The 72089-nt window shown below is 33.6% G+C and overlaps 5 protein-coding genes across 6 annotated transcripts in view; 4 read left to right on the top strand and 1 right to left on the bottom strand.

Annotated features, from left to right (window-relative positions):
• Nucleotides 1-4925: 4925 nt before the first annotated feature.
• LOC140006139 (late embryogenesis abundant protein D-34-like) lies at nt 4926-6241 on the top strand. The gene is made up of 3 exons (XM_072047982.1): nt 4926-5376; nt 5459-5782; nt 5889-6241. Exons 1-3 carry the CDS (start codon nt 5047-5049, stop codon nt 6054-6056), a joined length of 822 nt encoding a protein of 273 aa, XP_071904083.1. The 5' UTR covers nt 4926-5046; the 3' UTR covers nt 6057-6241.
• An 8127-nt stretch (nt 6242-14368) lies between these two features.
• LOC140006138 (uncharacterized) lies at nt 14369-18664 on the bottom strand. Its single transcript, XM_072047981.1, has 2 exons — nt 18366-18664; nt 14369-15951 (listed from the first exon to the last, which is right to left on the bottom strand). The coding sequence occupies exon 2, from the start codon at nt 15944-15946 to the stop codon at nt 14903-14905; it is 1044 nt and encodes a 347-aa protein (XP_071904082.1). The 5' UTR covers nt 15947-15951; nt 18366-18664; the 3' UTR covers nt 14369-14902.
• Nucleotides 18665-43078: 24414 nt separating this feature from the next.
• Nucleotides 43079-46887, top strand: LOC113740310 (uncharacterized). 2 transcript variants are annotated; one of them, XM_072047980.1, is made up of 3 exons: nt 43079-43649; nt 44642-44804; nt 46061-46887. In XM_072047980.1, exons 1-3 carry the CDS (start codon nt 43148-43150, stop codon nt 46518-46520), a joined length of 1125 nt encoding a protein of 374 aa, XP_071904081.1. In that variant the 5' UTR covers nt 43079-43147; the 3' UTR covers nt 46521-46887. The 2 variants fall into 2 exon arrangements, with proteins under 2 accessions (XP_071904081.1, XP_027123694.2); XM_027267893.2 differs by having other exon boundaries at nt 43080-43649; nt 44645-44804.
• Nucleotides 46888-48127: 1240 nt separating this feature from the next.
• LOC113738716 (pentatricopeptide repeat-containing protein At1g74630-like) lies at nt 48128-52591 on the top strand. Its single transcript, XM_027265958.2, has 3 exons — nt 48128-50192; nt 50274-50491; nt 51098-52591. The coding sequence occupies exon 1, from the start codon at nt 48315-48317 to the stop codon at nt 49869-49871; it is 1557 nt and encodes a 518-aa protein (XP_027121759.2). The 5' UTR covers nt 48128-48314; the 3' UTR covers nt 49872-50192; nt 50274-50491; nt 51098-52591.
• Nucleotides 52592-71667: 19076 nt separating this feature from the next.
• Nucleotides 71668-72089, top strand: part of LOC113742740 (myb-related protein 306-like) — a 2245-nt gene continuing 1823 nt past the window's right edge. The window contains exon 1 of the mRNA XM_027270681.2: nt 71668-72020. Within this exon, the coding sequence (XP_027126482.2) occupies nt 71888-72020 (133 nt within the window). The 5' untranslated portion in view covers nt 71668-71887. The remainder of the gene's footprint in view (nt 72021-72089) is intronic.

Here is a 72089-nt window from a genome sequence, read left to right as displayed (position 1 = left end):
CAAATTCCACAGATAAAGTCCCTTCATGTACATCTATTTTAGTCCTTGCTGTACTCATGAAGGGTCTACCCAAAAGAATCACTGCTGAATCAGTAGAGTATGCATCATTCATATCAACAATGTAAAAATCCACAGGAAAAATGAATTCATTGACCTTTACTAGAACATCTTCAACTAGGCCCTCAGGGTAGACATTCGACCTGTCAGCTAGTTGAATGATTACCCTAGTTTCTTTGAGGGGTCCTAAATTCAAAACTTTAAAAATTGAGAGAGGCATGACATTTATTGAAGCACCTAAGTCAAGCATGCTTTTTTCAATTCTTTGATTGCCAATTATGCATGGTATAGTAAACATACCTGGATCCTTGCATTTCTGGGGCAACTTCCTTTGAAACATCGCTGAGACATTCTCCCCCACCTTCACCTTGTCATCCAGACTCAACTTATTGCGGTTAGTGCATAAGCCCTTCAAAAATTTAGCATATTTGGGCAATTGCCTAATAGCATCCAATAAAGGAATATTGATCTCCACTTTCCTGAAGGTGTCCAAAATCTCTTGCTCAGATTCTTCCTTTTTGGCTCTTGTAAACCTGCCAGGAAAAGGAGGAATGTCAACTTTCTTTGAGACTTCAGAGGATTGTTTCTCATCTTCCTCTTCCCCCTTCCTGGGCACTTCTTCTTCTTTGGCGTGGGCACGCCTAGGAGACTGTACCTCCTTGCCACTCCGTAATTGCATTGCACTGGCATTCTCCTTGGGATTAGGAATTACTTGAGATGGTAACTTTCCTCTATTGCTATTTTCCAGGTTGCTCATGGAAGTTGCCAATTGAGACATCTGTACTTCCAAATTCCTAATGCTAGCACGAGTCTCTTGTTGAAATCTGTGAGACTCCTGTTGAGATCTTTGAGCCTCTTGCTGTAATTGACTCGTGCTTTGGGCCAGTGACTTCACTATATCTTCAAGAGACATGTTTGAATTGGAAGTGGATGGTTGTTGCACTGGTGGCCGTGGCTGGAAATGTTGTTGAAAGCCAGGGGGTTTTGAAGCATAGCTAAAGTTAGGATGATTTCGCCACCCTGGATTGTAAGTGGGTGCAAAAGGATCATTCCTTCGTGGAGGTGGTCCAGAAAAATCTCCCACTATGTTGGCTTGTTCAGGTGAATCCTCCTGGAGAGTTGGACACATGTCAGTCATGTGTCCCGGAGTAGCACAGATACCACAAGTCTTCACAGATTGTAATTGCCCCCTTGCCATTTGACGTACCAGAGAGGTAAGCTCAGATAGTTTACCCTCTAAGTCAGAGTGATTCACTTCATTGACCCTTCTTATTGCTCCCTCAGCTCTCACTCCAAATTGTTGGGAATTTTCAGCCATGGTGGAGATCAATAACGTGGCTTCGTCTGTGGTCTTGTTAACCAGAGCACCGCCACTGGCTGCATCTAACATGCTCCTATCCATGGGTGATAATCCCTCGTAGAAATATTGTATTAAGAGCTGATCAGGGATTTGATGATGCGGGCAGCTGGCACACAGTTGTTTAAAGCGCTCCCAGTACTCATATAGAACTTCCCCATTTGCCTGCCTAACTCCACATATTTCTTTCCTTATATTGGCGGCTCTAGAGGCAGGGAAAAATTTCTCGAGGAATCTTCTCTTCAATTCTTCCCACGTAGTGATGGATCCAGATGGCAGGTAAAATAACCAATCTTTAGCCTTATCCGCCAAAGAGAAAGGGAAGGCTCTCAACTTGATGTGGTCCTCAGTGACTCCTTGAGGTTTCATTGTGGAGCACACCACATGAAATTCCTTCAAGTGTTTATGTGGGTCTTCACCTGCAATACCACGAAAAGTAGGAAGTAAGTGAATAAGACCAGATTTAAGCTCAAATGCCTCTTCCGTGTTAGGAAATGTAATGCATAATGGCTGCTGGTTCACGTTAGGAGTTGCCAACTCCCTCAAAGTTCTAGGGGCTGCCATTGCTACTCGGGGAATATGCACTTCTTCTTTTTCAGATTCACTTGATGAATCACTGGAAACAAACTCTTGCTTAGATTCTGAAGGTGACGTTGAATCTTGTTGCTTACGCAACTTTGCCTCCTTGGTCAACCTTCTTGCAGTCTTCTCAATCTCTGGATCAAATTCTAATTCTCCTGTACGAGAAGATCGAGGCATAAAATAAATAAAAATAAAAATAAAAATAAAAATAGAAATAAAAACTAAAGCCTGTGCAATAAGTCACTTAAAACACCAGTTCCCCGGCAACGGCGCCAAAATTTGGTGGGTGTCAAACCACCAAAAATAAAATTTATATTAGACCTACTACCAAAACTGAATGAGTATAGTGGTGAGTAGGGTCGTCTCCTCAGGGAACAGGTAGGTAAATCACACAGGAAAATGGGGGGGATTTTTAGCAGTAGTACCAACTAATTAAAAAGGAATAAAAACTGAAATTTAAAGTTGATTAAGATAGCAGGAACCAAACTACACAAATAACAATTAATTAAAACAACCTAATCAAGGAATTAATCTTGGCACCGAAGCACACAACTGATCACAGATACAAGGGACAATTCATATACTCACGAATAAACTGGTTATAGTGGTCAAGCGACGCACCCAACCACCAATCTTTCCTTAATTTTATGGTAGTCAAGAGACGCTCATAAACTACCCTCTTGTAATTAGACAACCCCAGGAATGCTCACAGGATTTAATGTAGCTACAGCATTAGGAATTAGAAAGACCCAATTCTAGATGACAAACACACATGCGGGTTTATTTAGGCTAGATTAATTATCCCCACGATCCAAATTAAACCGCTTGCGAGGCGGTAAAATTGTCTCGTTTGCCACTAATCAAGATACTTAAAGGCGACGCGCCAACATCCTAATTGGCTATCAATTATTTAGACAATCGAATAACAGGCCTAATTATCCAATAAATCTAAACAGTAATAACTCAGGGAAAAATAGAGAATAATCAAATACCCATGAACATATAAATCAAAAATAAAACAATTAAAACGATCTCACAGTTATGGTGCTCCAATCCTTGATTTATTCCTCAACTAGATAAAAGATTCAGCCTTGCCACATAACGACGAAGCAATTCATAGTTTTCATGAAGTTTTTTCTGACGGCTAGGGAACAAAAATAAGAAAACTAGAGCTAATCTCCCAAATCACAAAACGTGAATTCTCTTTTCTTTTGGTCTTTTTCGCCTTTTGTAGCCGCCAGTAGTCTTCAAAGGGTTAGGAGGCCCACAACTTTTGTTTCAAGGTTCCAATCCAGTGCTTCGGGTTCACGTGGATCATGGTCCGTCTTTCGGTTTCGTCCACCTTCTAAGGCGTGGCCACGCCTTAGAGGCAAGAGTCTTCTGGATTTTGTCTCCCTTTCGTCACTTTCAACACTAATTGCCTGTAATTAACACAAATACTAATTATGAGCAGAAATCCAATACCTTGTATACTAAACTGTCAAAATTAAGACCAAATAACCACAAATAAAATGCATAATTATATCCCTATCAATACATTATAAATATAATTTTTAACTTTCTTTTTATCTTACATACGTTGCATCATAAAAGAATGTTATAGTACAATTCTAAACAATTTTTTTCAAATGATTTCCGATAGAAACACACCATATATGGTTGACTTAAAAAAATTGGTGGTGAGTACCTATGTACTATAGCTTTTTTCCCCTGCACCTTGTTTTAATAAATCATCGGGAATGAACAACCGAAATGAAAAACCAAGTCGATAATTGATCAGTTTAGGAGATACGACATGTGGCAACATGATTTCATCGCGTCAGCCAAAAGTCAAACGGTGGCCTTTCTGTTCAAACTTCAAAACGCTGCTCAGACAGCACCCTCCCCCCCCCCCCCTCCCCCTCCCCCTCCCCCTCCCCCTCCCTCTTAAAAAGCCCCCAGAAAAAACAAAAAAAATCTATTCGCCCGACGGTCCGAGGAGATGTTTGGTTTCAAACCCGGTTCGAACAAGATGATAAAAAAAAAAAAAAAAAAAAAAGGAGGTAGAACCGTAGAAGATTCGCTACAATCTTTTTTAGTTGAGCACTTTGAGGAATGGGGACAGTTATAAATGTGTTTAGTGCGATTGTATACTGATGTTATATTTGTTTGGTTACATATTTTGATAGTGAGGAATTGAATTATCTTGTTAGACGCGTAAATTTTGCCTTTTTTTTTGGCCATTTGTCAAAAGTATAAACTTTGTTTATATACATCAAATAGTATCAAAAATACAATTTACTCCCTCCATTCTATCTTGATAGTTTTCGTTTCCTTTTCCATTTATCCTAAATTATAATTTACTTTCTAATTAAAAAATGTAGTCAACTTTTAATTTCTTTAAAATATTCTTATTTACTGTACTTTGTCATCAGTGATTATAACCTACTTTATTCACTAATTACTTTGATTCATGTTTTGAATGGTGCAACTTTCTATTAGTATTATTATTGTAATTAATGTAAAGATATAATGATTAGTCATATTCTTAATATTAATATAAGGATATTTTAAGAAAATAATATATTAGATTTATTCTTCTTTACTAATTTTATTGAACTGTGTAAAAAAAATAAATTAAGACTATTAAAGTGGAATGGAGAGAATATATATTTTTTACTAAAAAAACATACAATTTACTAAATTTACACAAAAAATTATACATACTTGCACCATACAAAACCGTATCTGCCTCATTATCCTACCATCATGCCAAAATTTAACAATTGCCACCTCCTGTATGGCTGTATCATAAGATTGATGTGTTCCATTCCTAAGCATGACACTTATCATACGATTGATGTGTTCCATTACTAAGCATGACACCTATTATCGGTACTGTCAACTCAACCGACCTTGATCACTTCATCTCAGTACCATAAGAGGAACAAGTCCCTGGCCTCCTTGGCTAACAAAGGTCCCCATTTTCCTGTTTTATGATCCCTTGAGATTTGGTTCCACCAATCAATACTGTCATTCAAAAGCCAAGAGAAAAAAGAGAAGAAATCAAGATGAGCCAAGACCAGCCAAGAACGCCACAAGGGGGAGACCAACATTATGGCATCAAATATGGTGATGTTTTCGACGTCAAAGAGGATCTAGCATCAAAGAACATTGCACCGAGGGATGCAGCTGCCATGCAAGCCGCTGAAAACAGGGTTCTTGGCCAGACACCTAGAGGCGGTCCTGCGTCTGTCATGCAATCTGCTGCTGATGTGAATCAGAGCCTCGGTGTTGTAGGCCATGATGATATAACTGATATCACCAGAGAACAGGGCGTCAACATTGCTGAAAGAGCCGCTGACGGCCGCCGTGTTTTTGCTGAAGCTGTTGGAGGGCAGGTATATATAAAATTATTTTGCCACCAGGCTGCTGTAAATTCTAACTACGTTCATTTCACCGTTGTTCTCGAACTACAACCAGGTTGTAGGAGGGTATGCCACACGCGGGGGTGGTGCTGCTGCTGGCGGCCGAGCTGGACAAGGACAAGATATATCGTCTTCCCCAGACATTGTTGCTGGAGGTGGAATAACAATCGGAGAGGCACTCGAAGCTACGGCTCTTACGAGCGGCAACAAGCCAGTGGACATGAGCGATGCAGCAGCAATACAGGCAGCTGAAGTAAAAGCAACCGGGCGAGGCCAAGTGATGCCTGGAGGGATAGGAGCTGAAGCTCAAGCTGCTGCCGATCTTAATCCCGGAATCTGGAGACATGAAGACAAAACCAAGCTTGGAGATGTTTTGGGGGTTAATCTTAAATCCACCAAAGATTTCCATTGATTGTTTTCAGTTTTGTTACCAACTAAAACATAGTACTTTTGTTTGATATGCTTCTTTTTTGGGGTTGTACTAGGATGCAACTGATAGGCTTCCGGATGATAAGACAGTGACAAGAGAAGATGCAAAAAGAGTTGTGGCTGCAGAGGTGAGGAATGATCCAAATGCTAGTCCTCATCCAGGAGGTGTGCCTGCTTCTATGGCTGCTGCCGCCAGACTCAATCAGAAGGCAGGAAGCACTTGAAATTAGTACCAGTTGGCGGAAGTTTAGCTAGGTATATATGACCAAGTAGGTTTTCTAGCTTTTGGTTTAGACTTGGGAAGATGGAGTTTTGGTTGTTATTAGGTTCTTATAGTTTCGAGCATCTTTTGTTCTGAATTGAGTTATTGTCCCGTTTCCTTGAGTTATAAAGTGAGTTTTTCTTTAAATTGGGTCAGTTATGCGAAGTTCAATTTGTCCAGAACTGATTTATAATTTCAATTTTTGGTCGTACAAAAGTGGTTGGTTTATCAATTCTTAAGGACATATTCTTAATAATATGACCAAACGCATGAAAATTCCATTACAAAACTAGTTCAATCTCCATTGATTTACAAGCCGCTCCCGTCCAGGCAACAGCATACTTATTATTCTCCTTATCTTTGCTGAAAACAGCCAAACGATAATGGAGATTATGGCCACTGGCCATTTGGTCCAGTGGTCATCCCTTTCTTTGGGATGCTGGAAGTCAGGGTTCAACCCCTGCCTCCCCCTTGCCACTAGGGGGAACCCTGACCTCCCACAACTTGCTACCCTTGCCACAACTTGCTACCCTTGCCACTAGGGGTGTTTCGCGAATTGCTTCGCGAATCGAGCCGCTCGAATACGAGCTCGACTCGAGCTCGTCAATATCGAGCTCGAGCTAATTAAGTCGATTTCGAGCTCGAGCTCGAGGTCAAAAACATTAAATTCGTTGGCTCGCGAGCTCCATTATATATATTTTTTTATTTTTTATTTTAATAGTAAAATTACATATATATCCTTAATATTTTATTATTTGTTAAAAAATTATGATTTTATTCATTTTTTTAAAAAAAATTATTTTTTATTTTTAAAAAATAAAATAATAATAATTATTTTTTTTATTTTTGAAGCTCGAGCTCGACTCGAATTTGACTCGAGCTCGAGCTCGAGCTTGATATTTTGAGCTCGTCGAGCTCGAACTCGAGTTCGAGCTTCACAAAATTAACTCGAACTCGATCGGTTCGATTAGCCAAAGCTCGACTCGAGCTCGGCTCGTTTGCACCCCTACTTGCCATCCTACGTGGTTGGTCTTTGCCCCCACGGGGTAGCTCGAGCGGTCCGCTCCCCCTCCTTAGGGTATGGCGACCTTCCTGACTTGTTCAGGGTTCGAGTCCCGCTGTTAACGTGTTCGGTGTGGAGTGGGGCCTCCTCTCCCGGACCACAGGGGATTAGTCGGGCCTCGTAAGGATTGACCCGGACACCCCTGTGTCGACAAAAAAAAAAAAAAGATAATGGAGATTATGTAATAGAAGTTCATGAAATGGGCTGCTTTCTCTGATCCAGCAGTTACTAGGAAAAACAAACTGCAGATGATTAACAAATGTGAGATTAATCTTTGTTTTTTTAACCTTCCACCTCTTCCTACACCCTTTTCACACTAACTACAAATATTGTTGGCTTATTAATTCGTTAAGGGCGTATTCTTAATAATGACCAAATGCATAGAGAACTAGGATTCAAGCTTTTACAAGTGGAGTTTTGTCGTGCAATTTTCATGCAACTACATCCAAATTGTACTAATTCGCATTAGAAGTAATTGATAGGGCATTAGAAGTAATTGATAGGGGAGAAACAACTCGAGAGAGTTCACCAAAAAATCCAATATGTAAGTTAGAAATTCAATTTTGACTCAAAAACTTAAATCATTACGTCTCGGGCTTTGACTCAAAAACTTAAGTCATTACGTCTCGGGCTGTTACTTACATATTAACCGTTCTTTCTTTATCTTTCGAACCAATGTGGAACATAACCCTTTATCCATGAACCTAACAAATTTCCCCTTTTATGAGTAACCTCCACATTAAATCCAAATTTACAAACCCTTCTTCGATTCCACTTTAATACTCAACGCAAGCTCATTTTATGACCTAACGTCATCTCTTCTCCCAAATATGGATCCACTCTGTTTCAACATCCAAACTACATTTTGGATCTCTACCAATATCGAACCCCCTGCCAAACCCATGGCGCACCTGATCCAACACCAACCAAACTTTTTGGCACTTCGATCTATCATCAAGAAGAGAATTTTCACCAGTCCAACTACGAGAAGGATCCACTTGCCTATGAGTAGTCCAGTCTTCCAGCCTGAAATTCTGATACCAATTTGATAGGAAGAAATATCTCGAGAGAGTCCACCAAAAAACCCAATATGTAAGTCAGAAATCCAATTTTGACCCAAAAACTTAAGCCATTAGATCTCGGGCCTTTACTTACATATTAACCGTTTTTTCTCTATCTATCGGACCAATATGGAACATAATCCTTTACTTATGAATTTAACAGTAATAAAAAAAAAGTACATTGGCCAATTTGAACTCAAAATTGTATTAGTTCACATCAAAAGCTATAAAAAAGCATTGATCGATTTGAATTCAGAGATCCAGTTTCCCATAGGATGGATCTAAGAGAAATTGTTTGGATAAATATTTGCATTACGACATATTTTCTATTTATTGTTCAATTGTTTGTAATTGAGTTTCTTGAGACACATATTCTTCTTGCATCATTTTTCTAATTGTGAAAGATTTAGAGAAACAAAATCCACATAGACCTTTTACGAGACAAAATCTTTTAGGTTTCAATTGTAATGAACAATCATGAAGAGATCATATCTAGGCTTGCTAATATTGATATTATTAGCAAGGAAGTAAATAATATATCGAATCATAACACACCAAGAATCTATACAAGCCACAAGGCTTTGATTAACCACATGAAAGCCTTAACAATTAAAGAAGTTTACCGTTGGAGAGGCAACCACCGAAGACATAAGATGGTGATGGTCATTCTTAAGTGAATCCTATTTTAGTTCTAAGGCCAAGATACAATCCAACTTTATTTCCTAATCTAAGTTTAATATTCAAATTTATAACTTCTAAAATTCGGAATCCGTTTGGTTTAATTTTGTCAACATATACTAATGTAACTATTTTCTTTCTTTTTGTCTTTAATTTAACATTATATTCACGCTTCATTTGGATTGAGAAATTTGATTAAAAAAAATTGAAGTTCAGCTAAATCACTCTAGTTGTTTGGATTATAAGAGAGATATTCGAATTTTATAATTTATAGATTATCAAAATATATTTGATATATTATAATAATTTATAATTTATGAATTCTAATACTTTCCAAATAATCTAAACAATTAGAGCAATATAAGAGAATTTCAAATCTTTCATCAAATCTCTCAATCCTAGAAGAATTTATTTTGACAGAATTATTCTGGGGAAGCCCCAAGTTGGTTCAGAAGCTCATATAAACATGAGATATAATCCTATTGATCAAGGTGAATTCAAAAAATAAATTAAAGAATTATTAGAAATTCTCCCCATTCTTCACCCGCATTTATGGTAAGAAACCATACTAAAATAGTAAAAAATAAACCTAAAATGGTTGTTAATTATAAACAATTAAACAATGATACTATATTTGATGGATACTTTTTACCACATAAAGAAACCCTCATAAATATGAGTAAAATAAAGAAAACATATTCTAAATTTGATTGTAAAAGTGCATTTTGGCAAATAAAAATGCATCCTAATAGTATTAAATATACATAATTTAGTACTCCTCAAGGACAATATGAATGGTTAGTTGTGCTGTTTGGATTAAAAAATACCCCTCAAATATATCAAAGAAAAATGGATAAAATCTTCAAAAATTATCCTTTCTTATATGTATCTGTTGATGATATCTTAATAGCCTCAAATTCAATAGAAGAACATTTAGAGCATTTAAATATATTTTCTGATCTATGTCTAAAACATGGAATTGGATTATCAGAAAAGAAAGCAAAAATGGGATTAAAAGAAATTGAATTTTTAGGATTAGACATAAATGGTGAAGGAATAAAAATGCAACCACATATAGATCAGATAATGCCATTTGCCATCTAATTAATCTTTTATTTTGAGGCAAAGGTTTAATATTATTTTTAATAAATGTTTTTACTTGAGAATTATTCATTTGCAACTTAAATTTCTTGGGTAATAAAAAGTAGTAAAATTTATGACATCCTCTATTTCATGAGTTTCTCCATTAAAATTTGTGTATTAATAAGGATCTTCTAATTGAAAAATGGGCAAGTGTTCAACCAATCTGTGAGATATATAATTTTCATTAACTCCTATATCTATTAAATATTACAGTTTGTCATATTTTTTTTTCATTCCAATATCTAGCTTCTATTTTATAATTTGTCGCTATTTTTTTATTAGTATTCCTATTTGGAACACGGTGAGAACTACTTCTAACCATATTTCCTATATAAGATATAATCTGGGTAACAACGTATTTGGCCTATCAAATAAGGGTTTTTGACTTATATCTAATAATTCACAATATCCATTACGTCATTAAATGACGTCTGCAATTGAGAAATTTTCATGTCCTGCATCTCTTAAGATCTTGTATCTATCGTGGCAGATAACTGGATTACAATTATACAAAGTGACATGTATCCACATTTCTTGATAATATGCAATTCTTTCATTTAATTGCTATAATTGATATGCTTATTCTTTAATAAGAAATAACATCGAATCACATATTTGACATTCCTCCATTTAAGGATATGGATAGTGCCAATCTGAATCGTCTAATTCTATTCCATTATTAAAGTATCTAATAGGTACTAGGTTTGCATCAAATTCTTCATCAGAAATATATAGTCATCATTATTATTTAAGGTATTATTTTTGGGAAGTGTGAGATCATTTATAGGGATTATGGGATCATTTATAGGCTCTGATACCATTTCGGTGCCCAAATCTTTATATATGTATAACATTGTTTTTTGTATTTCAAGCAGGTCTTTGTCTATTTTTAAATTTCCATGTTCTATTATTTTGTAGTAATATGCCTACCCAAATAGGATGTGACACTCTGTATTATTATCATAAGATGAAAAAGTAGTTTTTCAATAAACTCTTATAGCGGATTTAATGTACCTACATTAGAAAAAATATTCATACTAAAAGGCCTTATGTTGTCTTATGCAAAAGCAGGCCCTGTCAATTCCGAAGCAAACACAATTTCTTTCGCAAAAAATTTGCCCTGAAAATAGAGGCAATAGACCAATACCGCTTGTATGGCTAGATTTGTGTATACCTCACATCAAATTTACATGAGCTTAGCAATTTATTGTATTTTTGACTAGTTGATAATTTGCGGATAGCTTGCTATACATTTTAATATTGGTTATCTTTTGAGGTGTAAATATGATTTGTTCGGTTTGTTGATTAACGTGATTGTTGTGAAATAAAAAAGTGATTTGAAACATATTTAAAGTGCACACCATAAACATGGTAGGAGCCAATTTTTTTTTAAAATTGTTGTTCATGTTTTCTTGAATACCATGAACTTTTGCAGTCTTTCTTCTCCTTTTTTGGCAGTAACTTTTGATTAGAATTTTCTGTATGTTCTTCAGCTACCACTACGGAGGAAACAAGAATGGAAAAGCTTGGGGAAGGGAAAAAAGGGGTAAAAAATAACTTCAATAGAGGGCCTATTGACGGGAATTTTATATCAATGCAAGTTTATTTCCGAATTTTACCCGTTGGACTGCAAGTATACAAGTCACTTAGTAGTTTTGGGCAAATATCAGGTCGATTCCATAAAGAACAATTTAAACAAGTACTAGGCTCTTATTTTCTCTATTATTTAGACTTACGGTAAATCTGAGCAAGAAGATTATAATGCTATTGTCTACAAATCTGGTTTAATAAATTGAAAGATACAAATGGAGATTTCTTTACTAAAAACTTAAATTTAGGGATATAGATTTCACTTATGGTTTAAACAATACAAATGAATAGATTTACCTCTTGTTATTATTCTTGTTAAACCAGGAATTCATTTCTAAAATTACCAAATCTCATTCTCATGATGAAATGGCCTAGAGTAATTTAGTTTTCCCTATCTTCATGGTGAAATACTAGTTCTACTATGTTTTTCTTCATGAAATGCTAAGTAATTCACTTAAGTGTACCTCTATTTTCATGAACATACAACTTAAGCTCTACTCATGTGTTTCCATTGGTACTACCAATTCTCATTGAATAATAACAACTATAAACATACTATTGGTGATCAAACAATAACAAGTAATTACAGCTACACAAGTAGACAAGTTAATACAAGATACAACAAGTATAAATCACATTCAATTCATATCATTTAGCCATAGGTTTCATCTACTCCCTAGATAAAGAAGTTTAGCTACTCATGAATGATATAACAATTAAATTCACAAGTTTATTAATGCAAAACATCATAAAGTACAAGTACAAGAAAGATAAAGGCAAGCTTAGCCAAGTAATGGTGAAACCCTCCAATTTTTGCTATGTCTTGTTCAAGATGATTACAAGTGAAGTCTCCAAATGCTTCCTCAAGAACTTCTAGCTAGAGAAAAAAAATGTTACAAGAAGAAAAACTAGCTACGTCTGGTCCTCCTTGGCTTCTCCTTGTTTTTCTGCATAAAAGGTGGTAGAAAGGCACCTTTTTTTTCTTCATGATTCCAACCACTCAGATTTTGTAGAGAAAGTCAAAAGATATGTTGTTTTGACTTGTCAATAACTTATTTTGTCTTCCCTTTTGTTGCAGAAGCATGTGCCACCGAATTCTCTCACCCAAGATAGCTGGAAAGTTGTGTGAAAAGTGAGAAAAAACGGTTGTGCCACTTGTAGAAGAAAGAGGCAGATATGAGCCTCGGATCCGAGTGGTGAAGATAGATCCGAGCTCGGATCATCATGATCCGAGGCCTTTTCCATATGGATCCGAGCTCGGATCGGCTAAACTCGGATGCACTGCTCCAGAAGAACAGATGAGGGCTCGGATCTCTTTTTGTTCACACGAATCCGAACTCGGATCCGTGCTGATTAATTTCGGGTTTTTTTACTTCTTTCTTTTTTCTTCATTTTTGCTCCTAGTATCCTTGTACTTTATCCTCCAGATGATCCTTACATTTTTCATCATCTCGTGCATGAATTCCATATATCAATATCTTTCACAATTTCACAAAATTAACACGTTAATCCACTCATTTATCAAATTTTGAACACTTAAACAATATTTAAGCAATTATCACCAAAAGAGTTCAAATATGGCTTTAATCTTCTTAAAACATACCAAAAGTTCATGCCAAACTTGTACAAAATGTACGTTAAATATTCATTTATCAAATTCCTCCACAGTTGAATCATTGCTTGTCCTCGAGCAATTTATACATAACTTACTACAATGATTCAAGAGATAAAACAATATACGTACTTTTGTCAAATTTAATTCCCCAAAACCTAGAAACCAATCATTATGTCATTTCTCAAGTTACACTAAATACTCATAATATCAAATTAAAGAAAGATAATTATGCCTTAATTTCAACAAATTCAACTCAATCTCTCATTCTAACATAATTTCATCAATAAGTAATTCACATAGTCACTTTATGGCCTTTCTCATCATATATCCATCAAAATTCTCATAACTAAGAGGGATTTATTTATACTTCATTTTATTTAAATAGTGACAATGCCTTTTTTCCGCGAAAATCGACACTTTTATTAGGTGAAGATTTCCGGTTACTCAACATTTCACTTATTCAAATTGCTAAGCATACTCTTAATTCCAATACCTTTTTACGCGAATGTCGACATTTGTAAATGCCAACCCCCAGTTACTCAGTATATGAATCATTGGAGTAGAATAATAATTTGTATATATATACATATTTTTTTTAACAGATAATCTTCAAACTTCCCTCTAAGCATAATTACAAGATGAATCTGGCATTGTTTTGACTATATCAATCACCTACTTATAAAATTAAGTAAAAATGAAAAATATCATTAAACATGCAAAATTCTAAGCATAATTTTCCTGATTTAACTTAATATACTTTCTAAAATGTAAAAATCCTAATTGCATAATAACTAATTCCAAACCAAATGAGGACTAAACCTTCCCAGAATCATATAACATTTTATTCAATGGAAGAATTAGGCACTTACTATTGAACATTTTGGCCATTATTTTGAAAAAAAATTGCAATGAAATATTGAAAAATATTTTGGAAAAATTTTGACAGAGTTTTCCCATATAAATGGACAAAACTCCCTGCTAACAACCTCAATTTCAAGAAAATTAACCTCATGACAGTATTTCCAAATATGATTCCAACATTTCTAAACCATAAACAACTAAAATCATGCCCTTCAAGACACAATCACCCTATAAGATAAAGTAATCCCTCCCCCACACTTAAATTGCACAATGTCTTCATTAAAGAGGAAGGTAAAAGAAACTAGTACTCCCCTCAAAAGAAGTGGTGATACAATTTGAATCCTCTAATCCTCACGAACATCCAAATTCTGTTCAAAATGAAACAAAGGGTACGAGGAAACATAAGTAACACAAGATGAGTCAAATAAAAAGAGAACATCAAAGTTTAAACTCAACATAATAAAAGAAAAATGACAAAACAGAAGATTGCAAAAGTCCAATTAGCAATAAATCTTTATGGCTACTCAGAAGTAGGATCCACAGTCTTCTCAGCTCCTTGAGGATCATGAGATGTGCCATTATGTCCCTCGTCAGGGTTAGGAGTCGGAGTAGGTGACCGGCGGATGTTGAAATGATCTTTCATCGCCCGAATTCATCGCCCGAAGACGACGATCATGCCTGTCTAGTCGCTCCGTCATCAGTCTCTCCTGCTGATCGATGCGCTCCATGACCCTCGTCTCCATACAACAGATGGCATTGAGGATTACTTGCCATTTTGATCTCGGAGGAGGGGGTGGTCATGGAATAGGAGGAGGTAGATCCTGTTGTGCCTCCGTTTCTTGAACAATCGGCTCCTGCTGAGTGTGAGGTGGGGGCTGAACTGAGGTCAACGCTTCTCCAACATCTCGAACTAAGGAGGCTCCAAAGTCTGTAGGGATACCCAAGGACTTGAGTAACACAAGAGGCACCTTGAGCTTCTCAAATAGGATGGAAAGAAGGCGAGGGAACCCAAAATAGGTTTCGCCGGCTCTCATGCAGGCTGTGGTCCGCATGTAGATGATAATAATACTGGCAAGAGGGATACCAGTGAGCTGCTGACCCACACCATGCATCATCTTGTCCAAGAAATAAAGATCGCTATTTCGGAGCTCCCTTTTTCCACTCCTCTTTGGCACCACATTAAAGGCAAAAAGATAGAATATCAAATGGTACCTAGGATCGAAGGAGTCGGCATATACGATGAGCTTTTTCGAACTTCCTCGCTCACGGTACTGACCCTTAAGACGTGCCACAGCTTCTCCCACTTGCCATAGATCACATGCTTTGAATTCCTTGGTCAGCTTCACGTCCACTCCCTCATCTTTGAGCTTGATATGCCGTGCAATGGTCTCCCTATGGATGGATACCCTCTGGCCTCGGACCCAAGAGACAATCAAATTGGCGCTGTGGCTCTGCTTATTTTCCACATTGGCGTAAAACTCCCACACCAAGTCTGAGTAGTAATGTCGTGGCAAGTTCAGTATATTCTCCCATCCAAGTCGCTTGAATGTCGTGGACACCTTGTAATGATCGTCTACCTCGGGTGCCAGATGCTTCTCAATTATGACCTCCTTGTCCAATCCGGTTTCATACCACTGTTGGTTTTCAAGCGAAGTGAATCGTGTGGTATTATAATCCGGAGGTGGCTCGTTATGGCTAGTGGACGCTGTCTTACGCCTGGAGCGAGGCGGCAACTCAGGTGAGGAAGATTTCTCAATTGGTGACTCCTCAGGTGATGGAGTGCATTCCTCGCTCGAAGACGACGAATGAGAGCAAATACGAGATCGTCTTGTGCAAGCCATGGTACCTATATCAAAAACCAGATCAAACGCACATTAGAAGAATTCTAAATCCCTTGAAAATACATAACCAACAATGTTAAAAAGTGATTTGGAAAAATTTCGGCAAAGTTTCCCCTTGAACAAGGGCTAAACTCCCTGCCAATATATACCTAAATACAATTAAGGGTCCTACTTAAATCATTTCTAACACAAATGCACGTGTATGATATGAATTTCAATCCAAAATCGTATCACATGGCTCGAATATTCCACTTTTAACAATTGAACAGCATATTTTAATTAGAATCTCATTAAAAAGTCCAATCTCTTTGAGAATTGATGCATATTTCAACAATAGAATATAATTTCAAAGTAAAAGGGACTCTTAAAAGATCAATTTCATTGCTTCACGGATTTACGTGCCAATTATCTCATGATTTTATCCAAGCATTACACACCAAATGGCTATACACATTACAACCAAAGTATAAACTAATGAGCTCCAATTCTTCTTAATGGGTGCCAATTATCTCTAAGAACAAGGAATGTTCAAGCAAAAGATTTAACATGCTCAAAATTGAGAAAAATATACAAAAATATCACTATAATAACCATTTTCTCAATTTAAAGCATGCAAGTAGATTTGAGAAGAAAAATCTACAAAAATAATACCAAATCCACAATTTTCTCAAAACTAAGCATGGAAATAGTTGTAACAATCTATTTTAGCACAATGTATGACAATTGTATCAAGAAATTTCAACATATAAGCAATTACCAAAATATGCCCAAAAACTAGAAAAATGTAAAATTGGGAATTATAAAATCTCATAGAAAATTGCAAATTGTTACCTCAAATATGTAGAGTGATGGTGGCGGATGATAATGATGCAAAAGTGGAAGAAAAACAACTCAAATTCACCCTCAAATATGAAAATTTTCAGTGTGGCCCGAATTCCGTTTTTGAAGATCAAACACCGCTTTGATGGTGTTTTGACGCGAAATAGTTTGGGGTTAATGATCACAAGAGGGTTGAGGATGGACAGGGATACCTCAAAGATTGAAAGATAAGGAGTTTCATCTTAATGACATTTATACCTATCCAGGTGCAACAGCGGATGCAAAATGTATGCAAGGCTGGGAAGCTGAAGAACAGGTTTCTGAATGAAGTAACTAGATAAACTTCAATCGTCCAAGGAATTGAAACTGTCACTTCCTCTAATGACTCCAAGCCTAGAAAACAGCTTGGAAACAAGAAGTCTCCATTTGGATAATCTAGGGAAAATTTCACAGATTATGGGGATATAACATAGATCCACAATTACTTGCCTCTTCTGCATCTAAGACGCATCAGCCCTTCCCAGGTAGTTTCTCTTGAAAGATCTATTCTTAGTTAATGCCTCAATTTCTCTCCCTGACAAGCAGACTGGAAATTTCGATAATTATATACCTGTCCACCAGTATATTTTGATAGAGTACCTACATTTATTGTAAAAGCTCAATATTATTGTGACTCCAAGTATCCTATACATTCAACATAATGGTAGATAGACGCACCCTTCTAATAAAAGTTTAATAGGAAAAACGCCATTTATTTAAGCTTGATACCAAGCATTGCGCAGAAAATTTTAGGCTATATGTATTTGGTAAATTCCAGCATAGAAGTCGACAAACACTGTAAGGGGGATGTCAGAATAACTATTACATGGCTCTTAGACGTCAACCAGAAAGACAGCTATTATGCAATACAAAAATTTATGTGACCTCCTCATTAGTTGAAGGACTACTTTTAACCCATGATTAATTTATTAAAAGTCACAATATTTCATTTTTTCAAAAAAATAAATGGACTGCTGAGACAGTCCATGCGTAGTTCATATTCTGAATGAGTTCCTGTAAATATGCTTGGGGTTTGAAACTATAATGATCACAATCCAAAACATGACAAGGGAAAAAAGAAAAAAACCCATTGTATATAATAAAGAAACGAATTTTTCACCGAGAGCCAATGGTTAATATCATTAGCGCAAACCTAGAGAAGCTATGTTAGCATATTTGCCATTGAAAACATAAACATCAACAGCTATCTAGTTTTCTGTCAGTTCAGCAACCATCTTTCCATAGAATGGATCTTCTGGTAGTCTTAATACATGCTATTTATCTGTTCCATACACATGATGATCATCATGCCGCAACTTCATCCTACCAAACGCCCAGTGATGGCAATGTATTATAGAAAATCATCAAGTTTTCATTTATTTGACTCTACAAAACAACAAACAAGGCATCTTACAACTCATCTGCATAGAAATAATTTAGCGAGAGATAAGAAAATAAATAATTGAAAAGTGATAGATACTAGATTATTATTCAAGGATGACAAAAGTAAGAGTACAAAGAGCATTCTTGTCTACTGATATACCATGACCATAGTGGCTACCTTGACTGCTGGACAAAAAGCAGATTCCGCGTGTGAAGTATTCTCAAACATTGACGGCAAGCCATCTAAGAAAGCATCCACCATAGTTCTAGATTCAAACAAGTTGGCAAGGAGATCATACGGTAATAGAACAAACGTGTCATCTAAGTCTAAGACCACCAACATTTGACGTTACATCAAGGATGACTAAAGCAGAAAATCACAGAGGTCATTGAGAAGTATGGATATTGAACTGTCAAAGGAGAAATTCTGTTTTATTTTCAGCAATAGAAGAGAGAGAAAAAAAAAAGTCTTACCTTCATATTGTAAAAGTGTATTCTGCTGTTAAAGGTCATAAAACCAATTTGTGTCCTAGGGAAATCCGGCAAAGTATCCAAGCATGAGCATATTGCATGTGTCACTATTGAAATAATAAAGGTCAAATTACTGTACAAATAGTCAAAGTCAGGCTACTGTGCAAATAGTAAGGGTTAGGTTACTATGTACCCCTTACTTTTTTGAACAGTCGTTTTGTTTCTCTGTAAGTAGGAGTTTCCTAGACAGCCGGGGCATCTAAAAATTAGAGAAGGTATCTATAAGAAAAATTTGAAATTAAAAATCTTTTTCGTGTGTTTCTATAATGTTCTAAATAATTTTCTTATCAAATTTCTATTCAATTCACAAGACGAATTCAAAGTACTCTGAATGATTCTTTAGGATCATCTTTTTAAACTAAACTTCTGCAAAGTTCCTCCATGAGTAGAGTAAAGCCAACAAAAGTAGTCGAGAGGAGAATGGCGAAAAGAAAGGCTAAGCAAAACTCTGAAAAAATTTTGAAGATAGCTATATGCAAAAAGAAGAACCACAAAGATGGTATCAGAACCCATAGGTCCCAGGATCGAAACCTGGCTCTGATACCATCTTTATGGTTCTTCTTTTTGTGCACAGCTATCTTCAAAATTTTTTCAGAGTTTTGCTTAGCCTTTCATTTCACCCTTCTTCTCTCGGCTACTTTCTTCGACTTTACTCTACTCGTGGAAGAATTTTGCAGAAGTTTAGTTTAAAAAGAGGATCCTAAAGAATCATTCAGAGTACTTTGAATTCGTCGTGAGGATTGGATAGAAATTTGATAAGGGAATTATTTAGAACATTATAGAAACACACGAAAAGGGTTTTTTATTTCAAACTTTTCTTATAGACACCTTCTCTAATTTTCAGATGCCCCAGCTGTCTAGGGAAACTCCTACTTATAGAGAAACAAAACGACTCTTCAAAAAAGTAAGGGGTACATAGTAACCTAACCCTTACTATTTGCATAGTAGCCTGACTTTGACTATTTGCACAGTGACTTGACCTTTATTATTTCAATAGTAACTCGTCCTTTACTATTTTAATAGCAACTTGACTCCTACAGATTTACAACTGGCCATTGGCACACCTATCTGATCATTATTGAAAATAAAGCAAGCAAAGCATACTTCTTTTGCCCATTAGTCTGAGGAATCTGGTGTATCTAAAGGAGTACTGTCTGGATCTGTAATATTCATTCTTTCTATCCAGTTTTTATGGGCTCTTTTGTTTCTTCTTTTGTTGGCACACCTTTGATGTGATTCGATTCAACATTTTCCTGAAGAAATCTTTCACGAAAACAAGTTCAACAGTTCTTAGAAATTGTGAACTATGTTTGAGACTTCATTTATGAGATAAATTCTGATATATCGGATTAAACATACTCTTTAGAGATATGGTGAATTAAATAACCCATTGCACATCGTAAAGGTCAAGTTACTATTTACATAGTAAAGGTCAAGTTACTGTGTAAATAGTAAAGGCCAGGCTACTGTGCAAATAGTAAGGGTCAGGTTACTATGTACCCCTTACTTTTCTGAAGAGTTGTTTTGTCTCTCTATAAGTAGGAGTTTCTCCAGACAGTTGGAGCATCCGAAAATTAGAGAAGGTGTCTGTAAGAAAAGCTTGAAATAAAAAATCCTTTTCGTGTGTTTCTATAATATTCTAAATAATTCCCTTATCAAATTTCTACCCAATCCTCAAGATGAATTCAAAGTACTCTGAATGATTCTTTAGGATCCTCTTTTTAAACTAAATTTGCAAAGTTCTTCCACGAGTAGAGTAAAGTCGAAAAAAGTAGTGGAGAGGAGAATGGCAAAAAGAAAGGCTGAGCAAAACTCTGAAAAAATTTTGAAGATAGCTATGCGCAAAAAGAAAAACTGCAAAGATGGTATCAGAGCCATCTTAAACACTTGAGGTTGGTAAGAAATTTGATAGTTTTTCCAGTACAAATTTTTTCTAAGAGTTATATGAATTTTAGTATAAATATTCCTGCTGTTCACTATTCTGATAGTCTAGATACTATATGTCGAGGTCAAAAATGTTTCCGGTTTGAACATTTAACTCGAGAAGATACTTATGCATATATTTCTTTAGTTGAAAGTGGAATTTTTGAGCTATTAGAAAAAGGCTATTTGGAAGCATCAATAATTATAACTTGTAAGCGTTTTTTTATTAGATTTGTTGTGGCAAAGAATTTTTGAGATAAATTCTGGTATATCAGATTAAACATACTCTTTGGAGACAGGGTGAATTAAGTAATCCATAGCACATCTAGATTCACTGCTCCAGTACTAGAATTTAAATCATGAATTCAAGTAGTTTAAATTTATCCAGATCTAGTTCAAATAAATTAGATCATTTGTATGAGGTTTCTGTGGAACCAGAACAGGTGAATCCTACATCTCTACCTTTGTTGGATCCATACTCTTCGTTTTCAAGATTAAATACTTCTCCTCTTGGTGCTATCAAATCTCTGATTAAACATCATCCTAAAGGAGTAAAAGAGTATGTTCAATCTTCCAAGTTGAATCAATACCACATCCCAACAACTGGTAAAGAATAGGACTCAAAGCTCAAAAATTTTGAAAATAATTCAAGTGTTGGAAAAAAGATTAGAAGAAGTGTATAACAAGATTCTACATGAACCTTTTATCTCCAATTCAGGTTTCTTACATGCTTGATCAATGCAAACATTTTCCTTGAAATAGTCACAAATAACACCTCTTTTTTTGCATATAGCTTCAAAGGCTAGGAAAATATTGAAAGTGGGGAAGAGAACAAACATTGAAAAGAAGAAAGGAAAGAAATGTATATTCAAAATAAATTTGGATCTATTTTGAATCTTACTCCAAAACAGATCATGTAGGCTGTATTCCTAACCTTTGAAAATATATGCAACAAAAGAGATGTTATTCATGACTATCTCAAGGAAAATGTTTCCATTGATCAAGCATGTAAGAAACCTGAATAGGAGATAAAAGGTTCATGTATAGGTTGCAAGAAGAGGAAGAAAAAGAAAAAGTTTAAAAGGTCCAAGATTTTCAGAAAAAAGTTGAAGAATAGAGTGTTCAAGAATGAAATGTTTGGGAAGAAAAGAAAAATGAAGTTTTAATGTTTTCTCATAAAACTGACTCCAAAAAGTTGAAGAATAGAGTGTTCAAGAATGAAATGTTTGGGAAGAAAAGAAAAATGAAGTTTTAATGTTTTCTCATAAAACTGACTCCATTTTTTCATTTTTGCAGGATACAATTCAGGAGAAAATCCCACAGATCTCTACAATGGAAAATTTGAATCAAAAATCAGAAATTTCAAGCAATTCAAAAGTTTCATGTGATCCAAATAATAGTAATAACGAGTCTAATTCAGAATCATTATTTTCTAGTTCAGAAGAATCAAGCGACGAAATTCCTGAAATTCATATGGCAAGAAATAACGAAGGTGAAGTTGTATTTCCTAAAGATAAAGAAGAAGAGGCAAAAACTTCTCATCGAAACAAAAGTCTTCAAATTTTAAGGAAAGTACTCAAATCTTCACAATTGATGGTATACCTGCATCCCAATGGGAAAAAAAATTCCATGAAGTTCATGCATGGATAACTATTAGACATTTAACAGTTGACACTTGTTTTGAAATTCTTACTGAATTCACTGCTCATCTTATAGGAACGTTAAATGATTGGTGGATATCAATTGGAGAACAGGATAAAACAATCTTTTTAACAAGACAAGATTTTTTTGAAACAATTGAAACTCTTCATTTAGTTTTCTTAGGTGATTCCAAAGAAAACAAAAAGTTGAAAAGAAAAGAGTTTTTCCAAATGAAGTGTCGTTCTTATGACTGAAAAGATTTGAACAAACATTTTAAAAGAATGCATAATTGTTCTATGTTCTTGGAGCAAATATTAATCTAAAACAAGTTTTCTTAACCTCCTTACCTAAAGTTCTTTCGAATGGAGCCGAAATGTATATTCAAAATAAATTAGACTATTTGTATGAGGTTTCTGTGGAATCAGAACAGGTGAATCCTATATCTCTACCTTTGTTGGATCCATACTCTTCATTTTTGTTAAGAAATTGGCTTAATTTCTTTTAGGTAGAATTCCTGTTTTGTGTGGAAGCAACTCGTTTTCTAATTGGATTTAGTTACTTGAAGTAGTAGTCAAGTAAAGCCCTATTTAGCAGGAATTAGATGCTATTTCCTACTCTATATGAGTTTAGGAAATAATATTAGTTTCCAATTGTTATTTGATTTTTTTGCAGTAATGTTCTCTATAAATAGGTGGGTTAGCATACTATATAGGGTACACAAAAAAAAGGAGACACAAGAGGGCATCATGTAGCCTTTTACATGGGGTGTGAGAGAGGGTTCTTGGGAGATGAAAGATGGTATACAAGGGTTGGTCTTAGGTTCAAGTTATATTCTTGTATAGGGTTTTCCTCTTATAATAAAGAACAGGTTTCTCTCCATGGACGTAGGCTCAATGGTGGAGTCGAACCACGTTAAATATTGTGTGTCGTTTATCTTTCATGCTTGTGGCTTGTTCCTCATTAAATAGTTGTGCACTTGATGTCTTAATAGTGTTTGTTCCGCGCTTGGATCCTAACAAGTGGTATCAGAGCCTAGTTGCGAGACTGGGCAATAGAGCAAAGTTCGTGGTTGGATCCTAGTTAACTATTGAGATCAAGTGGATTGGTAGGCTGGTAGCTGTTACTAATTGAACAATTTAATGAGTGGTATCCTTGTTTCAATGATTTTTGGCAAAAAGCATTGATGGTGAAGGATGAAAATTTGAAAAGTATGGAGATGCTTGATGGTGAATTTAGGCAAGTGATTCAAGGGTCAAGGAAAAGGTGGAGTCCAATGCTGATTTTGGACGTGAATCGGTGGAGAATTTCTCACATCTCCAACAGTTGATACTTCATCCCGGTGAAGTCTTGAAAACCACACGTGACGAAACAGTCCTGAGGATGGGAAGAAGTATGGTGATTTTACCACTTGGTTGCCTCAATGGTTAGGATTAGAGTTCATAGAAGGGGATCCCGGATTGCAAGTGGTGGTGAGAAGAAATCCTGCAAAGGGAGACGGTGAATTGAGGCACCTTCTCACGAGTCAACTGGAGGTTGGATTCAGGGTAACTACACATGTTCATTTACCGATTGAATCAATTTGGTGTCAGGACTGTATTGATTTGGGTGTGTAGTTTGGTACCATATTATTTTGTAGTTGAAGGCAAATGGTTGTTAAAAGAAATTTTCGCCAAGATGGAGATTTGTTAAGAAATTGGCTTAATTTCTTTTAGGTAGAATTCCTGTTTTGTGTGGAAGTAACTAGTTTCCTAATTGGATTTAGTTACTTGAAATAATAGTCAAATAAAGCCCTATTTAGCAGGAATTAGATGCTATTTCCTACTCTATATGAGTTTAGAAAATAATATTGGTTTTTAATTATTATTTGGTTTTTTGGCAGTAATGTTCTCTATAAATAGGTGGGTTGGCATACTACATAGGGTACACATAAAAAAAAGGAGACACAAGAGGGCATCATGTAGCCTTATACATGGGGTGTGAGAGAGGGTTCTTGGGAGATGAAAGATGGTATACAAGGGTTGGACTTGGGTTCAAGTTGTATTCTTGTATAGGGTTTTCCTCTCATAATAAAGAACTGGTTTCTCTTCGTGGACGTAGGCTCAATGGTGGAGCCGAACCACGTTAAATATTGTGTGTCGTTTATCTTTCATGCTTGTGGCTTGTTCCTCATTAAATAGTTGTGCACTTGATGTCTCAATAGTGTTTGTTCCGCGCTTGGATCATAACAATTTTCAAGAATAAATACTTCTCCTCTTGGTGCTATCAAATCTCTGATAAACATTGTCCTAAAGGAGTTAAAGAGTATGTTCAATCTTTCAAGTTGGATCAATACCACATCCCAGCAACAGGTAAAGAATAGTTCATAACTTTGCATATTCCACATGATTTTCCAAATCAATGGAAATATGCAAAGTTATAAACTGTTCTTTACCTGTTGCTAGGATTTGGTTTTGATTGAACATACTCTTTTACTCATTTAGAACGATGTTTAATCAGAGATTTGATAGCACCAAGAGGAGAAGTATTTAATCTTGGAAACGAAGAGCATGGATCCAACAAAGGTAGAGATGTAGGATTCACCTGTTCTGGTTCCACAGAAAGCTCATACAAATAGTCTAATTTATTTTGAATATACATTTCGATAGTAACTTGACTTTACTATTTCAATAGTAACTTGACATTTACTATTTGAATAGTAGCTTGTCCATTACTATTTGAATAGTAGCTTGTCCATTACTATTTTAATAGTAACTTGACTCTTACAGATTTACAACTGGCCATCAGCACACCTATCTGACCATTATTGAAAATAAAGCAAGCAAAGCAGACATCTTTTCCCCATTAGTCTGAGGAATCTGGTGTATCTGAAGGAGTACTGTCTGGATTTGTAATATTCATTCTCAGCTGTCATCCTACTAGGGATCAAAACCCAGAACCAGAGAAAGAGGTTCCATATACTATCAAATGTTTTGCCTGTATCTAGGCAAAGAACAAGTTGACGATGATCCTAGACAAATGTTTTGAGAAGTACCTTTTATCTATTATTTTAAAAACTCACACGCTAAGAACAAAATCAAACAAGAAGTACAAGACTTAAAGTTCTGCATTACCTACCTTTAGTGCATTCTATTTCTGATAGCATACTTCTTGATTATGGGTGTGTTTGGATCCCTTGTTTTTGGGGCTGTTTTTGAAAAATTATTTTTCACATTCCAAATGCTACAGTAAATGTGTATTTTCAAAACAACTCCAAAAATACAACATCCAAACATTATATCAAAAGCAACTACATATGTATATTTCAATTATGTATATTATATATATATTATATATTATATATTATATAAATATTTATATACATTAATATTATACATAATATGTAATGATGTAATAATGTATATTATGTATAATATATTATATTATGTATATTATATTATATATATACAATATTATGTATATTATACAAATTGAAAATTATATATTATATATTTATATATTATATATTATATGAATATTTATATAATGAAATATACAATAAATATTACAAATTGAAATATTATATAAACACCATATTTATAATATTATAATATTTATAATTAATATTAATGTATATTATATATATATATTAAATATTTGTATATTTATTTTTACATATTATAAATATTTTATTTTACTTAAAAAATATTTTTACATATTTATAATATATTTATATGAATATTATATATTATATAAATTATATATAATATAATATATATTATACATTTATATAAATGTACATTTATACATAATATATATTAATGTATATTTATAATATACATTTATATTATGTATTATACATAATATAATACATTTATATTAATATACATAATATTAATTTTACATTTACACATAATATTAATACATTTATACATTTATATTAATTATATTAATACATTTATACATAATATTAATATATATTAATAAAATTATAATTTATACATTTATATAATATTCATTTGTAATTTATACATTTATAATAATATACACTTTTACATTTATAAATATATTTATAATATGTATTATATGTAATATAATACATTTATATATTTTTATATAAATACATAAATATATTTATTTATAAATGTATATTTATATAAAAATATAAAAATGTATATTTATATAAAAATATAAAAATGTATATTTATATAAAAATATATAATTTATACATTTATACATTTATGTAATATTCATTTATAATTTATAAATTTACAATAATATATACTTATACATTTATAAATATATTTATATTATGTATTATATATAATATAATAAATTTATAATAAATTTTTATATTTTAATATAAATATATTTATTTATAAATACTTATAAATGTATTATAAATCCATAAATGTATATTTATATAAAAATATAAAAATTATAATTTATACATTTATACATTTATATAATATTCATTTATAATTTATACATTTATAAATATATTTATATTATGTATTATATATAATATAATACATTTATAATACATTTATATATTTTTTAGCGAATATATAAATATATTTATTTATAAATGTATTATAAATGCATAAATGTATGTAAAAATAAAATTATAAAAATACCCAAAAATATGTTTTAAAAATACCTCTAAAAATAATCCAAAAAATATTTACAGTAAAAGTTTTTCATATAATAATTGAACTGTGCAGTCCAAAAGAAAGAAAAGAAGTCAATGAGCTCAAGTACTTGCACTCATATATGAAGAGATAGGGAAAGAAGGAAGGAGTCAAATCTTGGACTCAAGCCCCACAAGTTTGACCAGGCTACCCACGGTGGAAGTCCCAGGAGCAATGTGTGTGGCCACCTGTGGAGCTGTAGAAGTGTAGATAGAACAAGGAAAAAGGTAGGAATAGGAATAGTAGTCAGAGATAACAGTAGGAAGCTAACAGCAACAAAGGCGATCCCATTAACTTTCAGCGGAGATAGGATCTTAACAGAAGCTCTAGCAATTCGTACAGGTTTGTTATTTGCAATGGAACAACAGTGGGCTTCTTTAGAGATCCAATCTGAATGTAAAGCCTTGATAGTTAGACTAAATGAAGAAGCTGAAGATGAATCCCAGCTAGCAGTCATCATTAGAGATATAAAGCAACTCAAAGCATCCTTTTGGAAGTGTAAATTCTCCTTAGTTAGTCAGCATGAAGATAGAGTTAGTTTTAAGCTTGCGAAATTTGCAACCAAACTGATATATGATGTTAAGTGGGAAAGAACTTTCCCCCTGTGGCTCAAACGAGCATCACAGTCCTGATGGAGCAGTTGCTCCCTTTTGTACAATGCTGTATAGGTACAAAATTAATTAATACTAAAGCTAGTGACATTTTGACAAAAAAAAAAAAGGAGGTAGTTCCTACATTATGTAGTTAGTACTAGTGGCTTCAAATGTAAAAGATGATGACTAATTTTCTGCTATCCATCTTCTATTCTCATTTAGCAAAGTGGGACTTGTAACTTCTCCAACAGGCTCATCAAGTTACTTTTACCAATGGTATTGTACTGGGCCTTGATCACTAACAAAGACATGAGCAAAAAGTTTGGTTTTCTTTTGGGGTATAATTTCAAATGATCTAGTTTTTGTCCCCAAGAGTTGCCTTTGATTAGCCGTCTCATCTCAAGTAGCACAATAGGCCTCTTGATGTTGATAATCGAATTGTTCATTTTCAAGTCATTTTAGATATGAAGTCTTCGAATTCAGAGAAATATTATTATTATTGTCTGCAAGTACATTATTCGATTTATGTGCTCGAATCTAACAGGTTAGTCTACGGATTGGAACTTAGGTATTGGTTCATTGGGTTTATGAACGTAAAGTCGGCTTTGATATGACTTTAAGGAGGGTAACTTTTCTTTTGGGGCAGTTTTGGTCAATTTTAACCGCGCGTAACTTTGGTTGCACACGGCGTAACTTTGTTTGCACAACGCGTAACTTTAGTACAAAATTTTGCGGGCCCCACATACGTTATGAAAATTGATGTACAACTAGTGATCTGGACCGCACATTTTTTTTGACCAAAATCTGGCTGTGAATAGTTCAGGAGCGGTCATCACATCCTTTCTTTTGTGGTACTATATGCTTTTCTTTTAATTCTTTTTTTTACCAGAAGAGGGATGAAATTTAAAAAGGGAGGAGAGAGATCAAAACCCAGACCTCTACTTTCTGGGATCTCTATTTTAATTACTAGACTAAGGCCTCTTCAGCTGTTCTGGTATTGTATGTTTGCATATTTCAATAGTAAGTTTACCATTTTTTTTCATTATTTTCTCTTGGATTACCAAACTAAGAAGGGGAAAAAAACTTCTAAGTTATACGTGTTATATTGGGTCTAAGTTATACGTGGTATATTGGACAGGATGACTGCTTGCTTGTTGGAAAAGCTAATAAAGAGAGATCATGGTATCTATATAGGATGGTTCAATAGGGGTGAGCAAATTTGGTAAAAATCAAATTCATATTCGATTTCAAATTCAATTTGGTAATTTGAAATCGAGTATTTGGTAATTTGGTACAAAAGCGGTATTTACCAAATTCATCGAATTCTAATGTGGTATGAAATAGGTAATGGGATTATCAATTTGGTAATAACCGATTTCGAATTCAAATTCGGTAAAACAAAATAGAGTACCGTATTACCGTATTCGAATACCAAATTAGTTTATAAATTTATATATTATATAGATAAATGCTATATACTATTCATACATTATATAGGTAAGGCTATTAATAATAGATAATATATAGTATTATCATGTTCCTATAATAATAAAAATATATAATGATGTAAAATATACTATTTTAGTATTTGTTATATGATTATAATAATACAAATATACAATAATACATAACTATAATACTTACCCCTTTATACATAACTAGAATTAGATAATAAGTATAAGTATAGTACTAAATATTAAACATAATTAGTAATTTGAATTTACACATTGGTTCATCATTCGTGTTTAGATTATTAAATATTTGAATGTGTAATGTTTAACTTGCAAGTATTAGTATATTCTAAATTTACATTACATATACAATATGTGAATTTATATTCTTCAATCACTAATATTGTTTAAACGAAAACATCTAAACAGTATAATTAAACAATTTAAGCGAATATATATGAATTGTATATCAATATATTAGTGTATTAGCATTCACCGTTGAAAGCAATCAAGGTATTTGCAAATTAAACATTTAAACTATATTAAAAAAATAAATGTAAATGTAATGCAATACATCATTAGTAAATTATAAGTGACTAAATGTATATACAACTACACAAGTGAGTCCCATTTAATTATGTGAAAATTACTATTCAATTCGGTTATAACCGATTTCATAACCGTTTCTGAATTCAATTCGGTAACCGAATGAATTCGGTTATTTCCAATTCGAAATTGAAAGCGGTTTAGAGTTTTACAAGTGAAATAACCAGAAAAATCGAATTCAAATAACCGAATTACCAAATTTGCACCGAATGCACAACCCTAATGGTTCATGGTGTAATTTTTTCGACCAGAATTTTTTTTACTTTCCCCAGTTATTAATGAAAACTATGGAGGAAAGACGAATCCGAAAGCTTGAAGAAGAAATTAAACAAACCAAATGCAATATGAGTCGAATACAAGAATTGGAGGAAGAGATGAGGGAATTTCATGCCGCATTTTCAAAATCAAACTCATCCAAAATTCGCCAACAGCAAAGGAGGCAAAATACATCTCAGTTTTTAGATTTGGATTTCTTAAATTTAATCATTCATGTTTTGGTTCTTGTCGCCATCGTTGTTGCGGTGTCTGTTGCAACCATACTATGGCCTCTGTCATAATCATCGTTGTGCTTTCTGTTGTAGCCATCGCTGCGGTGCCTCTTCTTGGTGTTCTGTTGTTATTTCTTTCTATTCTAGTGCATCATTAGTAATAAGGCCAAATAAACAAGATTCATTGTTGCTACAAGAGAAAGGCAAATTTAATTTTACAAATTTATTGGATCCAGGTAAAATCTTAGCTTCATTTTGCTGCAGTTAGTTATAAAATATATATAAGTACATAGTACTGCAAATGCTGGTGACTTGACGTTGTCAGGGAGCCTCTTGCCCCTCCACAGAAGTCCAAAAACAGGAAAACAAATGAAGTACATTTCATTTAATTTTAACGGTTAGCATCGAACTTGTTTGTTGGATATCTTTATGCAATTCGTTGGATTACATTTTAGTACTTCCCGATTTGATTGTGTTAACATAAATCATGGTCTTATTAATCTTGAAAAAGGCATAGACACTTCCATCAATAAATACAGAAACAAAGTTTAGAAGTTTGTTAAGCATTTGCCATTTGGTTTAGATTGTTAAGCATTGATCAAAGTTTCAATTTATTGCTTCCTGAGTTTGAGGAGAAGTTTAATTAGCATTCATTATTGCAAATGATTGCAAATATGTGCGATAGAACATTGAATTGCAATGGCAAACTAAACACCATCTCTTTTGAGAGAAAAAAGGGGAAAAAAATACTATGTTTCCTGTCTAATACGTACACAAAATCTTTCTTCACTCAAAGACGCATAGAATTTCACCAATAAACACATGCTATTTTGTATTTAAATTAGTCATAAAGATTCAGCTTTGTGATTTAGCAAATTAAAATTTCAGCTCTTAAATTTTAGTTTCAGATTTTAGTTTGACCATGACTCCTACACTGAAATTGTGATGTATTGATAACTTTTATACTCGGCATCTTGGAACAAATTGGCTTGTGTGCTTTCTTAACTTGTCACGGATGATTAAGGTGCTTGAAAAAGGTAAGATTAAATGATATCCATCGCTCTCTGCATCATACTGTGTAGTGATTAAATTAACTAATTTTATTTGATTTATTCTAAAGTTTTCTATATATATGAATGTTCAACTTGTTTGTAAATTGAATTTCTTGTGATAACACAGTCTCATTCATTGTTCCCCTCATATTTGGTCATTTTCTAATTCAATATATTTTTGAACTATTAAGGAAATAATATCTAGGCTCTCTTATTTTATATCTATATATCATTTTTCAAAATCAATATATTGATGAGGGAAGGGTTGGGTTAGACAATAAGGTGGATGGGATTGTAAGTCCAATTAAAAAAATAAAAACTTACCTCCAATCCAATTAGTTTTTTTAACCAAGAATCAAAATATGAAAAAAATTAGAATGAAAGGCGTCCATTGTCTAATGGATAGTAGAGGTGGGCAAAATTATCCGCTAACCCGAAAATCCACCATATCCGATCCGAAAATTAGGATACCCAATTTGTATTATTCGATCAGGTCAAAAGAGTGTCCGGTACCCACTAAGATGCAAGGTGGGTTAGGGTCACATAATTAAAAATCTCGCGGGTACCCGACCCACCCTGCATATATATATATTTTTTATTTTTATACACATACTATAAATAATAATTTTAGACATAAATAAGTAATTTCATTGAATAAATTGCATTACAAATATGAGATATTATAGTTTAATTACAATATTCATTTGTAGAGGTTATGATCTTATATTTTGTGGAAAAGAGTTTAATTAATGTGGAACATATATTTAAAAAATTGTGCTACTTATTTCAAACTTTTATTGATTTTGAATTCTTTTAATTTTTTTCCTTTATCTTGTATTCTCTTCGCATGTTTCTTTCTTGTTGGGAAACTTTTTTTGAGAAAAAAATCTTTATTAAATATTAGATGAATGTGTAAAATATAAAATTAAATTATTATAAATTATTATTTTTAAAAAAATTGAATGATAAGTGGGATGGAGCGAGTACCCGTTGACCCAACCGTATCTCCGCGGGTACCCTATAATCGATTACCCACTGATATGCGAGACGAGTAAGGGTTAGAAAATAACTAACCCACAATGTGCGGGTTGGATCTGCCAAATGGTGGAAGAGGCTGGTACCCGACCCGCGCTCACCCCTAATGGATAGGATGAAGGTCTTCTAAACCTTTGGTATAGGTTCAAATCCTATTCACTCGCGAAAACTTTCTTTTTTTGAATTCCTAAATTTGAAGGATAAAATTTATAAAATAAAAAAATAAAAAAACTTGTATGTGGCATCTAGGGCAAAATTGATGATTGCTTGCGGCAAAAGCTATAAATCAAGGTATTAAACACAGTGACTTTGCCTATTTTTTCCCAAGTTTCTACCCCTTCCCTTAAGCTTAGCAGTATTAAAACCTAGCAGAAAAAAAAAGAAGAATCCTCTAATTTTCTCCTGGTATCGATAAAAACTATATGGTGGATAAAAGATTCAGAAAACTCGAAGAAGAAATTGAACAAATCAAAGGCAATATGAGCCGAATTCAGGAGTTGGAGGACGAGATGAGGGGAATTTATGCTGAAATTTTAGAATCGAATTCAACCCAAACTCATTTTTTAGATTTGGAGTTGTTGAGCTTGATCTGCAGTCATGTTGTTGTGCCTGTTGCGATTGCTGTTGTAACCATGGCTGCGCTCTTTATGGCAGTCATGACTGTGCTCTTTATGGCAGTCATGGCTGTGCTTTCTGTTGTAGCCATTGTCGCGGTGCCTCCGCTAGGTTTTTTGCTGTTATTCTTTCTATTTTAGTGCATCATAATCAATAAGGCCAGTAGAAAAGTTATATAACTTCTAAATCTTATGATCTTAGACACCTTTTCAATCATTGATTACTATTATTATTATTTTGTATGACTAAACAACTGCAAAATCTCTGGTATCCTTAAGCAGGTTCATACTCAATAGTTTATCTAAAATCTCATGATGGGGACTAACTATTTGAATTTCTGTGTGTATGTAAATTTACAACTTGTGTAGTGCAGCAAGAATTTTATAAAATAAACAAGCTTAGTTTTTGATGCAGTTGTAGGCAAAATTGACTTTACAAAGGACAAATTCCACTTTGCACCTCCAAACTTGTATCGTTTCCCCACTTTGTGTCTTAAACTTCAATTTTAGACACTTTACACACTAAGCACTTAATTTTGGATACTTTGCACCCTAAACTCTCAAGTTTATCTAATTTAAGTCCAATCAATGAATACGTTTGCAAAATTAATGAGATAAAGAGTGGTGAAAATTAATGACAATGTATCGTTTTGTTCTAACTATGATTCCTTAATTTTTGACCACTTTTACTACATTACCATTGATTTATAAGGTCCCAATTACTAATATTGTTAGCAAAATTAACTAGATAAAAGATGGTGCAAATTAATGATTTTATTATTTTATTTTGTTATGATATTTTGGCACCTTTTGACTACTATCAGCACATTATCCTACTTTTGGTACATTATTATTGATTTTATAAGCCCTCTATGCAATTAATTTTGCTAAAGTTATCATTGATTAGATTCAGATAGAATAAACTTGAGAGTTTATGGTACAAAGTGTCCAAAATTTAAGTTTAAGGTGCAAAGTCAAAAAGTGAGACAAGTTTAGGGGCTCAAAGTGGAGTTTGTCCTTTTACAGATTTCTTGGGTCAATTGCCAAAGAAAGAGGCCAATCCCCTATTTGATTACCCAATTAAACACTTAAATTTAATGGGTCCAAATGTTAACATATTTGACGTATTTGAAAACCAAAATTAGAACATCTAAATTAATTAAATGGTCTTGAATTTTTTAAACAAATTTTGCTCAAAAAAAATAAGTATAAGTAATAAACTATTCATTTATCACTTAATGTGATTTATCCTCAAATATATTAAATTTAATACTTAACAGTTCACTAATTTGATTGATTCAAATTTCAAATTTCAAATTTTAAACTTCACATCTCAAGTTTTAGGCTTTAGTTTTATCAAATGCTAAATCATTGTTTTACTTTGCTGCAATTAGATATAACTAGTATAAATACCCGTGCTACGCACAGCAGATTACATTTTTGAAAAAAATTATAATCTATGGAGAAATTTAAAAATAGTCAAATATTACCATCACGGGCACATGAAAGTATATTTAAAAAAATGAAACTTGTAACAATAGTTCAATATATCATAAAAACATCTCCATTATTTATAAACTATCACTTTGATGAAGGTTGAATCCTGAAAAAAAAAAAAAAAGAAATCTATATCATAAATTGAGCGATATAAGGGTCCAATTAAATATAATTGAATATTTAATTTGATAAGTAAATGAAATACTTACAAACATTTTGCCTTTGATTTGGTAATCTTCTACGAAGGTGTGAACATTTTTCACACCAATCAACTCCGAGTACGAACGCCAGTATTTGGGGTTTAATTAATTCTGTTGATTTTTGTGGAGTTCGTATTATAAATAAGAATGCACGATTTTTGCATGAATTAATGTGTTGGTCAAACAATGCACCTCCATTTTCCTGACAATTAAAAGCATACATAATTCAAAATTATCTTTTGTTTTAGACAATTTGTAAATAATATTGTATAAAAATATATACATATAAATAATGTATACCTTTGTTTTTAAATCTCTAAGATAAGAAACATCACAGCGAAATATGAATCGTGCATGGCTGTATTGAAGAACAAGGTATAGGTTACCACTGGAATATCTAACATCTATGTTAACAATTTATCTGTTAAGAATAAATTGTGATGTATGATGCAAAAAAGTATATTAAATTCCAAATATATGAAAATAATTACCTGACAATAATGTCGACTACATCATTACCATGGATACACACAATTTTTTCAAAATGAGATTGACATGGCTGTCCACAATTTTTGCATAACTCATGGAACATATTGTCTATGTTGATACTTTGAATGTAAGCAAATATCCGAAAATATTTAGCCTAAAACCATCCAAAGAATGTATAGATTACAATTATTAATTCGAAACTACATATAGATACTTGTTCATTACTTAATTAATTGAGAGAAATTGTACCGTAGGTATAACTGCATATTCGGATATTCATATTCTCTTAGCATTTGATATCAACAATACTTGGGACATTGTATGGTTGCATGACCGCAACCACATCACTAATTTCTGAGCACATTTATCATTCTCAAACCTGCAATTTTTTCAAATACATATTCGTAAGGGTATGAAATATTATTAATAATTTAATATTTTGATATTTGTAAAACTTACCAACTGTGTAGGTATTGAGCAAAATCCAAGTAGCAATTGACATACAATTTGCTTGTTCGAATAGTATAAAGTGACGGCTATTTAACTTGATATGGCATTGACAGCTATTTATATAGATATATAGATATAGATAATCTAGTACTTAGGACTGCATATTGGTAACCTAACGTTGTTAAGGGGCCTCATGTCTCTCCACAGGCACCCCCCCTCCAAAAAAACCCATACCCACCCATAAAACAATAATGACGTACATTTCTTTCAACTTTTATTGTTCATATCCAACTCGTTTTTGGGATATCGGTTTGTAATTCGGTTTGATGATTTTTTACCATTTTCAAAACTGATTGTGTAAACATGAATCACGGTCTATTAATCTAAAAAAAAAAAAAAAAAAGTGTAAACACATTCATCAATAAGTATAGAAACAGTGCTTAAAAGTTTAATAAGTTGGGGGATAAGGCTCATCCGGTGTTAACATGAAAAATATATCATATTAATGAAATTTTTTTTATAAGAATGTTACTTCGATACATTTTCTCATATTTTTCAACTTGTCAAATTACTAACACTTTTTAAAATATAAAAAAAGAAGTAAATTGGATTGTGATTTTTGGAAAGGGTAAAATACCAAAAACCTCCCAGTGGTTTGCCAAATGTACACTTTACCTCCCTATGGTTTAGAAGCTTACAATTTTACTCCCTATCGTTTCAACTAAAGTGAAAGTCTGACAGAAAACATCTACAATAACAGTATTTGAGTATCACGCACTTCTGCTGAGAGTTGTGGTTGCGATAATATTTTCACTTGCCAAAGATACTCCCGTGTGTTTCCAAACCATAAGGAGGTAAAGTGTACATTTGGCAAACCACATGGGGATTTTTGGTATTTTACCCATTCTCAAATGCACGAAACATTTTTCCGAGGAATTGACTTATAGAGGGGCAGTTTTGACATTTTCCGTTCAGACGTTAGTTTAGATGTTTTCCGTCAATCTTTCACTTTAGTTAAAATGACAGGGAGTTAAATTATAGGTTTCCAAACCATAGGGAGGTAAAGTATACATTTGGCAAACCACATGAGGGTTTTTGGTATTTTACCCTTTTTGAAAAAAACATTTTAAAATATTCTCTTGACACATGTCTTTGTTACCTTTTTCATCTCATAGACATTACTGTCTTTCCAGTTTATTTTTAGAAGCAAAGAAGCCTCCAAAAAGAGGAGTTGCAGTCCAAACATATTCTATATTAGTCGAATTCGAGTTTTGAATTTCCTATTACATAATAAAATTACACGTCCTATAGCACCTCGTATTAGGATAAGAACACGCTTATGGTTGGTAAATCAATAATCCTTATTGATATTTAATAGAAGGACATGAGAAATTTTATCAAAATTCGTACGAATTATTTGACAAGTTTAGTACTTAGTTTTCAAAATAAAAACACTCTATACAAGATTGTGGAGTTCATCAACTTCACAATTTTTTTTTATAAAAAGTAAATTTCATTAACAAATTACTAGAAAATCGTTTAGCACGGTTTAATTTACATTATTGTCTTAATGACTGGTTAAACATATACTAGAAATTATAGTTATGTAATTTAACAAATAGATACAATATATCTGAAAAATTATGAACAAATCTAAAAAATTCAAAAAATATCAAGTTTTTTCCTAATAGATAAATCACTGTAGTTCCCTTCTATGCATATTACAATCACCAAATCTACTAATCAATGGTTTTCAATTCTAATCGTGTGACAAGTTCTGTCAAACTAGATCTAATATTCAAAAAAAAATTTCAAATCTGACAACTAGATCTGAAATAAATTTAGATCTAACAAAAAAAAACTCCATAGGAATTCTTAGGAGAATAGAAAATTCTAACTGAAATCACCAAGAGAAATAGAAAATTTATGAGACGCTTTATTAGAAAAATCAAAACAAAATGCAACGAGATTCATAGATGGGAGATTCATAGATGGGTTTGGTCTGATCCAAAAGTAAAATTTGTGTGATTCTTAGTTGTCTAACTAGCACTATTTCATTGATAAAAAAAAAAAAAAAAACCAACTGCATTAGGTAAATATTCCTTCTGCCTCATAAAATTTGTCATTTTTTAGAGAACGTGCAATTTATGTATGGTGATATCAATAGGAAAGAGAAATTTTACTTTTCTTTTATATCATTAGTGGCATACTATCTTTTATTTGATATATTGATAATTGTGAGGAATAAGTGGTTGACCACACGAAGGGTAAAGATAAAATTTCGTCAAAAAACGGTTTGACTTCTCTAAAATGACAATGAATTTAAGATAAGAAAAAGTGATAAATATGACAAATTTTATGAGACGGAGGAGTAATTGATAAAATCATACAAAACCAACCGTGATACTATTTTTTTTTTTTTTCCAAACAGGCATAGCGTGGCGGTGCGGGTAAGGCGGAGACTAAACTAGAAACCAAAATCCCAAATTTAGGCGTTCTTTTCGTGCAAGTCTGGGCTTTCCTTGTATTTTCATTCCGGGCTAAGGTCTGGGCCTCCGGCCTGTCACAGGCGCGCAACTGCCATTGGACAAAAGCAACCATAAACTTCCCCAAAAATTCAACCACCATCACAAAAAAAAAAAAAAAAAATCATAAATTTTCCCATTTTTCCCCAATATTTTTGTAGGAAATTTTCCGAATTCGCTTGAAATGTTAGTCGAACAAAACGTCGTCGCTCATAAGTTTCAATTTAATCTGTTAATTGAAAATTTGCTACCTTCCCCATCCTCGGTAATTTTCTGAAATACTAACTTTATCTGAGTTATTTTGAAATTTTGTGGTATCTTCTGAATTTATTGTAATTTTTGTTTATCAGATACATTCCAATACTCTAATTAATTTTTAATAGGTTGTAAATTTTTCATTTGGATGATATTTAATATTTTCCCCTTTTTTTTTCATTTTTCCCAATTAGATAGTTTTAGGGTTTTTCTCTTGATTTAAATTTCTCAAAGAGGAGTCAAATGTTTTTGCATATAATGATAAATGCCGCATGGGTTTTGAAGTTTCAAATCTTGAAATTGTTGTAATCGAGCAATTAGTTACAGTAATGTGTGATTTTTTTTTTGGTTATTTGCATTTTCTTTCCGAGCAGATAATGATTAGGAATTTTGTATTTATGTCCAGATTTTGATGGAAACTATGGAGGGAAGGAAAAATAGAAAGTTCGAGGAAGAAATTGAACGTTTAAAACAGGGCTTTAGTAGAGGGCTTAGTACTGAGATTGAGGAAGAGATGAGGGGAATTTATGCTGTTTTATCGATACCGACTTTGCAAACTCGGCGTGTCCAGCCACGAAGAGCTGCGGCAGTGGTGGTGGGAGGGCAAGAAACGCAGGGTGCAAATGCATCTCAGTTTTTAGGCAAGATAGTTAGTTATACATGTGATAATCCAGAATGGATAATTGGTGGAGTTGGGGCTGCACTAGGCGTTGTAACCATTTGGCAAATCATAAGGCAGGTGAATGAAGTGAAATTGACTTTTAGAGAATGGGAAAAAGATGTACCTACAATGTTGGAAGGAGCCATGCAACAGTGGTTGGAGAGACTGACAGAAGGAATTATATTGTCTATACGAGATCCAATAAGAAAGGCTATAGAGCGGGAAATGGAGCACTTCCTAAGCAATTTTGGTAGCTTTTTTTCATTTTGTTAGTTTAGAGTGTTGTTGCGTCTAAAGAAACAAGAGTGATCGAATTGAAATTGGCTGATCTTTTGGGACTTGGGCTAACCTTCTTCTGTTGAAGAGTAAATGGATCAGCGTTGAGCATATGCTTTTTTTTTGGAAAATTGGAGATATAGCTTGTTGCAGTTTACAGTGACTCGTGGTTGGTTGGTCATCGATTGGTTATACTTAATCTTAGAAGTTATCAAGTTCAGGTATACTTGAGTCTTGAAGAGAAAACGTGATTTCTTTGCTTTATTTTGCTTCGATTGATTACATTGTTTACTTGGTTGTGAATGTTGGTTGATGTTATGCTTCATGCTTAATTTGGTACTAATTTCTATCTAGGAGTTTGTGATTTGCTCTGCTGAAAACCTGGTGATATGTTTTCATTGAATGCCTGCATTGTACATTCAGAAATCAGAAGTGATTGTGGCAATATAAATGAATAATGGCCTACTAATCTGAAAAGGTTGATACTTTTATCAAGTCCTTGAACGGATAGTTTGTACATGGCTAGTCACTCAATTATATAGCTTCCATATAATGGCTACAGTTTTTAGTAATTCTGATGATAAAGAGCTTTTATTGGATCATGCTGTATAGGAACCATTCTCTCACATGAACTTCTGTTCCTCTGTGGGTGGATGCAGAATTGCCATCTCTGTCTAATTTCCCTTTCCTTCGATACTTTACTGCATAAATTATTGCTTGGTTAGCCATTGCAGTGGTGTGAGATGGTGGAGGGTCCAGGACAGGAGAGAGGCAACTACCCTCATTAAATTTTTTAATGTTTGTTTGATCTCTATGCTGTTATTTTTCTCGTTAACTTCTGTTTTGCCATTTTGTCCCCCCAAACATTTTGGATTTCAAGCCAAAAATACTTGAAGGGTTATAATTGTTTGCCAACCCAGCGCCAACCATGTAGATAATCCTTTGAGTTTTCTTCTTTGCAACTTTCAAAATTTTTGCTGGTATTCACTGAGCTCTGAAAGTATTGTCTGTTTGGTGGCCAACTACTGTCAAATGGTCTACTTAAGAAGCCCGTGGCGTGGTCTTATTTTGGATTATCCAGAATTGTGGAGTATCCAGAAAAATCTTTAAATTGAATAGGCAATCATTGACAGAGCCATGCCAAATTCTGTACCACGATTGCTGCTCATCGCCTTTTACAAGTCATAGGATTGCTTCAGTTGGTTATTGTTTATCTAGTAGTGAATATTGGCTGATGTTATGTTTCCATTGTTACCTGTTTGCCACTTATTATGTTGTAATTTGCTGGATAGCTATGGAATGTAATTGTAATTCAAGGAAAACATTGTATTTTCAGAACTCATTGTGGCAGTATAGACAATGTCTGGATACATATCCAGGAATTAATTTTGTAGCTGTGTTGTCATAGTGTTAGGCCTTGTTTCATAATCCAATTCAACACTTAAATCTAATAGATTCAGACCTTAACACGTTCAGACATGTTTGATAACAAAAAATTGAACATTTGAATTAATTAAGTAGCACTGAATTTTCAGGTAAAACTTGCTCCCAAAATAAGTGATGGACTATTCACTTATCACTTGATGTGATATATACTGAAATGTATCAGTTTTAATAATGTAATAATTTAATGAATTCAAATTTCAAATTTTAGTTTTATCAAATGCACCCTTGGCGGTCGAAGTTCTTAAATGGAGGGAATTTTGATAAAAACCTCTTTTGAATCATGCCCTTCTGATGTTATTAACTTGTATTGCTATCTAATAGCATATACTTTGCTAGATAGCTATGAGATATGAATATATTCTCTATGTGACTGCATATTACTTACAGAAGAGCTCTTTTGAACAATGCTCTTGGCATAAAAAATACCAGACTCAGATGCCTTGGAGCAATGTATTCAAGAGAAGCAACTAATTTATCAAGTTTTATGCTGTGGTATTATCAAGTTTTATGCTGTGGTTGATAAATTCTAGTAACTCATTTTCAATTATATATTATGTGGATGAGATGTAGATGAGAAAGGTAATTACATAATTTTCCGTTAGCTTTTAGATTTATTATTGTGTTTTAGTTAGTATAAGTAATGACTATGCGAAATATATCATCACAAAGCAAATAAATAAATAAATAAACAAGAGGAAAATATTTTCCATGTCAAACCGCTGACATTGCTTCACTAATCACTCGCAAAATGACTCTGCGCTAGTATTTTGTTGTTTCTTTCGTATGAAAAAGAATAGCGTCACTAACAATGGCAAACTCGGGCTCTGCTGAACCCTTGACAGTAATTATTCAGTTGTTGATTATGCTTAGATGTTTAAGGGAAATGTCATTAACAAGTTGTCTATTTCCTAACAGCAAATTCACAGTTGTCTAAAATGTGATGTGATATTTTAATTCAATATGAACCGAGGTTTTTGTAATTTGGATCATTTTCAAAGTCATACAAATCGTGCATAGAATTGTAGAATCATAAGATCCTGCCAAAAAATGCAAAAAAGAAAATCAAAATTTTATTTATTGATAAGCTTATTATTCATGAAAACATATGCAAAAAGATGTAGAAAACTCAATGTTAGCCAAAAAAAGTAAAGTTCTTGATCTAAAATGTGTAATTTCTAGTATTACATCCAAATATATAAAAGTTTAAATGACTCCAAACATTATTTCATTTTTGGGGTAAAAAAATTTGAAAATCAAATGTATTGTTCTATATTTGTGAAATATAAGATTTTCAATTCTAAATTATTAAGGCATCTATTAGTTTATATAATATGTATTTAATCTACAAAACTCTATTAATTTAGTTATATTTTTTTAAACTCTAGGATCGTACTAAAATCAAGACCGAATTCACAAATTTGGATTTCAAATTAACAGCAAGCTTGGGAGTTTAACAAAATACATAGACCTTTAATAATATTTTCATAGTTTATTTTTTCACTTATCACGTGAAATGATCAATATATTTTTCTTTATCTTAAAAACTTGTAATTATGGGTATAAAATTTAACAAGACATATATCCATAAATATAAAATAATTTTTATTATTATATTAGGGATATTAATTTTTTAAACATGACTTATTGGAGTTGACTAATAATTTTAGGAGAAAATTAAAAAATTAAGAGAAATATGATATTAGAGGGTAAAATGTAAAATGGCTATACCTTAAGAGGATTTACTGTAATTAACTCTTAGACGTATCAATTTGTTTTTGACATTTTCGTTACGTAATATTAGAGTCGAATAACGGTTTAGGGGATAAACTAGGGAAAAAAAACTTTAAAGGGTAAGGTGCAAAATTGGTTAAATTCTAGGGGGAGTTTTTGTGATTAACCCTTTAAAATAAAACATATATCATTATTTCTGCAAATATATCGTGACACGTAGTTAATAGCAAAGGTCCAGACAAGTTAAATAATACTTTTAAAAAAAAAAACCAATTGAAAAACGAAAGGGCAAAAATGATCCAATAAATAAATGAAAACCGAAAAGGCAATAATTTCTTTTCTTTTTTCATTTTTTCCGTGAGAACAAGTAAATGGCTCTTTGACGATCAGCAAATAAATAAATAAATAAGGGTTAATACCACTTTGTCCCCCCAAACTTTGGACAATTACCTATTTCAGTGCCTAAACTTCAAAATGGGACATTTAAATTCCTAAACTTATAAATACCTTCTACTTAAGGAAAATTGTTAACAAATCTTGAATGTCGTTAGTGGTCAAAATGTCCCATTTTATAAGGATTTAGGGATTTAAGTGTCCCATTTTATAAGTTTAGAGACTTAAGTGGAAGGTATTTATAAGTTTAAGAATTTAAGTGTCCCATTTTAAAGTTTAGGGACTAAAATGGGTAATCGTCCAAAGTTTGGAGGGACAAAGTGGAATTAACCCTAAATTTAAATTCCCAAGTTCCACCTTCGTCCAACCCCACCAAAGTTCCATCTTCCTCAAAAACAGGCAGAAAAATCTGAAATTTCCTCTGCTGCAAGAAAAAATGGCAATGAGAGCAATTCTTGTTCAGCAATCATCACCCATCACTCTATCCTTCAACAAGACCAAAGCTCCATCTTTTCCTCATAAACCCATTATAGTCATCAAGGCTTCTTCGACTTCTCTAGACTATCCTCCTTCTTCCTCAGCCTCCCCAAAACTATCCACATCAACCAGCAGCTGGCAGTGGAAATTCAGGGACAATTCAGTGAATATCCACTTTGAGGAGCATAAGAGAAATGAGAGCAAAAATCAGCAGCAGCCCACCAAGGAAATTCTGATGATTCCCACTATTTCTGATGTTAGTACAGTGGAGGAATGGAGAGAAGTGGCAAAAGACATTGTTGGACGGGATGGGACAGTTAATTACAGAGCTACTATCGTGGATTGGCCTGGTCTGGGATATTCTGATAGGCCTAAGCTTGATTATAATGCTGATGTTATGGAGAGGTTCTTTGTTGACTTAGTCAACTCGCCTGATGGCCCTCTTAGCAGCAGCAATTCAGGTTGGTAAGAGGGAAAAAATGATTGATTTATTGGTTTTTGTTGTTTAGATTTAATGAGCTTTGTGAAGTTCTTGAATTTGGATTAGTTCAAATAGGATTGCATTTGTATGTATGATTTCTGAAGCTTGGTTTTTCTGGGATCTTATTATTTTGCTGATATTTGGGACAAATTGGATCTATTTATTGGGTATAATATTTCTGATTTTACAATTAGGCTACTGATTATGAGCCTCGTCAAAGCTTGTTTGCATATATTAGGAGTAAAAGCTTATGCTAGATGGTGTTGGTAAAGATATGATTTTTGTCTCTGTGTGATTGATGAGTATGTTGATTTTGAAAGTTTTAGTAGTGTGAAGCTTTTAGAGTTTAGGTGAATATTATTTTTTTTTTATTTTTCTTTCTGAGTAATTCTGGTGTCATGAATGTAGCATATGTTCATGCTCTATAATGCTGTTAAGTTTTGCTTATGTTAATAGAAGTTTCAGGAGATTCATGTTAATGGCATATGTAATGCTATTAAGGTTTGCTTATGTTAGTAGAACTTTCGAGGGATTCATGTTATTGGCATAGTTATCAATAGTTTTGGACTTCCAAATGTGGGTTTTCTCTAACTAGACTAGAGAAAATACCAACATTATTTTCTTTTTGACATTGTAAACCTGACATTTTTTGTTGAATACATATACAGATCTTAGTTGTATGTCATTCTGGTTGATTGTTATCAATGTTGGCACATTTTTCTGAGCGAGTATATTCTTAACTAATTCTCGTGATAAAAAAACAGGGTCTTTTGCAACTCTATTTATTGGGTGACTTCTATCTCTACTTGTCTTTTATCCTCTTATTTTTCATGTTCTCATTCAGCCTATTTATATTTTTCTAGCATGAATGCATCCATTCTAGTCTTTCGTATGAGTACTTCTTTGAAATGTTACTCAGCACTCCTCGAATTAAGTAGTATGCCTTGCTAATACTAGCTATGACATATAAAGCAGATCAAGATTTGGTGGTTTTCGGTGGAGGACATGCTGCTACAACTGCAGTTCGTGCCACAACAAAGGGTTTGGTGAAGCCAACCGCCATTGCTGCAGTTACACCTACCTGGGCTGGTCCGCTTCCTATTGTTTTTGGGAGAGACTCTAATATGGAAACAAGGTATAATTATCTCACGCACACTCATGGTTTTATTGTTTTGGATTCTCTCTCATGTTATCTCTTATAGGTGTTATGCCACCTTGGTTATGTATATTTTTTCTTTTTAGGATTGCCGTACACCAGTTATCACTCCCTTATAACATTGATTTATGTTTTAGATCAAGTACCGTTCATTCTCGCAATACTTCTCAATGTGCTGAGTATCTTGCCCATCCTGGAACTCTTAATTTATGGATGTACATTTATAAGTCAAAACTCTGTTAATAATTCTTCCTTTCTGTGATTGCGCAATGCAGCTTTCCTAGCCATAGTTTGGGAATGCTAAATTGATAATTCATTTTAGACTCTCTAGTCCCTGCATCTTAATCTGTTCATATCTTGAAAAAAATTTCATTCAATACAACGGACCATTTAAACTTCGAAAATTTATCCTGGTGTTTTGTGCTGGATTATACATATGAGTTTTTGCCACGAAGTATGAAACCAGGGGAGTTAATTCACTTTTGGAGAGGTGACAACGATCAACAGCCCAAAAGAATGCAAACAAGGTTGGAATTTCGTTATGGGGTTAATTTCAAGCCTTTTCCCACTTAAAAGATTAAGAGGCAAGTTTGATATATTTATGTCTTTACCTATGCCAAAAAGAATTAGAAGAAGCCAAGCTAATCACATCTGCAGTTCACTTAACACTTTTTGATGAAATATGAAGATAAAACAAGTTGGTCAGTTGACTAGCCAAACATCACTACCTCACATGCCGCATGGGGCAGGATTTTTCGATAATTGTAAGATTTCTTACTTTGGTTAGATTTGACATCCAGTTAATTGTATTTTCTTTTTTCTCATTGCTGTAAAATTTTCTTTGCCTGCCCCCTCTCCTCTTCTGAAATAAAGGACAACCTTGATCCTGAGCTTACAAGCAATCATGAGATTCATAGCCAGATTTTTTCATGCGCCAGGCATTCTTTGATAACTTCTTGAGTTCTTAATATTTTAGTTTTTCTTTTTCACCTTTTAAGAACCCATACTATTGTTGCATTGCCCTGAAAAGAAACAAAGAGAAAATATGTTAACATCTATGTGTACATGCACCCAGGGCAGATTATACTGGCATCTAAAAAACTTACACTATATTCTTGATCCCACTGTTTTGTGGATATGCGCCATGAAGTAGTATGTAAAGCTGATAGGGGAAACATTGTTTGTTTCGACTATTTACTCGGCCAAGCTGGATACTGACCTCCCTTGTCTTCCAGATATGGTTTCCTTAGAGGAACGCTAAGAGCCCCCGCTGTTGGTTGGATGATGTACAATGTGCTTGTCAGCAATGAAAAAGCAATAGAGTCGCAATATAAATCCCATGTTTATGCAAACCCTGAGAATGTGACACCTAATATTGTTGAGAGTAGATATGCACTTACAAAGAGGAATGGTGCTCGGTATGTCCCTGCTGCTTTCTTGACTGGTTTACTTGACCCGGTAAAGTCCCGTGAAGAGTTTGTTGAACTCTTTGCAAAACTGGAAGGAGAAGTTCCTGTTCTAGTAGTGTCAACTACTGGCTCTCCCAAGAGGTCAAAAGCAGAGATCGAAGCACTCAGGAATGCCAAAGGTGTGACCAAGTTTGTTGAGTTGCCAGGTGCCCTCCTTCCACAAGAAGAGTATCCCAGCCTGGTTGCTGAAGAGCTCTACAGATTTTTGCAGGAGATTTTCAACTGAAGGCTTAAAAGTGATATACAGAACCTTTTCTAGTCATCACAGCTGAAATATCTGCTTCACTACTAAATAAGAAATTCATGAACAATCTTGTTTCTAGACATGAGGTGTCACTGGTTTTATATTGGTAAAGAATGTAGAATAGCATACTTCCTCTTTCTGTTGTCTATCCTATGTTAGTAAAACTGGCTGCTTCGGTTCTTAGAATATGTCGCAATATTAAATTTTGTGTGTGTTTGTGTGTGTGTGTCAGCAGTTAGATTCGAGATTGTACTCTGCAATGTAACTCAATGTGCTTTTGAAGCAGGCAGCTGATATACAAATTGCATTTGCAATACCACTTCAAATAAAGGCGGCCCATGTTTATTTTCGTTTTGATTGGCAAGTCAGCAGCTCATTTGCATCTGTTGATTATTGAAGCAGGCCTTAGTTAAGTTTGTTGTCAAAAGCTTACATGAAAGTTCTTCTAAAACTGAAGAAAATGAAATTTTATGTAATGAAAAGCAGAACTAGTTATAGGAGACAAGGTTTTATGCGTTCAGCAACTTGTTCTGAGACATGTATGCTTAGCAAGTGAGCATCCAAATTTTATATGAAGTAAAACAGAACTAGTTATAGGAGACTCTTTTATGAGTTCAGCAACTTGTTCTAAGACGTGTATGCTTTGCAAGTAAGCATCCATAGCCTTGCGCTACCTCCGCTGGCCCTCCAAGCTACAACCATAGCCTTGTACTACATCCGCTAGCCTTCCCATGCTACAACGTTTTTTTTTTTTTTTTGTTGCTTTCCTGACATCCTATGCTATTACTAGGAGGGACCTTTTTTTTTTTTTTTTACATCGTATGCAATTACAAGGAGGGGTCTTGGGGAAGGGGATGGTGGGTGGGGGAGACGTCTGCCGCTATTCCTGCAGTGTACCTGCTCGCTACTACTGCTCTTGACGGAATTGATGTTGATGTTGGCAAGGTTCGAACCCTAATCAACACTCCAGCAAGGAAGTTAAGTTCCCCTGGTGGCCACTGGATCAAAAATGTAAACCCATAATTCCAATAGATTCCTTTTACTTTGAAATCTAGTATTTCCCAAGAGTCTAAAACTGAAATAAAAATGTTATATGTACTCTTTTTTCTACAATTCATTGACTACTAATCCTTTTTTTTTTTCCAGCAGAGCAGGGATGGAATTTAGAAAAAAGAGAAGAGGTAGGGATAGGGGATTTGAACCCACGACCTCTAAATCTTAGCCACTATAACTAACTTAACATATAACCATAGCATCTTCTTACTACCCAAGGCTTTGATGCATTTTGCAATTGAGAAATATTTACTGGAGAATCGAATACAATTACCAAATCCAAATCTGCAAATTATTATTTAAAGTAACTATGTTCTAAGAGCCAATGGTTCTTCTCATCCGTTCGACAAAATCTTCACATTAGTAGATTAACGAGAAGATATGTTTTTCTATACTGATTATAAATCTTAAAAAGTAAATTACGCTTTTCGAGTGAATTCTTTTTTTTTTTTTTTGGAAATATGAATTCTGTTAGTTAATACTCATATCTCATACTTCTATGATGTTATAATGGATTACCTAATTGACATCTTAGATGAGTTTATCCCTAACAATTTCAACATAAAACTCCTGGAGCTCCAATTACGTGAACTAAAACTCTGTTGCCAGCCTAACAAACCAACAAAACCGTTGGTTTTCCCTCCAAATCCAAATGACCGTTTCTAAATACCAACTATGAAATATGAATGACCATAAACACCAACAAACGAATTCAAGGGCAAAATGAGCAAACCCCATCGATTCTCCCTCTCATTACTAACCAACTGCAAAACTCTCAAATCCCTCAAACAAATCCACGCCCAAGTCTTGAAAAAAGGTCTCGACTCTGACCCCTTCGTGGCCGGAAAACTCCTCCTTCACTGCTCCATAAACCTCTCCGATTCCCTTGACTATGCGCACCGCCTTTTCACCTACACTCCAAACCCAGATGCTTTCATGTACAACACTCTCATTCGGGGGCTTGGTGAATCAGAAACTCCTCAAAAGTCACTGTCTATATTCACTCACATGCTCGGATATTCAAATTCCCCGCCTGATAGCTTTTCTTTTGCATTTCTGCTCAAAGGGGCAGCCAATGCTAGGTGTTTAAGAATGGGTTCTCAGCTGCATTGTCAAGCACTTGTGCGTGGGCTTGATTCTCATGCTTTTGTTGGGACTACTATTGTTAGTATGTATGCAGAATGTGGGATAGTTGACTTCTCGAGGAAGATGTTTGATGAAATGCCTGAACCAAATGTTGTTGCGTGGAATGCGATGCTCACGGCTTATTTTAGGTGTTACGATTTAAAGGGTGCTGAAGGGATATTTTATTTAATGCCTTTTAGGGACTTAACTTCGATGAATGTGATGCTTGCAGGGTATACTAAGGTTGGTGAGCTTGAGCTTGCAAAGAAGTTGTTCTTGGGGATGTTAATTAAGGATGATGTTTCGTGGAGTACAATCATTATTGGCTTAGCTCACAGTGGTTCTTATGATGAGGCATTGAGTTACTTTAGGGAGTTGCGGAGGCTTGGGTTGACACCCAATGAGGTAAGCTTGACAGGGGTTCTATCTGCCTGTGCACAATCTGGGGCATTGGCGTTTGCAATAACATTGCATGGATTTATTGAGAAATCTGGAATGGTTTGGATTCTTTCAGTGAATAATGCACTTTTGGATACTTATTCTAAGTGTGGGAGTTTGGATATGGCTTGTTTGGTTTTCAAGAGAATGCCAGGAAAGAAGAGTATTGTTTCGTGGACTTCAATGGTTACTGGGCTTGCAATGCAAGGGTATGGTGAGGGCGCGATAAAACTTTTTAATGAGATGAAGGAATCTGGTACCAAACCTGATGGGATCACTTTTATCTCTATCCTTAAAGCATGCAGTCATGCTGGGCTAATTGAACAAGGGTACAAGATTTTCTCCAAAATGACAGAAGAGTATGGAATTGATCCAACCATTGAGCATTATGGCTGTGTGGTCAACCTATATGGCCGGGCTGGTCTGCTGCAAAAAGCATATGATTTTGTGATTCAAATGCCAATTCCTCCTACAGCTATTATTTGGCGAACACTTCTTGGGGCTTGTAGCTTTTTTGGAGATGTTGTTTTGGCTGAGCGAGTTAAGGAGAGACTTGCTAAGGCAGATCCTGATAATTCGGGTGACCATGTTCTGTTGTCAAATACCTATGCTGTTGCTGGGAAGCAAAATGATGTTGTCATGACAAGAGAATCAATGGCAGAGCTGAAGATGAAGAAAATTCCTGGTTGGAGCATGATTGAAGTGGACAAATTCTAATATAGTTCTGTGCTTGATGTATAGGAGGATTTGATAAGAGGAAGCTTTCCAGAAGCTGAGAAGAAAACCTAGAGCTTACAACTGAGGAATGCAACATTCCAAATACCCTAGTCTTGCCACCTGTTTTCTTGATACACAAATAAAGTTAACCAACTCCCTGTCTCTATACACTCACTCATGCACACACAGGGGCTCAAATTCCAGCAGCAGAATGAAGGGAAACAAAAACAGAAGAAAAGAGTATTGCTTTTTGAGCAATTATTCAGTAATCAACCTTCTCTATGGTTCAAGGGCACAACCCATTCCTTGTATGCATTACATGTAAGGCACGTTTAGCTTCTCTATGCTATCTCCAATTCTTTCTTCCTTTCCCGCCCCTAAATTATCTACATCATCAAGCAGATGGCCATGGAAATCCAAGGGTGATTCAGTAGTCATATGAATGGGAGTAAAAACACTGCGCAGCATCACTTGACTGGATATATTGATCATGCCGATATTTCTAAAATTAATACAATGGACAAGTTGAGAGCAATGGCAAAAGATATTGTTGGACAAGATAGCTAAGTGAATTGCACAGCAACGCTTTTCAATTGGCCTGGTTTGTAGTATCCTGAGAGGTAGAAATTGGTTGATTAGTCCCTTTGGTATTTCTACATGTTTATCTGTTAAATAGATCCTCCAACATTCTTAAACTTAGTTTTATACATTCATGCAACTTTTCCTGTGCTATGCCAAAATTTGGACAATGTGAAGATTCTTGAACTTGTTTCTTTGTCAGATTTTCTGCTTTTCTGATCCTTAGGACTGCATGATATTGAATGTCCATGCTCAATTGCAAGATTTCTACTTTAACCCTGAATTACGTTTGGCCTTATTGAGGTCATTTTCTTATGGTAAGAGCAAAAACTTGTGATCTAAGGTGTTGCTAAAGTTTTTTCTTTTCTTTTTTTTCCCCCTACTGATTAATTGACTGAATTTCTTCTTAGGAATGATTGGTGATGAGAAGCTGATTTTAAAATTTTTCATTCATTTCAGACCATCAAGGGCAGGCTTGGTTTTTGTGTTTTTCTTTTCTTGTGTTAAGAATTTTCAAAATCAATAATATGGAATAGATTCAACAATTTTAGAATCAAAATGCATTTTTATGGTGTTATTGCTAAATATTCCTTAGATGTATCTTTGTGAATGTTTGTACTGATTCCGTCTTTATATTCTGTTTACAGAATTTTTGCAAAGTTTTGCGCAAATGGGCTAAGCATCCACATACTTTGATTCCAAAAGGTGGTGCTTACTGACTGAATTAGAAAGGATATCAGCATACTCTGTTTTTCTAATGATGGACGTGCTCATACAGACTATACCTGTACATATATACTTTGTCAAACATCACAAGTATATTCACCTATAATCTACTTATGACACAATGACCACTGTTGTGTGTGTGTGTGTTTTGCCCCCTAAGTACGTTCTTTTGTTAAGTCTTTCCTTCAAATCACAGTACTCATTCTACCAATTTATCTGTTAGGTTCTTCTATCATAATGTTTCTTGTTCTCTTATTTGCTGCACTTCCTTCAATCATATTGTTTCCTTGTTTCTGTTTGTAATAAGACATCCTGTAGCTTCTTTCCCAGTAAGTTATCGAACCATTTTCAATTTGCAGACCTTGTGGGCTAAATGTGTCTTTGAAATGTTATTGTTCATTAACAACAGCAGAAGCGTTGCCTAAACTCTTTGGCACGAAAAAGTGAAAAACAGGTCACATTTGGTGGGTTGTGGAAAAATTTATGCAGCTATGGAAAAGAGGGTTTGGTATAGGAAGCTAGCATTGCTGTTGCACCTACTTGGGCTGGTCCTCTTCCAATTGCATTTTGTCGAGCTTTTAGTACTCATTCAAGGAATAATCACTTCGTATTTGATACTCTTGGTCCTAAGAACTGTCTAACTTTAATCTTTGCACTCTTATAGGTCCCATCTTTGCCACCTTAATACTCTTGTTCTCTTTTTGTCCGGAGGCACCAGTTTTAGCGTCCTCATATTTTTGACACTTGCATACTCTGTCATGCAGGGATACATTTCACTGAAGTGACCAGGATTCTGACACTTTCTCCATGAAACCTTTCTCTGATACGTTAATTTGATCATTTTAAACTCATATTCAATTGGTTGTTAGGGGACTAGGATATTAGCTTATGAAATTTCAGGGGCAGCACCACTGCATCATGGTCAGTAGGAATGCACGAATACAAGAAGTTGGAGTAGGGAAGGAGCTGAGGTTGGAGCCTCATTGGGGAAATAAAGCAAAACATTCTAGATTTCAGTCTAGATCGTTTGCAAAATGCTTTAACAGTACATTGTTGCTAGTCCTTAAAGATGAAAGGGAAACATTCTTCAACAAGGAAAAGGATATGAATCACCATCTGGGGTCCTGAAGATGGTGAAGGAAAGGGAGCTGCATTTTGATTTTTTTTGGTGGGTTGCAAATGGAAATAGTCGATTTCAGATCTGGTGTTTTGCATGTTATCTATTGAATGTGGTATTTGTCAGCTGGAATATATGTTATTATTCTGTTCATCATGTAGGCCACATTTAATTTTGGTCAAAAACTTGTTTTTTAGATTGGAATTTATTAGTGAAATCATCTCACTACTTTCTGAGAAAAAAGTAGAAAAGGGACATATTTGCCAAAACAAAATCAGAGATTCTGTTTTACTCTTTACTCACTTGATCCAATCTTATGTTTCTTGGGCTTATTTGGATTCGGGATTTGATAGAAAAATGGCATGCATCTTTCTAGGAAGCCCGATACTCAGACCAAAGGCCCAACACAGACCTGAATTATTGAGCAGAGCTCACAGGAAAAATGCTGAAAAAGATATGGATTTTTTTTCCTTTTTAATTTTGAGCCAATCTATGATGCTGTAAATTGAGATAGATTTATTTTTCTTGTTAGAGTTTATGTTCGGTGCTTTACCCCTAAGCAAGCTATCACTCGAATCATGAACAAATAAAGCTGTTCACCAAATGAAGGTTTGAATTAATTATACTCCTGCATCATAATTGATTCACAATAGGAAAATCTTAAGGAAATAAATTTTTATCCTTCCCAGTGAGATGAAATTATAACGAAATACATTTGAGAGTTGAAAAACCTTGCTAGAATGGGTGAAAAGTGGGGAAATGGAGATAATGACTCTGACAAAAGGCTCACAAATTTTGAAGAATTTCTTCATTGATGAGTTGTGTCCTTTTCTTCTTAAGTTTTTTCTTTTTTTTTTTGGTTTTTTTAAAACTTGTGATAGATTATTCTTATTCTTTTTCTCATTCATACATTTGATAACCTAATTCAGCACTTAAACTTAATGAATCCAGATATTAACGTGTTCAGATGCTTCTAATAACAAAAAATAGAATATTTTAATTAATTATGTGACACTAAATTTGATAGGCAAAACTTGCTTTAAAAAATAAGTAATAAGTTATTTACTTATCACTTAGTATAATATACACTTACATATTCATACTTCAGATTTCTTGTTAGTTCTTAACAATTCAGTAATTTAATAAATTTATACTTCAGATTTCATATTTCAGTTTTATCGAAAGCACCCTAATTAATTTGGGCAGGAGGAGTACCAGTACAAAAAAAAAAAAAAAACTGATCTGACAAAATCCATGATGTGGGCTTTTGTTATGGTTCCCTGTATGAACCCATGTCTAGGGCCTTCAGATTTTTGTGAAGAAAATCTCATCCATGTCGCCAAGTTATATACGTAAAATCGATAACGTAGAACTGACTTCTTCTCACTTGTGCTCATTTGATCAATCGGAATCCAAGACCTCGTAGTTATCTAAATTTAAAGATTGAAGACCACCGAATGAAAAATGACATAAAATCCATTTCATGTGGACTTGTTCTTCTTACCACCTCATATGAGGCAATGCTTTTTCACAAAGTCAAGAATGATAATGTCGAATTTAAGAGCACCTTTTTCTTGCTGAAAATTTTTGACTTAAAAAACATCATGACATAGACAATTATGGATATGTATATATATATATATCTATATATATATATATATATAAACAAGAAACTTTTTTGGTTGTATCATCAATTCAGCAGGCCTTGTTATTTTCTACCTCTATCTTTGTCATTGTGAAAGCTAATACACTGTAAAGAAATAACTTTGTAAGATTGCCAAAATGCCAAGTGGCTTTTGTGTCTATTTTGAATGGTTAAGGTCAGTGTCTAGCATGAGTTCCTTTGCTATGAAATTCACGCAAATTTCGTGTTCTCTCATTTTCTTCTATGCAAAGTAGAATTGTATCTTTCCCTATTGCCTTCTTTTTGGGGTACATCTGGTTGAAATTGAGGTTGGAAGTCAAGAACTCATAACTTTGGAGACGACTCTAGTGCCGCTGAGTTAAAGCTGATTGGGATTAAGAAGCTATTTAGTGATCTTGGGGCTGCTCTAATCTATTTGATTTACATCGCTGCTTTAATGGCAGGTTAAACATGCACTAGAAATAACAAATCAGATCTGTAATTTTACAGATACAATATATCTAAAAAAAATAATAGATTTATTTTATTCGCTATTGATTCCATTATTTTATGAGTAATTTTCCTTCAGCAAGGACCTAAAACAAATGGTGGTTCGTCTCCCTACTCTCCCTCCTTAATATAAGTGGGGGGTCGTGGAGAAGAACTAGCTTTTGATAAAAAAAATATATATATGATTTTCAAAATTGGTAGTTTAACTTTTGTGACACAAACAACAGTACGGAAGAGACTCCAAAATTCCTTATGCTTTTTGTTTTGCCTGACATTCCACTTTTCATCTATAGTTCTCAAACCCAAAAAGAAAAGCAAATATCAATGGATCTTATCAAAACTTAAGGTTTGAAAAAAAATTCCTTCTACAATAAAGACACACACACACACAGATATATATGTAACTTATATTGATTACGGGTGTAAACAGGTCTAATTAAACCGATCACCCAAGTGTTCAATCTTGTTTGATTATTTTAGCGGGATTGAACTTTTATTCAAACTGAACCTTTTATTTGCTGAATAGAGTTTAAGTGAATTTTTTTATCGGATTTAATTGTTATCGAACATAAAATGTTGTTCAAACGTCGTTTAACTAGTTGACGAACCAAATTCGAACGAACTCTTATCAAGTCAAATCTGATTCAAGTATTGAGTAGTTTGGTTCATTTTTCAACTCTAATATGTCAATATATAGTTTAGATTGACATTAACAACTCTATCAGTGTTGTGCAAATGCTATCTTGATTGTTGTAGAATGTAGAGAATTAAGCTATGGTAAATCTTATGTAGTATAGGAGATAAATCTTATTCTCATCTGAAACCAATTCAAGTAACACATGTCCCCATGTCACAAATATGCCGGTGTTTGCATCTGTCTTGTCAAAATTCCACCATTAATATGAGTTTTTCTTTTCTTTTTTAATCAGAAAAAAAAAAACCAATTTAATCATTTAGAGAAGGGTTTGAGTTGGTCAATTGGCATTGGTTCTAGAACACTTCACTCAGTCCTGAAAAAAGGAACTCACTGGACCCCACTGAGCTGTGCCTGCTGGATGATGCAAATGCATTCTATTTTCTATCCAAAGGCAATGAATTGACGGTACCTCATCTCACACTCAATGAAGCCTCACACGGTTTGACTTTGTAAGCCCCGCGACAACATATATATACAAATAATATGAAAAATATATATACACACAAACGCGAGCACACATATACATATACATATATATATATATATATATATGTATATATATATTTGTGTGGACATAATTAATTAATTTATTTTATATACAATATTGCTGTATAAACTACTATTGTTATATACATGACATATGTATAAGATTTGAATTTGAAATTCAAATTTTATCCATATATCATACGTCTAACTATAGTAACATATACATTGACGATATATATGTAAGATTGACACACACACGCATGTGTGTGTATATAAGTAAATCTTATCACAATTAGATGTACGATACATATGTAAAATTTGAATTACATGTCATATATCTAATCTAATGACGAAAATGTATGCATTATCATCACTATATTAAAAATTAATCATATATATATATAGCACCAGAGATTAATAACAATCTAGTGCTACTACTACCATGTTGCAAAGTCAACACCACAGACTTCAATATTTACACCGCATTGAATCCTGTGTCGGACTGTGGGACCTACAAAAAATTGATACGTGTCAGTTGTTCACGTGGTTTAAACGTGATCCTACCGTGGTTGGACTGTTTCCAAAGAATGATTCTATTCCATAACTTACTGTTCACTCCTTTCACAATCAAAATAGTTTGGTATTTTCTTTTTTTAAAAAATAGTTTGGTATTATGAGGAATTTAAAATCTTTTTTCAGTCGTAGGTCGAGTGTTAAAATAAAATACTCAAATTAAAAATCTAAATGTGATTTTGATGAGTTTTTTCCTCTGATTCCTTATAGAATCTTGTCGGATTTGATTCATTTGAATAACACAAGTGTTGCTATTTATTAAAAAAAAAAGACAATTAATACAATCAAATTGCCCTTCTTTTCCTGAAAAAGGAACAATCAAACATTTTTCAACTATCTTTTTCTTTCTTAATTACATTTATTTGGAAAATAGCATAGAAGTATTTTTTTTCCAAATATATATAAAACACGTCATACAATAAAGTCACAAGACGAGCAACTCGTTTAAACAAATTGATTAGAGCCATAAGTCGAGAGATCAAATTCATCGACTCGTATCTGATTCAAAAAAGCACTCCTGCTTATTTTTTCTTTCGATCTAGAGGTGATTTAGTTCTTTCTCGATTTCCTTTTAACTCCTTCATATATATCACTCCTCCCCGCAACGTTAATTGGCTTGCATTTAAGTCCGAAGTTGCTCTCATGTATTCTTTTTGACCTAGAGGTAATTTAATTCCCTCTAGAGAGCCACCGTTTCAAATCCCATCCCTTTCTTACAACATAAAAATGAAAGCTAGGTGTAGTTTAGCAATTATCGCTTTGATTAAAAAGAAAAAGAAAAAGGATAAGAAATCACAAAACATGCAAAGAAATTGAAATTCGCGTCCAATAGCAAAATTATCGAGACTTTTCCTCTTTCATTTTTTTTTTTTTTGGATGCATACATCATGATTCGCCCAAGCCTAAAGATTTTAATAGGAATGGGCGTCAAAGTCGCGCTTAAAGCATGTCAATCATGACATCTGGACAGATTTTTCAAAAAAAAAAAAGGACATCTGGACAGTGTCAGCACAGTAGAACCCAGTCGGAAGAAAGCCCACTTTAAATTCTCATTCGCCATAGGAGTTGACACCTGGGGCCTCGTGGGCCAGAGCCCATATGAGATCAAATAAACAAAACCTTTTCACTTGGTGGGCTCCAATTGTAGCTGACAAAGCCCAATCAATGTGATGGTTGGTACGGCCGCGGCGCGGCTCTATTAATGCGGATTCATACGTGGATCATTTCCAGCCGAACACGTGTCTCCCTTACCACTGATATGATGCCATGTGGACAAATGGCCCCACATTTGACACTTGTGAGTAGAAGTGTTTGCTGCATAATTCTATGCTCCATCCCTTTCTCATTTATGAGTTTTTTTTTTTTGGCTTTGGCATTGAAACATATTAAAAGTCTAACATGCATGGAAGGCTCAACAATTTAAGGCTCTTTCAAATGAAACTAGGAAAGAAAGGGACAAAAATATATGTAAAAAGACAATTCAAGCCCATTTGTTTAGTTCTACTCATAGTGGGGACAATGTTTTTGTCCATCACTTGACATATGCTTTTTGTGTGGATGCAAAATAAAATGTATTAATGCTAAATGAATTTGTGTTTGTGACAAAGTAACAACAATCAAAAAGAAAAAGAGTGAAGGCTATCATTTTACATTTTTGGATCGAAGACTATTTGGGAATTCTTTTATTATTCACTGTAACAGCTTCTTGAGCTTCTTGAGATGTGATATGAATGAGATAAAAAAAAAAGTAATTAAAAAACGTGTTTAAGAATAATACAATTAATTTGAGATTGTTATTCAATCTAAACACACATACAGTGAGAAAAGAGTTGAACATGAACCACCAATTGCTCTAAAATGTCCAATTGTCAGAGGGTTAGAAACATTATCCTCTCATGATAGCAGCATGAACAGTTGACACTTCTAGCAATTATATTCTCTAAAGTCTTAAATAGTTGGTAGTTCTAGCAACAAAGAAGAACTGCAAAGAAAATGTTATTCTCTCAAGTCTTATAACATTCTTTAATGTGGATGCAAAATAAAAATGCACAATTGCTAAATGATATTTTTGTACATGATAAAATATCAACCGTCAATTACTTTGAAACATCGATCAAATTATTAGAGGCTCAAGAGCTTGATCATCACATAATGATGGCAGTGTAAACAGTTGATAGTTTTAGCATTGATATTGGCCGCCCTATTCATTCCAGCCGACCGGGGATGGCAACAAGAAATTAAATGATGAATGAATATATGAAGAAGAAGAAAAGCACAGTAGAAAAGGATTGAAAAGCTTGTAAGATATTAAGCCTGGTTTAGTCAAGGGGATTGGATAATAAAAGTAAACTGGCTCAGTAGACATTTCTTGTTCTATCGACATCTCAATTTGCTCCATGGTTTTACTTTGTAGTACTAAACTAGCCACGTTGTTTCCCTTATATTCATACTAGAGATTCATGAATGAACGGCTTTAATTTGTTTTCCCCTTTTTGTAGTACTAAATCATATCACACCATACATGTAATTGTTTATAAGCCAGGAATTTCTTCATGAATTTGTTTAGAAAAGTAAATTAGCAAGCCAATTAGGCTTGAGTAATTTTTATAGAAATAGTAAACTAGTAAACTCTTATTATCATACTAATGACAGTCAAAATCTTTTTTGCGCAAATGATGATCAAACACGATAGTTGTTGGCCAGAAATTTTAAGTAAGAGAAGTGAATATGTTACGAGCAAGAGCCAATCCCCCTTTTTTTTTTTTTTTTGTGAAATGCATTATATAGTGTTGTATGACATAGACGGTGCTATCACCTCATATCACCTCTTTGAAAAGAGCACTTGTATATTGTGTAGGGGGATCAAATTAATTAGTGAATTTTAGTTTTTGGTTTTTCTCTATTTATCTGACTTTATATTTGTTTTTAGATTAAGTAACACTGGAAATATATGAATTAATTTTCTATACATTGTCAGCGTAAGAAAATCTTGTAGTATTTGATAAAATTTAATAGCTACATGTGTGTAGAGAAAGTTAACAAAATGGGGGAAAAAAAGAGGTTTTTGCTTAACATATTTGATTATGTTTGACACTACACTTTTTTCCGTGCCTTTTGATTGATTTGTGCACCTACTATACAAGTTTGTATATTTAAATGAAGGGCCTGCAAAATGGAACTCTTTACCACATACATTTCATTTGACTAAAAGATGCAAAAGAAAAAGAAGGGCCTGCAAAATGAAAACTCTTTACCACGTACATTTCATTTGACAAAAGAAGAAAAAAAAAAGATGCAAAAGAAGTTTAATTGTGGTGTTTTTTTTTTCTTGAATTAATCTTTCCTACACCGAAAGTGTATATACTGTCAGCGTGGATAAATGATAATTATGCAAAATTTTCATTAAAAATTCAACTTTTGTATATATATCATGTATCCAAAAATAATAATGTACACTATATATAAGATTTACTCTCTCTTTTTTTAGGGCAAATGTAAACTTTCATCAATAGAAATCATGAAGCTTGACTAGTTGTTTGTGGCCTTATTTGTATATTGGGATGGAGAAATATTTGAGATGTTAACTTAGACAGGCAAGCCACTACAACAGAATCGATAATTAGCTGCGAAATCTTTACCAAGCAAAAGTCGTACCCAATAAACATGCATTGACATGGAAACCAGAATTTCATAACCACGTCAATCTTTCAATATGATACTACCATTTAGTCGTCAATAGATTTCCTCAACAGGTGGCCCTCCAATGTGTCTCAAATAATTGGCCAGGTTACACAACTTTTTAGCTACGACATGGATATTATGGTGGACGTATAACATCAAACAAAGCCTAGGAAAACTTTTTTGGCAAAAAATTCACAACGATGTGACTACGAAAAAGCACTTTTTTTAGGCAATTTTTCGTGGAAAAAGCGACGAAAATAATTTTTGGCAATGACAGCATACTTTTGGCTGGAAAAAGTAGTTGTAGGTCATATCTTCAGGCTTTTGTCTAACATCCCTTGTCATAGGACTTATGCACTTATTTTTCCCTATGATATCCCTGTTTGTCATTTGAGTTTTTTGTCAAGTTTGTCTGTTACAAGTTTTTTAAAAACTTTAATTACAGTGACCACAAAAAACTTCTCAAAATTTTTAAACTATACACTTCAAAATATTCAAAAAATTTAAAAATTTTTTAAAAAACTTCTACAGTAAGTTACAGTAAAATTTTAGACAAACACCCAAAAAACTCACTTGCCAATTACAGGGCCGATATCATTTTAAAGGAAAGTGTCAGCCTTATTTATTTTTCTAAACTTTTAAGGATTTTCAATCATCCTCAGTGTCAATGAAGGCATATACTATCAACCTCAACCTTCTTAACATACTTGTAATATTTATTTCAAAAAGATTAAAATAGCATGTACTTGGTGATGATATTTTTTCATAATGAACTGTTAAAGACAACGATTTTGGGTTTTTGGCTACAATTCTTATTGTAATCTGAGGCGAAACTTTGTTGTAGTGAGAAGAAATAAATTTGTACAAATTATGTCTTCGCTCAATGGAATCCAGAAGATGTGTTGTCTAATGATACATAATTTGAACAAAATACATGGTAGCGTATATACAATTTTGGGGGTATTAGTGTGAAAAGCATGTTTTAGCGAAATACAAAGCCTATTCTAATTAGTTCCAGAACAAAATAGATGGATTTTTTTTTTTAGTGCAATCAGAGTAGGATTAAACGATAGACTTTTGATGCATGTATTGTAAGATAAATTTTCAATACCATTACGAAGAAGCGGCTGAGGAGGAGGGTGGGTAAGGAGGGACGGTTGGGTGGGGTAACAAAGAGGAAAGATTATAAATAGGAGATCCTGTATTCAAAATCTTTCAGTTAAATTTTTTTTTTTTTTTTAAAAGAAGTGGTTTAGATCGGTGCTCTCATGTGAAATATTAACCACCATAGGAGATTAATATGTTTTCTAGACCTTAGGGATGCTAAACTTGCATCGAACATGCAGGGTGATATCCTTAAAAAAAAAAAAACATGCAGGGTGATAAGAAAAGCAAGCGATGAAAAAAAATTGATGTTAAGTCATTGTAAAATTAATTTCTAGAGTGGATGATAAAGCAAGTACGACAAACTTCACAGGAAGTATGATCATTATTCACTAGAGTGATAGAGTAGCACTTGATTATATGTATACTTTAAATTGCAATATTTTCCATTTTATCGACATCTCATTTCACATAACTTGTAAAAATTAACTTAAATCTGGACGAAAGTTTACAACTGGATAAAAAAAAATACTATGTCTCTTCTTGCAGCTGAATCTATCTTCTTCTTCTTTTTTTTTTTTTTTTTTATTAGCTGGTTTCTTTGGTGTTCAGCGTTAGGGCTACTAATTCACTCAAAATATGTGGAAATTTAATTAGTAGGCCAGAAGAGCCTAATCTTTCATTTAGATATACAAATTTCTAGGTTGGTTATTGTGAACTACCTAATGTTCCATCACCGATGATTCAATCAGAATTAAATATGTGGAAATTTAATTGGTACGCCAGAAGATCCAAATCTTTCATTTAGATATACAAATTTCTAGGTTGGTTCTTATCAACTAGCTAATGTTCCATCACCGATGATTCAATCATAATTTGCTAATGATGTTTGTATGGTTTTTGTACAAACCTATTGTTGGAGAGAAACATCTCGAGAGATTCCACCAAAGAACCCAATATGTAAGTCAAAAATTCAACTTTGACCCAAAAGTTTAAACTATTAGGTATCGAGCCCTTACTTACATATTAACCGCTCTTTTTTCGTCTCTCGAACCAATGTGGGACATAGTTTTTTACTCATGAACCTAACAAATCTCTCCTTTCATGAGTAACTCTTCACATTAAACCCAAGTTTACAAGTTCTTTTTCAAACTCATTTTAATACTCAACGCAATCCCACCTTAACACTTAAGGTCATCTTTTCTTTTAATCATGGACCCACTCTTTTTCAATATCCAAATTGCATTCTGAACCCCTGCCAACTGCCAACCCTTGACTCCTTGGTCTAACACCAACCGGATCCCCTGCCAAACCCATGGCGCACCTGGTCCAATACCAACCAAATTTCTTGATACTTTGGTTCACTGTCAAAAAGAGAATTTTCATTGGTCCAACTCCGAAAAGGATCCACTTATCTATGAGTAGCCCAGTCTCATAATCTAAAACTTTGATACCACTTGTTGGGAAGAAATATCTCGAGAGAGCCCATCAAAGAATCCAATATGTAAGTCAGAAACCCAATTCTGGCATAAAAGTTTAAATTATGAGGTCTCAAGTCCTTACTTATATATTAATCGCTCTTTCTTCGTCTCTCGAACTAATATAGGACATAATCTTTTACTCATGAACCTAACACCTATGATGAGAGTTTGTACGACTTCTTGCTGTCGATTCTGGATTAGGGATTGAAACTTCATAGGACACGCAATTATATTAATGAAGTTGACAAATGACAATAAGAGGAGAAGTTGTGAAAGCTTCAACTCAGATTATCACTACTCCGAATGCCACTGGCTGCATTGTCAAGTAAACATAAGATCGATTTCTCTATCATCATAATTCTTAAATAGCCTGTTTAAAATCGGTACCCAATCACATCTGGGGACCTTGACTACACGCTCATTTTGAGCCAATATCAGCTAAAACCCTCGTCAACTGTATAAACACACAGTTAATGTATAAAAAATTAATTCTTCTCTGAAACCATTTGCCGACATCAATTTTTTCTTTTTTCTAGGCAATGCTCTGGTATCCAAAATAACATCACAAATTGGATATCATAATAATCTAATATGATACAATATCACCAAATTATGATAAAGTATGTACTATATAACTTTGAAAAAGGCAAACAAAAAAAAAAAGAATGATACAAAAAATGAGCTTTACTCAAAAATTCTATTTTAACCAAAAGTCCAATTAGAAGCATAAAGAAAATGATACTTTTTTTTTTTGTTTTAAAAGGAAATAATCTTACCCAAGCTAACAATTTTCTTTTGTATAATGCGTGAGGAAATATATCTAAAAATTTATGATTCCATTTGTTTTAGATGAAAAGTAGAAAAGATGAGTAAAAAGCTAATTGCATCCATTTGGAATTTTTTACAAACTATTTTAAAAAATATCTTCAAACATACCGCCAAGCTATACTTTTATCTCACATAGACATTTATCTCTAATCTTGTCACTAATTTTTTGGTTAAAAAAAAGTCCTATACATAAAAGTGCTAAGAATGTGGAGAAATGAAAGTTATATTCAATTGATTCGAAAGGAATGGAAACCGGTTGATTAGTAAAATTGTTTAAGATATATCTATAAAGGAAGAAAACCTAAAATGTAGGAGTAATTAACATGAGGAATTGTACCTCATTAGTTAATTGAAGATTAGCTCTATATATTCTATGGGAAAGAATCAAAGTTTTGTCTGAAAGAAAAGCCGAAGTAGAGAGGGAGGCCAATGTCATGTTATAAAGTTTTATGGGGATAAGCGAAGGATTTCAAATACATTCTCTTCTTTGTTTCAAAATCTAGAGGGGCCTAAACCAGATTTTACAAAATTTTGGGGCAACCTAGCCGCCGTCTATGTTAAGGAGATTTTCTGACTTATTTATTGGGGCAACATTCATCAAAGTTTTTATACTTCAGTTGCCATATTTTTAAAGGCTTTGCTTTTTATTCTTGATTCACCAGATTTCTTCCATCTCTTCATCTGAGATCGGACAAATTAGTGATTAGTAAATTTCTTATTAAACTACGAAAATGATCGTTGGTTTAATTTCTTGCACAAATTAATTTTCATGAGTTGAAAGAGTCAAATTTGGGGATCACTGATCAATCATCTCAAGGACATTGCACGTTCTATTGTGTTGAACAAGAATCAAGATTATGTTATATTACTTCAAGAAATACTCTGTGTTATATTAAGTGGAACTAGTTAGGAAGCATGGAAATTCCCCAGAATAGGTCAACCATTTTTTTTTTTTTTTTGTAAGCTCAAATTTTATTAAACATGAAGAAAGTAACTGGATAGTAATAGGTCAACCATGATATTGATATAATTTCATTTTCAGATAAAAAGATCGTAAAAGACTTAGTTTTCCAAGCTTTCTTGATAGTTGAATGTTAATTTGGAACCTATTCTTCCTTGTGAAATGGGGCTTAAAATTTCTAGATCCTTCAAATTTGAGCGCCAATCAATCTATCGTTTGACCAATTAAAAGTAAACTAATTAAGGCTAACAAGTCATACTACAACTTAGTAGACCACACAAAATTACATTTCTGCAATTTAGAAACAGCCTTATTAAATAAATTCTTATGTATGCTACCATCCAGACAATCTTCCAATCAATGGTTTTTGGAAGGAAAGCCTCTTCAAGAAAAACAGTACAATATTGAATTAATACTCCCTCCGTCCCACTTTGATAGTCCTGATTCTTTTTTCACACAGTTTAATAAAAAGTAGTTAACTTTATTGGAACAATCAATTTAGGTAGCTAATTTCCTAAAATACCCTCACATTAATTAGAGTACAACTTTATGGGAACTTAAATTGATGGTAAAAAAAGAATCAACTCTCATTAAATGGGGTAGATTTATAGTAACAACAACTTACATTGAATAAGGGTATTTTAGAAAAATTAAAATACAACTACATTCTTCAATTGGAAAGTGAACTACAATTTGGGACAGACGAAAAAGGAAAATAGGACTATCAAAGTGGGACGGAGGGAGTACAAGATTATGCATCTTTTTTTTTTTTTTTTAAATGTTACATTTATGCATCTAATGACATATATGTTCTTTTGTTTTCATCTACACCATGTTCATCCGCAGAAAGAAGGAAATATAAAGTAAACATCTTTTGTCGAATATTCACCTCTAGCATGACAATTTCAAATCATCAGCTAAATTGGAATTACTTTTGGCATAATTCATGTCGAACAAAACATAAAGAAAGTTAAATAAAGAATCATCGGTGATTCTAAAATTTGTGTTCTTTTTAATTGCATTAAGTTGACATAAGGTTGACATATGAATTTCTCATGTAATCTTTACGAAATGTGACCTCAAGTGCAGATGAATGGTTCTTTTTTCTTTTTCACTTACTAACTAATCTTTTCCTATGGTTCCATATCCCATTAGCAGTCCTTATTCATTGTTCGGTGAATTTTCATTTTTAATCTGAAGAGAGTTCCTGAAGCCTTGTTTACCTTTGACGTCAACATTTGAAAAAAGGGACATGAAATTTGAATCAGAAATTTAATGAGAAAAAAAATACAAAGGATCATTGTTTCTCATATTGTTGAAATAAATAAAATTGTGGATAGGAAGGGCATTTAATTAACAGTGTAAAAAGTGGACTTCTCCTTCAATTTCTCAAGTCCTGAATTCTACGTTTTGATTTTTTGATAAGATAATTCTGGGCTCCATACATAGGACCACTTGACAAAGAAACATATTTTGTAAGATATGCCAACCTCATCCTTATTCATTGCAATAGTGTCATATATATATATGCTTAATGGATGACTAATTGACGCAGGAGTAGACGTATGTCACAATTTCATGAGTCCACATCCTTTGCCTGGCCAATAAAGTATGCTGCGATCGGTAAGAAATAGTCAAGAAGGAGTTAATTCGTAGAGTCCAAAATCCAGCATTCGTGCTTCTTGATTATCTGATTACTTGCAATCTAGAACACAATAAAGTAATTCGAATATATGGTTGACAATTATCCATGCATAATTTCTAGACGGTTTTTCTATGGGATGCTCGGTGAGTATCTTTAGTACCTCAAATTCACACTTAATTTATCATTTCAATGAATATATATACTTACATCTATTGTTCCCTTCGATTCTTCATTTAATTTTATTTTTTTCCCAAAAAATTAGCATTTGAAATTTGTCATAATGACTGCTTACTAGGTTAGACAAGCCTTAGGCATGGATTCTCTAAAATCATCTCAATTTTAATTGCATCAGTTAATTGTGTTGATTGATGTATCCATGCATAAGTTAATTGTGTTGATTGATGTATCCCCGGGGGGGGGGGGGGGTTGAGGATGCCTTGTGGGCATTGTTCATATATCAAACTTAAATTCAACTTACCACTTGATACATTTAAATGCTTTCTTCATTTAATTTTTTTTTTTCAAAAGATTAATGCCTAAAATCTATCTTCATGAGTACTTACTAGATTAGAAAAGTGTGGGTGTGGATTCTCTGCCATCATAGTTTTGATTATAGAGAACTACTGATGGTGTTGATTGGTTTGGTTCAAATTGGTTGGATGGGATGGGATTGATTGTGTAACAAAGTTTCAAGTAGTATCAAAAAATTTGTTGTGTTTTAGTATATTGTTGTCTTAGTATCTATAATTACTATTGTATTTATATCTGCTACATTAGTGCCTACCTTATACTACACAAATGTAACTTTAATTGTAGAAGTTTTGGATATGAGAAAACCTTCACAATATGGGTTAAGTTGACTTTGCATCCTTCAACTGTACACGAATTCTCCCTTTGGTCTCTATACTTTAACGTGGGAAACTTTAGTCCCCAAAATATAAATCTATCTCACTTCAGTTCCTAAAGTATATAATCTATCTTACTTTAGTTCTCAAATTACAAAATCTGTTCCACTGTAGTTTTTAAAGTATAAAAATTAATCCTACTTGAGCATTAAATTTGCCACACTTCTGTCAATGATTTTACTTGAGTCAGAGAAATTTTATAATTTAGGGAGTAAAGTGTCCAATGTTGAAATTTAGGGATCAAAGTAAAAATGCGAATATAGTTTTTTTTATTATTATGGAACTAAAGATATCAAGAATCCTCATTGGAAATATACAAACTAAAATACTAATATTTTGAGTGTCATATGGTTTCACCAATTCCATAAGACGGGATGCTAGAGCTATAGCCACCCTATTACAGTGCAATAATCGAGAAAATTAAGAGAATATAGTTGAAGGGTGCAAAGTAAAATCAACCCTCACAATATTCACCATTTCTCACTTTCCTTTTATTTTAAGATAGACTTCGTGAACTTCATTAATGAATTAACGGAACTCTCCAAGGAAACTTGTTATTTTTTGATCTCCATTTATTGCACCAGCATTTTTGTATGACAACATGGTAATACATTATTGAACCGTTACATTTCCCAAAATTTGTTAGCTACTTTACATTTCTTAAAGATACATGTGAAAGAGGATCGATCTTAGACGGCTATGGAATGAGAGTTGCATTTCAGTCATATTCCGTAACCATCAATAATAATAAGGTTCTCCCATTTATGGTAACTTTCTTTAGACAGCACAAACAAATACTCCCTCCGTCCCATTTTGATAGTCCTGATTTCCTTTTTCGTCTGTCCCAAATTGTAGTTCACTTTCCAATTGAAAAATGTAGTTATATTTTAATTTTCCTAAAATACCCTTATTCAATGTAAGTTGTTGTTACTATAAACCTACACCATTTAATGAGAGTTGATTCTTTTTTTTACCATCAATTCAAATTCCCATAAAGTTGTACTATAATTAATGTGAGGGTATTTTAGGAAAATAGTTACCTAAATTGATTGTTCCAACAAAATTAACTACTTTTTATTAAATTGTGTGAAAAAAGAACCAGAACTATCAAAGTGGGACAGAGGGAGTACAAACAAATTGATTTAGGACTGTTTTGCACTCTGTTAGAAGATATGAAAACTGATGCTAATTTTTCAATTCATAGGATGTCATGATAACTGCCCTCTAAAAATTGAAAAATAACCCTTTTTCAAAGTTGGTTCAAAGTGGACAATGAAATTAAAGATAATTGTACCAGCACCGATAATGGTACATTCTCAATTTGTCTATTAGTACCTGCACAAAACTCTCATCCAAAACAAAAATATTTGCTTAATTGAAAATTGTTTCCTTTAAAATCCTCGTGCTAATATTGCTTAAGGACCTATATATGGAATGAAATAGCTACCTATTTCTTGCGTTTCTTATACGGTCACTACCTAGAAGAAATATTCTTGATCCCTTGGATTTCTTTGCTTTTTTGCCCCTTGGATGGTTTACAGGTCTAATGTCCAAGGTTCAAGAATTGGAGAATTACTAGGCATATTAATGAAGAAGAGCTATATATTAACATGGTTGCTCCTTCGAGACCTGCCCTTGAGTTAAATTTTCACTCTCTCAAAGCTAGCTGGTCCTATCATTTTCAGCTTTCACTACTATCCAAAATGGCCTGCCTCACTTATGCCTCAGCACCTCTAAAATCTTCTGTAATAGTTCTCCATTTCACACCTCGATTAAAATAACCAAAAAAGTGATTGGCCGACTTTTTATTGGTTCAAAATTGTCTTGTAGCATAGGAGAGGGCAATTTTGCTTTGGTCATTTAAGGATTGGGTTTTTATTCTTTTCTGGTTCCACACAGTTTAGGGCGCCATGGATGAAAGGTTCAAAGTTTTTCACCCTAAAAAGCTTCCAATGCACATCAGCAATCGTCATCCAAGAAATAGTAAAATGGAGTATAAGAATTTATCAAATTTACTTTGAGGATTTTTGGGGTATGGGCCTTTCTTAAGTCAGCACCGAAGAAATGTTCACCGTGAAACAGGAAGTTCTTTCATGGTATCCAGACAGATATCACATGGATAATAAAAAGCATTTAATTTTCTCAAAGTAAAATAAATACTCGTGCAACTGATTTTTTTTCACTTTGTTTTTTGTTGGTCTAATATGACTGCACCTCCAGTAACTTAATACCTTGTTTGGATTGTGATTCTAGTAGAAAAATTTTTATGTTTTTCATGAACATATTTTTCGATCATCATTTTATCTCACATACATCAAATCGCTACCGTATATATATATATATATATATATATATATATATATATATATATATATTAACAAAAATTATAAAAGTAGCAATCCAAACGGATATTTGCACAATTGCAAAACTTTCAGGACGTGAAGTTAGTCATATCAACAAGTTAATCGAGGATATTATTCTTGGAGTAGAAACTGTATGCTGGTTTCACCTTTTTTTTTCCTCACCTTTCACATCTCTTCCAGAATCTACTATTTATTCACTTTTGTGGAATGTGGAATTCCCTCTTTTTGAGATTTTCAAAAAAAAAATTTTGTTTTACTTTTGCCTCATGTTTATACTTTTCTACAAAGAATCGAAGACTGAGTTGACTGCCATCATTATCATTGTAATTTATTTCATCATATAGCAATAATAAATTCATTGAATCTAAACAGAAGAAAAGTCGAAGTTTTTTTCTAGGCCACCTTCTTATATCAACCCTTGGAACTAGAATAGATAGTAATTAATATACTCTCTTAACAATATTCTTACACCCCTCTCTCAAAATAAAATTAATTTATTTTAAGTTTCTTTTTTCCAATAAGAGACAGTGAGATTTAAGAAGCAGGGAGAGAAAAGAGAGATTTAAATTTAAAATCTTTAAAATTTGAGGTCTTAAATTAATAGACCATAACCTCCTTGGCCACTTTCAAAACTTAATTGAGTAGGTACAATTTGCATATGGGCGCATTGGACAGCAGATTATTTAGCCAAATATATTTGATTACATCATCATTATAATTTTCAATATATCTTTTTATCTCACATACATCACATCACAAAAAGTGCTACAGTAAAAATATCTCAAATAATTTACAATCCAAACAAACTGACTGAAATGACATTGGCCAAGAACAAAATGTATCAAACAAATCATAGTCTCAATTCCCAATTCACAATTTTGATCGTATACATAGATGTTGATAAAAATGGAACTGATTAAGACTTTCACAAGTGGAAATAACATGGTAATTTACCTAAATAAAGTAGCACTGTTTCCATAGACCAAGGAAGCTACTGTTACTCAGTTGGATGAGAAAATTTTGGCTGTTCATACTCGAGAGCTTTCTGTTTGCTTAGGGGGAAAGGAAGAAGTAGGAAAGAACTAATTCCTTCAAATTCAATATCTTTGAACCTAAACTAACTCAATTATGGACTTGTACTTATGCCAATTTTTCCAAACAATTCAGATTTGGAACATGGAACCATGATGAGCTTGTACTTTATAATTGATTGACCCCCTCTTCTCTCTCGGTTGACCCTCATTTCTCTTTTTCCTTCCTAGCTACCAGAGTGTCTGCAACCAATAGGAATTTGTGATTGAGGTCTTCCCTGCCATTACTAATGCTATAATTACTACTTTTATTACTATCCCATTCTCGAAGGTAGTAAATGGCTTCTTGTTTACCATGGTTAGCTTTGGAGAGGACGAAATGAAAAGAGGTTACCATGGTTAACTAGCAACCTTATTGTGGTCTAGCTTCACATAGACAGACTCATAGAGTTTGTTAGATGGGAGTATTTTTGAAATTTCTTGTTAAAGATTGAGTGTAGTAAAATATACAGAAGAATGGTGTCTTAGCTAAAAGTGAACACGAAAGCTTTTCTTATGTGAATTAGCAAAGTGAAAAGAGCTTTTCTAAGTCAAAATAGTTATCCACGTGAAATTATTCTACTTGAACAACAACCAACCTTGAGGTAACATCATTTTGTTTCAACACGTAATAGACTAGCTTTTGATTTTGACAAAGTGAAATAGATCTCAGAGTCAAAATTGGCAGTATGGAAATCTACCTTGTTCAATCACACAAATGACAACCAATGAGGTAACATTTTGTTGAAACAAGTAACAATATGTAACATTTTTCTTTCCCCCTGTAAACAATGAACAGATATTCAGGAGAAGCATATTTAATTAGTCCCTCTCCCACTTTAAACATCAATCATCAATCCTGGTTTGATGTTTATTGATCCTAATTGATAAGCAATTCAACAAGCATCACATTTACAAGAAATGCATTTGTGTCGGCATATTACGCAAAATCGTGCCCAGATAGAGACTTACTAAAATTCATCACATATCTCTGTACAGGACATCAGATATTACTACTGTAATCTGAGATTTTCCTGCTGCACATATATTCATTCATGCACCTCACAGGCTTACATAGTAAGTAATAAATTCAATATCAACTTTTTTGAGCCCCCCATGAATGTTCAAAGAAAAATGGTAAAAACAAAGAGGGAAAAAAAAGGCAAAAGATTATAAGGGTTTTGTTTGGAAGCGCAACAGAAAATATTGACATTGATTGCCACGCGGTTTTGTGAGATGAGGCAAGAGAGATGGAGAGAGGAGAGGCTAAGCATAAGCTGCATAAACTTAGAGCTGACTTTTTTGCAAGCAGATGAGTAAATGCTCATTGCTGGCCATTTTGACTCCTTGGAGAGCCCTTTTACCTCTTTTTTCCTTCGTGTTGGTCAGCGTAAACATCACCTTGGTCTCCTGCCTATATAAGTATATATAGACAACCTCCACCCCATGCCTTGGACACTTGTCTCAGACTATTCTCTCCCGAGGAGATAGATAGATCATGAAGAACAACTAGAACTAGTCTTCTCTCCTAGTCTCCTCCTCTACTAGTTGTATCCAAGAAAGATAGATAGGAGAGAAAAGATTAGGAAGATATACCAGAAATTCAACCCCCTTTTTCCCCTAGTGAGAAGAGAAATCCAACCAAAAATAACTAGATTTTACCAACATGGGTAGGCCACCTTGCTGTGATAAAATCGGAGTGAAGAAAGGACCATGGACTCCAGAAGAGGATATCATTTTGGTCTCCTACATTCAAGAACACGGCCCTGGAAATTGGAGGGCTGTTCCTACCAATACTGGTAATTCTTTTGATTCCAAAAACAGATGATTTTCTTTTGTTTTCTTTCTTTTCTTTTTTAAGGTTCGTT

The sequence above is a fragment of the Coffea arabica genome, chromosome 4e, assembly GCF_036785885.1.
Source record: "Coffea arabica cultivar ET-39 chromosome 4e, Coffea Arabica ET-39 HiFi, whole genome shotgun sequence".
NCBI lineage: Eukaryota > Viridiplantae > Streptophyta > Magnoliopsida > Gentianales > Rubiaceae > Coffea > Coffea arabica.
The sequence above is the reverse complement of the archived record's forward strand: the minus strand, read 5'-3'. Positions and strand labels throughout refer to the sequence as shown.

Excerpts from the sequence above, each read along its gene's own strand:
- LOC113740310 (XM_072047980.1), top strand. The coding sequence starts at position 43,148 with ATGGCAATGAGAGCAATTCTTGTTCAGCAATCATCACCCATCACTCTA. Across the intron at positions 43,650-44,641 it reads TCTTAGCAGCAGCAATTCAG|CAGATCAAGATTTGGTGGTT; the intron begins GTTGGTAAGAGG and ends TGACATATAAAG. Across the intron at positions 44,805-46,060 it reads GACTCTAATATGGAAACAAG|ATATGGTTTCCTTAGAGGAA; the intron begins GTATAATTATCT and ends CTTGTCTTCCAG.
- LOC140006139 (XM_072047982.1), top strand. The coding sequence starts at position 5,047 with ATGAGCCAAGACCAGCCAAGAACGCCACAAGGGGGAGACCAACATTAT. Across the intron at positions 5,377-5,458 it reads CTGAAGCTGTTGGAGGGCAG|GTTGTAGGAGGGTATGCCAC; the intron begins GTATATATAAAA and ends AACTACAACCAG. Across the intron at positions 5,783-5,888 it reads AGCTTGGAGATGTTTTGGGG|GATGCAACTGATAGGCTTCC; the intron begins GTTAATCTTAAA and ends GGGTTGTACTAG.
- LOC113738716 (XM_027265958.2), top strand. The coding sequence starts at position 48,315 with ATGAGCAAACCCCATCGATTCTCCCTCTCATTACTAACCAACTGCAAA.
- LOC140006138 (XM_072047981.1), bottom strand. The coding sequence starts at position 15,946 with ATGGCTTGCACAAGACGATCTCGTATTTGCTCTCATTCGTCGTCTTCG.